We start from the raw sequence: 72089 nt of genomic DNA on the forward strand, positions 1-72089 counted from the left end.
TCCGCTATGTGTTTGCCAAGATGGATGTTAATGTTACTTTAAGAACAAATATAGATAAGTATATGGTGTATGTAATTGTTTATGTCTGTTGAATATGGGATAGTGGAGTTATATGGAAAAACAAGAAAAAAGCAAAAAAAAAATGCTTGTATGTACTGATCTTAGAAACACTTTCTTTTTCTTTTTTGCTTATTCCTATTCCTCCTCTTCTTCCTCCACTAATGTACAAACTATGTATATTCAAGAATGCATTAAAAATTTATTAGGGAGTCTGAACATCTGAATACCTTAGTTATAACATATTCAATAGAGTTTTTTACACAGTATATTTTCCATTGTACAAAGATTGAGTCTAAGAAAGATTATGTAAATTACCCAAGGAGACATTGCTTTTGAATGATATAGTCAAAATTTATGCTCCTATCCATAACATATAATTCTGCACTGAATACAATTTTACTAATTGTATTATTAGATAATCATTTACGGTTGTTTTATTTATTCAATTATTATTTATGTGTTAAATTATCACTTATTGTTAACTTATTTGTTATAATTTAACAATAATTAAAGAATAGGCAGCAAGCTGACAGTTTTATTTATTGCATAATCTCCAGTGAGGCACTATATAGAATGATCTATTAGAAACTCTTGGAAAAAAAAAAATATATATAATAGTTTATGACTATTAATTTTCACATACTATCTGTTATTTTTATTATTGTTGTCATAAATCTAATTATATTTTTTCAACTCTACAAGTAGGCAACAGTGCCCCTCATAAACCATATAATTTAATATATGTATTCTTGGGTTTTCTATTGTCACATCAGTTCATTTTGGCCATGTGATATAGTTTGACCAATGTGGCATCAGCAAGCTTGATACAACAGAAGTTTGATGACCGCTTGTACCTCCAAATGCTCTTTTTGGACCTCTAAACCACTATGTATAGACGTCCAGCAACTCCATTGTAGCATCCACATGGAAAAAAAAAAGTGTTCTGTTAGCCCCACAGATATTTCAGCTCTCTCAAATGAGGCTGCAAACTTGAAAGAAGAAGCCATCTTGAACATCTCATCCCTCTCAGACACCACAGGGAACAGAGCAGCCATCTGTGCCCACCTCCAATTGTAGAATAATTCAGAACAAAAATTTGATATTTTATTTAAGTTTTTAAGTTTTGTGGTGATCTCATGCATCAGTAGACAACTGAATCAGCAATGTAATTACTATTTTATGAACAAATAGTTGTGTTTGTGTACATTTATACTAACTTATTTATTCACTAAAAAAAGCAATATCATAATCCTTTCTTACAGAATAATTTTTCTTCTTCACGATATGACTCTATTTCAAGATCCTCCAGTGAAACTCTCTCAGATTTTGTTTGTATGGGAATACCTTGATTTTGTTCCGTTATAGATGGATAACTTACATTAACCATTATTTACTGTCATCACTTTGAAGATAATTTCACTCTTTGTGATTTTATTAGACTACTGACTGCTGTTAATAAGATAATTGTCATTTAGTGGTAGGCAATCTTCACTTTCTCACTGGTTACTTTTAAGAGCTCATCTTTTGCATTTTTATCTTATAGTTTCACTGAGATATGACTGGGTCTATTTTTCTTTCTTTTAGCTTGATATTTGTTTTCCTTCATTTTGATGTGACTGAATCAACTGATACATCAATTCTGGACAAATCACAATCGTTATATGTTCAAATTTTGCTTCTTTATTTTTTCTCTTTTCCTTTTGGAAGTGAATTTAAGCTTAGTAGAAGTTAATTCTATTATCTTTTCTCAAAACCTATGAGTCATAATTTCCTCTTATTTATGTTATACAAAACATTTTCTGATCTAAGTTCTATTCTCTATCCATTAATTACTTATTCTGTGTCTTCAATATGATACATATAAATATACATGCATGAATCTTCCTTTCAAAATCTGTCTTTGTTCCTTTATCACACCTGCATGGTCAGATGTGGTAGTTATTTTTTTTAATGTTTCAATTTAATCTATTACTTTAAATATTGATTTTTACATCAGTATTTCATAAGGCCAATGTAAATTTAAAACCACTGGATTTTAAATTCTTTTGACTTTCACTACCAGCGTAGTCTCTTTATGGAAATTTTCTTTTTTTTCCCCCTGGCAAATTGTCCTTTTATTCTTTCTTTTCTTAAAAGAAGAAGAAGAAGAAGAAGAAGAAGAAGAAGAAGAAGAAGAAGAAGAAGCAGCTTTATTCAGGTATAATTGACAAATCAAATTATAATATATTTAAGTTGTACAATGTGATGATTTGGTGTACATTGTAGAAGGATGCCCAGCCTCAAGTTAACAAACTGTAATCTCACATATTTCCTCTTTTTTTGTGTAGGAAATCACCTAGGTTCTACTCTCTTAGTAAATTTCAATTATACAATACAGTGTTACCAATTGTGGTCACCATGTTATACATTAGATCCTTAGACATGATTCATCTCGGGGAAATTTTCTCGAATTTTGATTCTGTGGTAAATTTACAGGAACACTAATGGGCCTTGTTGAGTTGCTTTTCTCCAAGGAATACTTGTTTTTGCTTAAGCTTGAGAGTTTCCTACTAGCAACTGCTTCAATTTAACTTTTAAGCTTTGAATATTCCAGACCATATGAGTAATATGTGCTTTTAAAGCTTTGTCTATTAATCATGAGAGATATTTTCACCTGCCAAAAGCCACAGCTGAGGTCATGGAAATTGTATATAATCTATTCCTTTGCCTGAGGCTTCATGTGATATTCTCAGTTCCAGTCTCATATCTAGTGGAGGCACAAAACCTATCTCTTATGCTCATCACAGATGCAAAAACTCATGTCTCTATTTTTCTGTATGACAAAAGCCAAGCAAACTCTTGTTTTTGTTTTGTCTCCTATGTTTCAACCCTTTTTTTTCTTACCATTCTAGTTTTCTGTTGCCTCTGTGTTGAAGACCCTAGATTTCCTTTTCCTTTTTTTTCTTCTTCTTGTGGGCTCTGCTATAATTTAAAATTATGTTTATTGAAATGTATCCAGTATCTAGGTGTTTTGTGCCAAGATGTTTCATGTATAGCTGACCATATTCAATGCAAATGACATTTCTACTTTTTATTCTCCTCTTATGATGTGCTGTATTTTAGTCTTCTTATTCAACTTTATGTTTAAATTTTTAATAATTAAATAATCTTTTTTTATCCTATTTTTTAGGATTGTTTTAGTTTACTTGTTTAGTTCTTAGACTAGTTACTTGCCATAGATCTTTTAGTCTTAGACTTTAGATCAGTAATCAGCCAGGACTTCATTAATATATTTATATTATTTATAATTTTTTCTAGAACATCTATGCATTTAATTTTGTCCTTGTGGATATCATTTCATTTGATTTATCAGTGAAAATATGAAGTATCACATAAGTAACTTAATCAATAGAAGTATATTATTTTATATAATAGGAAGTCTGAAGGTATGCTGCTTCAGGTTTAATTATTTCAGCCACAAGGTAATACCAAGACTTTAATGCTCTCCATTTTTCAGCTCTGCCATTTCCTGTGTATTGGCTTTTAACCTCAAGTTTGTATACTCATGATCACAAGACAGTTTTTGCCACCTCAAGCTTTAACTTCCTACCCAGCAGCAATTCTTGATTAGAACTGCAACTATGAGTGGTTTTCCCTATGCATACATTTCTGTCAGATATATAAATAACTTCAAAATTTTATTAACTATGGAAGTAGGTGACTCACTATGGTATGAACAAGTAATGAAGTCTGCCACAAAATCCTTTAATATCTAGTAAATGCTTTGTGAATATGATAGCTATCAGCCTTTTTTATTAAGCATATATAACTATATACATTTAATATGTTCATGTATATATGTTTTATGCATTATGTATTATATTTTAAAATATGCATTATATGATTAAGTTACCCTTGACTTTTTGTTGTTAAGGCTGTGCTTTCCAATAGACGTAGGAATGGGTTACAGTCATGATGGTGTTATTCATTGTCTCAGTTATTGGTGTGGTTAGCACAACGTGAAGTTGCTTTACAAAGTCTGGGGCAGCAACAGCCCTTGAGATAGTCATCTCTTGATACATGGCACCACTATTAACCAGAGTGAACCATACAGATTATAAACACCTATGTGTTAAGGAAACACTACCTTAAAGAGCCCATCAGTATATCCTTATTAAATTTATTACTGATTTTTTACATTTTATTTTATCCACCTGAAGTTTCATCATATCATCCATGAAATCCTACTTGATGTGTCTTTTCACTGACTCCAGTTGTTTAGGGGTTATAGTTTCTTGGGCATTTAGACTCTAATTTTAAGTTCTTTTAGGGTCATCAGAGTCTATATTCTTGTCATAATCTTTAGATACATTTAACTTCTCTCAACTCAAATTAACATTCTGATGTATAAAATACTACTGGAAAAAAGAAGTATTTTAGAGTAAAGAATGTCTGAATGTGTATCTATAACAACAGCTGCACAGTGACATTTTGAGAGGATCACTCTTTTATATATTAAAGAAAGCTAAAAATCTTACAATTATAAAGGATATTTGAGCTTGTATTCCTAAAGAGAATTCAGTGTCACAATTATATTAGCAAAACAAGAAAATACAAAGCAAATAACAGAATACAGGTGAGAAAACCAAAAATTAAAATATTGAAAATAGTATATTAGATTTACATACCTTTTTATTGTTGCCTGAATTATTTTTTAAAAAAAGGGAAAAATGGCTATTCTTTTAATTAAACTTGGGTAAAAATAAAATTGAAGACAAGATAGATTTTTTTCCCAAATAACAACATTCTTTGAAAGACAATGTGGTATATTAAAAAAAAAAAATACATGGGACTTAATGTCAGGTAATACTTTGGTTCAATATACTTTTCTTCACTTAATGACTGTCTCACTTTGAGTAAATAATTGAAACAATATGACTTTTAGTTTTTCTATGAGAATAAGAATGGCTATAGTTTGAATTAATAGGGAAAGAAAGATTCACTATAATCTGCTTCCTAGAGAATGATAAATCCTGTGCAAGGTGAGGAGTAACATAGACCTTGCTCTTTTCTAAGAGGGAAAGTAAATGTGTAAACACTGCCAAATATCCTGGAGAAGCTAAAAAGCATATTATGTCAGCCCCTAGATGTTCTCATATATTTTAGGAGAAATTGAAACAAGTATGAAGTATGAAATAAATCAGTGGAAGGCTTGGCACTAGAGTCGATCAGAGTAGTCCACTAGGTAAGGCATCTAAAAATCTGCAAGTCCTAGTATCAATATCTTTTAAAATGATCCCAATTTCTACTGGTATACCTATAGAAATTATATAAATCAGCTCAAGCTGCCAAAACAAAATACTATCCATAGATTCGGTGGCTTAACAACAGAAATTTATTTTCAATTACAACCCATACTATATAATATGTACTAAAACCCACTGAATAAAAGAAGAATCAATGAATACAACATATTTGATATAACAAGTAAAAGAGAAAGTAATGCTCTTTCTTGCTCTATAAGCTTGCTGTATAAATTTGGAAGATATGGTGACATAAACTATCTGGCAACAACCATAATAATTGATTTAAGCAAGAATTAACAATTGATGATAAAACTATTGGATAATTGTTTGATGAGTAATGGGTTATTTACATGGTCTCAACATATCTATTTATATTAATTACATTGGGTTGAAATTGACATAATGTGTCCTCTGATATAATTCACTGAGAACACAGCATCACCTCTGTGACATTCCTGTTATTAAATGCATAACATAAATTTAATCATTGGGAAACATCAGATAAACCCGTATTGATCAGCATCCCACAAATAATTTCTCTATACTCTCCAAAATTATCAATGCCATAAAAGTAGAAGCAAAACCGAACAATTCTTCTTTATTAAAGGAGACTGTTGAGAAGCAGCATGATCCAGGATTTGCTTTTATTGTAACATTACTGAGAAAATGGTAATCTGAATAAATGCTATAGACAATAGTTTTTGTATAACTTTTCTGTGGTTATGTAAGAAAAGATTTTTGTTTAGGAAGTACACATTACAGTATTTAGATATAAAGTGAAATAATATTTTCTAATCTAAAATATTACAAAAAATATCAAAAAGAGAAAGCAAAAGTGGTAAAAGTTTGACATTTTGGGGAATTTGAAGTTAGAATTCTTTGTATTATTCTTGTAACCTTTCTGTGTTGGATATTATGTCAAAATAAGAATTTAAAAGAATAATAATGGTTTTCAGTCTTTTCTAGTAATCTGTCTCTTACTTTAGTTTTTTATTTATACACCGGGCAAGCAACATTTACAAAAGTTTTAGGCCTGTCTTTGAAACTCTGCATCTAGACAATGACAGGTCACCTGCAGTAACTGACTTTTTAGTCTACCCACCTGCAAGAAAATGTCTGGCTGGAGAGAAGAAAACTTGCATTATGTGCCTTTCCCATACTATATATCTTTCACTGATTGTTGTCACTCCAGAAATATTTGGCAAGGGAGTGGTATTTGAAACTCAAATCTCTTGAATGGTTTTACTTTCAGAAGCTTGATAAGAGTTAGTTGATACCAACTGCTAAAATTAGGTTTAAGGATTATCCATGGATAATTCCTTCCCAATTTCTCTGTTACTATCTATGAAACCACCATTTATCTGTTACCCAAAAATGGGCTTATTTTTCACTCACCCTTCTCTGTGAAAAACCTTTAATTAGTTTCTAAGTCCTTTATTTTTTTTCCTTAAAATTATTTTTATTTTGTATTCATTCTTAACTGAAAAACTTTCTTTTTGTCTTTTAAATCACTTTATTGAGGTATGATTGACATGTAAAAGCTATACATATTTGATGCATACACTTGATAAGTTTGGAGGTTGATTGCATAACTTTCTTATAAAGAACAACATTCTAATCTCTCCCTTTGGCTATTGGTTGAGTCCCGTTTGAAGCACTTTACCCTATAATCATACTACATCTGTTTTGATAAATTTTTATATCCAATATTATATAATGTTTTCCACTTTTTTTGTTTGTTTTGCTTTAGTGTTAGTCAACTTGAAATATTTTCCACTTTTTTTGTTTGTTTTGCTTCAGTGTTAGTCGACTTGATTTTAAATAGATTTTGAACAAGTCCTCTACTTCTGTAGCTTGTTATACCCGACATTATATAAATATTTAGCAAGTACTCACTAAATATTCATTAATTTATCTGAAAAAGAAGGAGTGCCTTTGTATACCAGCTAATATTTCTACACTTGGTATATGTCAAATTAATCTTTTGAGCCTTGTCTTGTAGAAGGAATAAACATATACAAGTCCATTAAAAATATACACAAACAAGATAATTTCACTCTGAAACATGCTATGAAGGAAATTAGAGTATGATTGATGTGCGTGGCCAGCAGGAAAGATTGACTTAGACTGGATGGTCCTTATAGCCTTCACAGAGAAAATGACATTTGAACAGTCATCCGCTTGAGTCACCTAGGTTTGAGCAGAGTGAGAGCATGTGTACATGAGCAAATGTAAGACAAATTTTGGTGTATTGAAAGAGAAAGACAATCTGATTGCAACTTAGTGAATGTTGGATAGTGGTAAGTTAAGAAAATAAGCAGTAGGAATATGAAGGTTTTTGAAAAAAGCAATGGGAAGAGAAATGGAAGTGTTCATCTTGGGATTGTCATAGACCAATTTTATTTTTTAAACACTCCAACTAGATGAAAATAGACATATTATTGGAGAAAGAATATGGAATAAGGAAAATCTTGAGACAATTATGATTCAGATAAATAATAGTAGCCTGGTGTGGGTTCATAGTGGAGATTCAGAGGAGTTATTAAAAGGACTATGTAATGGATTTGATTTGGCCATTGTGAAAAAGGACAAGAAATGAATTCTAAATTTTCAACTTTAGCAAGCTAATTAAAAAAAAAAAAAAAGACTGAGGTACTTATTCTGGATGTTTGAGTATTTTGTATATTGGGAAGATCAAGGCTACTGCCACACTCATGTTAAATTCTGTCTGTGGTCATACAGACTATGTTACCAAGTAAGCAGTTTGATATACAAGTTTGATGCACAGTGAAAATGTCAAGGCTGGAGACATAAGTTCAGGAGTCATTGACAAATTTATATTTGAAATAACCTTTTATTTCTCTACATAAATACTGACTATCAAAAACACTGATAAGGTATTATAAATACAGAATGATCCCAATATAGTTTTGCACTTACAATGCTTATTTCCTTCAGAAAGTAAAATTTACTGGAAGTTTTTATTTCAAAATTAAACTGATTTTTACATTCTAAGGGCAATTCGTTTTCAAATTAATTTTAATTCTGGAAGTTATTTTCCCAATAATCATGTTTTTTTTTTTTTTTTTTAAACCCTATTTTGAGATAATTTTTGCCTGGAAAAAAAAGTAAAATACAGCTTCATTTCTTTACAAAAAACTATTTTTCATAAAGTAATGATTTCATTTATTATTTATTTCATTTATTATTATTCATTTTTTTAAATTACCAGCATAAATAAAGATGAACATAGATAAGGAAGCTCGTTTATCTGGTAACTTTTTGTTCAGATCTTTTGTAATGTCTACACAAATCAAAGTCAGAATTCAGAAACTATTCTAGAAGTATTTTCTCTCAAGTCCCATTGGCTGAATTGTGGCTGGTAATGGTCTGTAAAAGGAAAGCCAATTTGCCCCTTGATGGAGATTACTGTACCAAATGTAGCAAAGAGCTTTAGAAAATGTGACACGCTTTCTATTCAACAGTGAAAAAGTCGATTAGTTTCCTAGTTTTTCTTTTTGTGCAATGGAAATAGGTCTTGCTTGTTAATTCTCTTTAATCTCCCACATCAGTTTCTTGGCGTTGTTGTTTATTTCTAAACCTGCATAATTGTATCTAAAACAAAGTGTATAATGCCACATGTTTTAAAATTCTAATTCATTGGTAAATAACTAATTATTCTTAAAACTAGATTTGTGGGTTTAAAAAACTTTCAAACAAAATGTATTGTAGTTATAAATGAATCTTTTTGAGAAGAAGATGCATTATTTCTTCAGCATTTCTAAATTTCATAATATCAATTAATATGACTTTGTTTCCCCCAGACTAAAATTTCTTCAAAATTTCCTAGTAATGCTATTGTCATCCATCCAACTATAGCCATCCACATAGTTAATAGCTATGAAGATATAACCTTTATTTTTAATGCACTGTAGCACAGAAAAATATAAAGTGCACCTGTTACATATGATCATTATATATATTTATAAACCTGTAAGTCAACAGATAAATTATTAAATTAAATTGAAGTTTCCATCTTTCTACGCATTTTAAAATATCCATTTCATAGTTATATCTGAGTTTTCTAATTAAATTATCAAAGTACATAAAAGAGTCATCCTCATATTTGAGATGCCGTATATTCAAATAATTTGGGGATCCCTGGGTTGCTCAGCGGTTTAGCGCCTGCCTTTGGCCCAGGGCGCGATCCTGCAGTCCTGGGATTGAGTCCCACGTCGGGCTCCCGGCATGGAGCCTGCTTCTCCCTCCTCCTGTGTCTTTGTCTCTCTCTCTCTCTCTCTGTGTGTCTATCATAAGTAAGTAAATAAATAAATAAATAAATAAATAAATAAATCTTAAAAAATAAAAAAATCAAATAATTTATTGAGTTGAAATAAATATTTAAGTTATAATTCTTATGAATTATAAACATATGTTATGAATAAATACAATATATAAATATGAAATATAAAGCTAACAATTACTTTATGTATTTATAATGGGAAAAATGCACTCATAAATATAAATTTCACAACCATGCCTCTAAAAATGTCAGTTAAAACATTTAAACACATGACATCTTCTGAGGTGTCGTATTTTGTGTTTACAAATAGCCATCATTGCATTAAAATAAATTAGAAATGTTCACAAATACTTTCATTAATTAATATAGACATGTGTAGGAAATTTCTTATAGTAAGAGAGAGCAAAATACTTTTATGTAGTTTACTTTGAAGTATACAGTTTAAGATTAGTATATTCTGGAATAATCTGAAATTATTCTGATTATTCAAAATGATAATCTGAAAAAATGGCAACATAAGAGAATCCAGCTTTCCCATGCCTCCACAAATATCAATGATCGGACAGCTATCCGTGAACAAAAACAGCTCTAGGAGATGTCTAGAGTCTACTTAGAAGTTTTAGCAACAGCATGGAACCAAAACCAGAGAATAATTGCTTAAGAAAAGAAGGAAGAGAATTCATTTTGTCTGCATCAACCCATTGTTCAGTGCCAAGGAGAAACTTCCAAGAAAGAATTCCTGTTGCCATGAAAGGAAGAGCAGGGTGAGCAACCACTTTCCTCTTAAGGGCACATTTGGAAGTTTCTACTTGAATTTAACCCCACTTGGACTCAGCAAGACTGAGACTTATTGAGCCAGCTAGGAACAAGGATCAAATCTGTAGAATCCTTAGATTTTGAATAGATCTCAAAAATATAAAGTATAAACTGCTTGCTACTGTAGAACTCTTGATCCTGAAGATAGTCTTTAATGTTCTTATTTAACAGAGACAAATCTAAAAACAATCTAAAACAAATCTAAACCATGTTATTTCCCAGAGCATTTATTTCATTCACTGAACAAATATATGCTGACTGCCTCCTCTGATAGACAATGGTGTAGGCATGGGAGGAATAAGAACAAATCACATATGATTCCTGTGCAATAGACCAACCACAAGGGAACAAACACGCTACTTCAGAGCAAACTATATGTGATGGGATAGTGGGCACAAGACACATGGGGAAATACTACTCACATGGAGAGAGAATATTCCAGAGGTAACACTTGAGCTGTGAAAGAAGAAGAGCTTGCCAGTCAAGACTGGCAGAAGGGAAGCAACATAAACAGATAAACACAAGGAGATAAAAAAGCAACATTCAGGGGAACACAAACATTTGCATCCATTATTGTGGGCATAGGAAATACCAGGAACAATGGCATACAATAATATTGAAGATGTAGTCAGAGATGGCATCAGGAAAGGTTCATGCTATATTCTCAGTTTCTCAGTTTCTGGTTGTGAGACAATCATTTTTAGAAATCACTCCTTATGGTACTGGTACATGAGTAGACAGACTAATAAGAAAGAGGAAAAATAACTATTGAGATTTGAATGTTTTTGGCATTTGGATCACTGAGATGAAGATCAACTTAAAGTAACTATGTTGTGAGAACTCATAGTCATTGAAAAAAAATTGGATCTGTATGTCACACCATATGCCAAGATAAACAGCAGAAGAATGGAATATTTAAATATAAATAATAAAGATAGAACAAAACAAAGCTGAATGTGGGTAAATTCATTTAAAATATTGGAATAGAAGAAATGTATCACTCAAAATGGAAAAGCTATAGTAAAATGTCTTGATAGAATTGAACTATATTAAAAATCAAACAAACAAAAATATTTGATAATATGAAAGGACATATTTTTGGGGGGAGCATAAGCAATATCAGAGATAAAGTTATTGTAAAATGGCTTTATTAAAATAAAGGATTATTCTTTGTTATAGGATGAATTTTGTCTCCAAAAAATTCATGGGTTAAGGTTTAACCCCCAATACTTCAGAGTATGATTACTATTATTATTATTATTATAGTAATTATAATAATTACTATATTATTATTACTATTATAATTAATAATTATTATTATTTAGCTGCCAATACTTCAGAGTATGATTACTATTATTATTATTATAAAGTTTTAAGGAGGTAATTAAGTTGAAATGAAGCCATTAGTATAGATTCTAATCCAGTCTGACAGGTTTCCATCTAAGAAGAGTTTAGGATATACAAAGAAATGACAGAGATGCCCACACACAGGAAAAGTCCACATGAGGATATAGGAAGAAGACAATGGTCTGCAAACGAAGCAAAGAGACCCTGAGAGAAACTAAATTTGCCAAAAACTGACCTTGGACTTTTGGCATCTGGAACAGTTAGAAAACAAATTTCTTTTGTTTAAGTTACCCAATCTACTGGGTATTTTGTTATGGTCTCCCTGACAAACTAATTCAACCTCCCTCACATGCAGAGTGGGAAAGATGAAGAAATGCCCCAAACCCAGCTGAAGAATGGGCAAAAGTCATGCCCATAGAAAACATGAATGTTTCTTAAACATATGGAAGTTGTTTAAGCTCATTCATAGTAAAAGTCAACACCATAAAACTGCAACAGAGACATTGTTCAGAATGATAAAAACTCCAAAGATATGAGGGAAACCTGGGGTTTTTAAGGTCGTCTGTCCCTACGCTACCATGAAGACTCCACATTATGTTTATAAGCAAACAACAAGATTGGTAGGTAGTTCTGGTAGTGCAATTTATTCATACTCCCTTAAATTTAAAAAAAAATACAGAACAAGATTCATTTGAAAAATTTCATCAAGAATATAATGTAACCCCCTATACGTGGATGCTGAGAATTTTTCAGCTGCAAGGTTTTTTTTTCTTATTTGTTTGTTTTCTAAATCAAATACCCATTATTTTGTTCATTCACTTACATGGCCACTTGTTTCCTGGTCTTGCACTTGAAGACCTAAAATTTGTCTCCTTATTATTTGACTACAAGTCTAACCAGCTTTTCAAGACTGTCCTCAACAGCATCAAGATAGTTTTGACCTTTCCAAGACCCTGCAGATAAATCCTCATCAGGACACTTTGCTCACTCATTCCCTAGGGCAGACCCTTTAAAAAGCATGCCCTTGAACATGGAGACAGGCAGTAAAATTTTCTCAGATTTGTCCCAATGGAACTGCCATCTCCTCTTCCCCATGTTGCTCACTTTTTTCTCTTTACTTTTCTTCTCAAGAGAATCACCTGAGGGAGGAAAAAAAAAGTGTCAGAATGCCAGTGGAAGTTCAAAGCTTAGACTCACCTTACAGAAAAATGTAGTGGGTCTGGCTACAGCTCTCCAGTATTACATTGTTATAGATCTATGATTCTATATGTATCATTTTTCCTCCTCAATTTGCTTGGTATTTTAGTTATATAGATAATGGATCAAATGGATAAAGTTTTTCTGCTCCCTGGGCAGTAATCTATTCATAAAAGTTTGCATATATATAAAACTGCTTTTATGAGAGACTGTACTTGTGACTCCTAGAGAATTATCTACCATCTTTACATAAAAGATTATATGTGTCCCTTGTGCATAGCTATAAACTTGTCAGATCACTCTGTTGTACACTTCAAACTAAACATTGTGTGTCAACTATACTCAAATTAAAAAAACAAAAAAAACAAAAACGTTAACTGTGCCCTTAAGAGGAACATTTATTTTTATCATAACAATAGCCATATCATTCCTTTTTACACTACAATATTCAAGTATAACAAAATGAAAATTACTATGAAGAGACTTCTTTTCATGTGTTTATATGTGCATTTAAATGGGCCCAAGAGAATGGAGTGAGGGACTTGAGTAACATGTGAATTTAGAATCATAAAGTTGTCTTTATCATCACACTTGTTAAATGAACAAATATTGATTTTCTAATGGTTTTTAATTTTACTTTCAGAAGAACTATCAATATTCCATAGTTTCTTTAAAAATGTTTTAGATCTCATATCTAAACTTTCGAGTCTTGTTCTCTTTTGAAAATGGCAAACTTGTAGTCTTTTCCTACAGAGTTAAATTTTGTTACAATTATCTTGCAAGTCTTTATTGAATATTCTGTTTTTCCGAATTCAATTTATCTTAGGTGTGACAATGCAAAAGATATTATAAAAAATATTTTGAGTAGAAAAATCATGATGCTTACTGTAGAGAGAAATTTTTTTCCTTGTCCTTTTATAATTTTGTCTTTATTTTCATTTTAATTAAAGGAGATTAAAAATAGAGACTTACAGAGGTGCCTGAATGTCTCAGTTGGTCCAACAAACAATCTTGATTTCGGCTCAGGTCATGATCTCAGGGTGTGGGATTGAACCCTGAGTTGGACTCTGTGCTCAGTGGGGAATCTACTTGGGAGCTTTTTCTCCCTCTCCCTCTGTCCCTCCCAGCTGTTCACATGTGCTCTCCCTCTCTCAAATAAATCATATATATATGATTTATATATTGGGGTGCATATGCTCCTTTGAATCGGTATATATATATATATATATATACACACACACACAAATCATATATATGTATGTATAATCACAGACATGTTAAAACATACTTTGGAGTTTATACTGCTCTCCAAAAATACTGAGTTTTATGAAATGTTTTGTTTTTGGAAATTCTAAGTTTATGAATTTATATTATTGTTTATGGCCTGGATAAATGTTAAAAAACCGTTCAGTTGCATCCACTGTGTTGAGGATATATGATGGAAAATGAGGGAGTCTCAGACATTGTGAAATAATGGGAATATGTTATAATTACCTGACCATAATTCAAATATATATATTTGAATATATATTTCTTTGAATATTTGAATATATATTTTTGAAATATTTGAATATTTATTTGAATATTATAAGGATATATATGTTTTAAAATACAGACATATGTGGATATAGGTACATTATATGTATATATATATGCATATATACAAAGACTAATATAACCATGATAATAATCATAGCAAGCAAGTGGTCCCAAACACACACTAATATATATGTGTGTGTATAGATAAAAAAGAATATAGGAATATATTATACATGTGTATATAATGCACGTATTATACATTGTAGATATGTACTTTTATATACTATATGCCCACATATATAGAAAGTAATTTTTCTAATTATATTTCTAATAATTTCTAATATAATTCTAATAATTATATTTCTAATGATATTATTCATATCATAAACCCCTTAATATCAATAGGTATACTTTATTCCTATAAAAATACAGAAATTCCTGATATTCACTGTTAAGAAAAAAACTATAATTTAATTTATAGGATATTAACACCTATTTGTGAATTAGATAACATTTATTTTTGAAATTAGAAAAAAAATTTTCTTTCTCATGAAGAAGATTTGACATTTATTTTTTTGAGAGTTTTTTTTTTTTTTTTAATTTATTTGTGATAGTCACACAGAGAGAGAGAGAGAGGCAGAGACATAGGCGGAGGGAGAAGCAGGCTCCATGCATCGGGAGCCTGACATGGGATTCAATCCCGGGTCTCCAGGATCACGCCCTGGACCAAAGGCAGGTGCTAAACCGCTGCGCCACCCAGGGATCCCAACATTTATTTTTTTGTTTCAATTTTTTTAAATTCCAGTTAGTTAACACAGTATAATATTAGTTTCAGGAGTAGAATTTAGGATTTAGTGATCCATCACTTACATATAACACCCAGTGTTCATCACATCAAGTGCTGTCATGAATCCCCATCACCCATTTAACCCATCCCCCGACACACATCTCTTCCATCAACCCTCAATTTGTTCTCTATAGTTAAGAGTCTCTTTTATGGTTTGCCTCCCTCTCTTTTTTTTTTCCTTTCCCCTGTGTTCATCTATTTTGTTTCTTAAATTCCACATAAGTGAAGTAATACAGCATTTGTCTTCCTCTGACCAGCTTATTTCACTTAGCATAATACACTCTAGCTCTATCCATGTCCTCGAAAATGGAAAGACTTCATTCTTTTTGATGGCTAAGTAACACTCCATTGTATATATATAGCCCACCTCTGTTTTTCAAAAGATTATTTATTTATTTATTTATTTATTTATTTATTTATTTATTTATTTTAGAGAGTGAAAGAGAGAAAGAGCTCACACCAGCGGGGGGAAGGGACAGAGATAGAGAGATGGAGAGAATCCTCAGGCAGAGACTTTGCTGAGCACAGAGACCAATTTGGGGCTTGATCCCAATACCCTGAGATCATGACCTGAGGCAAAGCCACAGTTGGACACTTACCCAACTGAGCCATCCGGGCACCCTATACCACCTTTTCTTTATCCATTCATCAATTGATGGACATCTGAGCACATTCCCTAGTTTGGCATTGTTAATGCTACCATAAAAATTGGGGTGCATATGCCCCTTTGAATCAGTATTTTTGTATCTTTTGGGTAAATACCCAGTAGCAGTTGCTGGGTCATAGGGTAGTTCTGTTTTTAACTTTTTTGAAGAACCTCCCTACTATTTTCCAGAATGGCTGCACCAGTTTGCATTTCTGTCAACAGTGCAAGAGGGTTTCCCTTTCTCTGGATCCTTGCCAACACTTGTTTCCTGTGCTGTTAATTTTAGCCATCTGACAGGTAGTATCTCATCATAGTTTTAATTTGTAATTCCCTGATGATGAGTGATGTTGAGCATGTTTTCATGTGTCTATTGGCCATTTGGATTTTTTCTTTGGCACAATGTCTATTCATGTTTTCTGCCCGTTTCTTAACTGGATTATTTGTTTTTGGGTGTTGAGTTTGATAAATTTTTTATAGATTTTGGATACTAACCTTTTATCAGATATGTCATTTGCAAAATCTTCTCCCATTCTGTAGGCTGCCTTTCAGTTTTGTTACTTGTTTCCATCACTCACTGTGCAGAAGTCACAGTAGTTAATTTTTGCTTTTGTTTCCCCTTCCATGGAGACAGGTCTAGTAAAAAATCGCTACTGCCAATGTCAAAGATGTTGCTGCCTATGTTCTCTTTTAGGATTTTGATGATTTCCTGTCTCATATTTAGACTTTCATCCATTTTGAATTTATTTTTGTGAATGGTGTAAGAACGTGGTCCAGTTTCATTCTTCTGTATGTTGCTGTTCAGGTTCCTTAATACTATGTGTTGAAGAGATTGTCTTTTTCCATTGGATGTTCTTTCCTGCTTTGTCAAAGATTAGTTGACCATATAGTTGTGCATCCATTTCTGGGTTTTCTATTCTATTCCCTTGATCTGTGTCTGTTTTTGCACCAGTACCATACTGTCTTGAAAACTACAGCTTTGTAATATAGTTTGATGTCCAGAATTGTGATGCCTTTAGCTTTGCTTTTTGTATTGCTTTGGCTGTTCGAGGTCTTAAGTGTTTCCATACAAATTTTAGGATCGTTTGTTCTAGATCTGTGAAAAATGATGGTGGTATTTTGATACGTATTGCATTAAATGTGTAGATTGCTTTGGGTAGTGTAGACATTTTAACAATATTTGTTCTTCCAATCCACAAGCAAGCGATGTTTTTCCATTTCCTTATGTCATCTTCGCTTTTTCACTAGTGTTTTATAATTTTCTGAGTATAAGTATTTTACCTCTTTGGTTAGATTTATTCTTCGATATCTTATGGTTTTTGGTACAATAGGAAATGGGATCAATTCCTGGATCTCTCCTTCTATTTCTTCATACTGGTGTATAGAAATGCCACAGATTTCTGTACATTGATTTTTATATCCTGTGACTTGACTGAATTCATATATCAGTTCTAGCAATTTTTTTGGTGAACTCTTTCCTACAGAGTATCATTTCAACTGTAGATAGTGAAAGTTTGACTTCTTCCTTCCCAATTTGGTTGTCTTTTATTTCTTTTTGTTGTCTGCTGAGACTAGGATTTCTAGTATTATGTTAAATAACAATGATGAGAGGGTGACTGAGCCCCTTAGTTGGTTGAGCATCTGACTCTTGATTTTGGCTCAGGTCATGGTTTCGGAGTTATGAGATTGAGCCCCTAGTCAGGCTCCACATTCAGCAAAGAGTCTTCTTGAGATTCTCTCTCTCTCTCTCTCTCTCTCTCCATCTGCCCCTACCATTCACACTCTCTCGATCTCTCTCTAAAATAAATAAATAAATCTCTAAAACATTACAAATTAAAAAAAATAATAGTGAGAGTGGACATCCCTGTCTTGTTTCTGACTGTAGCAGAAAAACTCTGTTTTTCCCTATTGAGGATTATATTAGCTGTGGGTCTTTTGTATATGGCCTTTATTATATTGAGCTATGTTCCCTCTATTCTTACTTTGTTGAGAGTTTTTGTCAAGAATGGACATTGTACTTCCTCAAATGCTTTGCACTGCATCTATTGAGAGGATTATATGCCTCTTATTCTTTCTTTTATTAATGTGGTGTACCACATTGATTGATTTGCAAATACTGAACCACACTTGCAGCCCAGGAGAAATCCCACTTGATTGTGGTGAATATGTACTATTGGATTTGATTTACTAGTATTTTATTGAGAATTTTTGCATCTGTGTTTGTAAAGGATATTGACCTGTAATTTTCTTTTTTAGTGGGGTCATTGTCTGGTTTTAGAATCAAGTTAATACTGGCCACATAGAATGAGTTTGGAAGTTTTCCTTGCATATCCATTTTTTGGATAGTTTGATAGGAAGTGGTATTAACTCTTCTGTAAATGTGTGATAGAATTTCCCTGGGAAGCTGTCTGGCCCTGGAGTTTTTGTTTGTTGGAAGATTTTTGATTACTGATTCAATTTTTTTTTTGGTTATTAGTCTGTTCAAGTTTTCTGTTTCTTCCTGTTTTAGTTTGGGTAGTTTATATGCTTCTGGGAATGTATTTCTTCTTTCAGACTGCCCAATTTGTTGGCATATAATTTCTCATAATATTCTCTTATAATTATTTGTATTTCTGTGGTGTTGGTTGTGATCTCTACTCTCTCATTTCCAATTTTATTTATTTGGGCCCTTTCTCTTTTCTTTTTGATAAGTCTGGCAAGAGGTTTATCAGTTTTATTAGTTCTTTCAGAGAACCAGCTCCTGGCTTCATTGATCTGTTCTACTTATTTTTGTTTATTTGTTTCTATATCATTTATTTTTGCTCTAGTCTTTATTATTTCCCCTTCAACTGCTGGTTTTAGGCTTCATTTCTTGTTCCTTTTCTAGCTCCTTAAGGTGTAAGTTTAGGTTTCATATATGAGATTTTTTTTGCTTCTTGAGGTAGGCCTATATTGCCATATATATCCCTCTTATGACCACTTTTGGTAGATCCCAAAGATTTTAGAGTGTCATGTTTTCATTATCATTTGTTTCCATGTATTTTACTAATTTTTCCTTAATTTCCTGGTTAACCCATTCATTCATTAGTAGGATGCTATTTTACTTCCATGTATTTGTGAACTTTCCAAATTCTGTCTTATTTTTGACTTCAAGTTTCATAATGTTTTGGAAAATATGCTTGGTGTGATCTGAATCTTTTTGTACTTGATGAGGCTTGATTTGTGACCCAGAATGTGATTTATTCTGGGCAATGCCATGTACATTTGAAAAGAATATATATTTAGCTGCTTTCGGATGAAATGTTCTGAATATATCTGTTAGGTCCATCTGGTCCAGTGTGTCATTCAAAGCCTTACTGACTTTCTGCTTAGATGATCTGACCATGGCTATAAATGAAGTGTTAAAGTCCCCTACTATTATTATATTATTATCAATGAGTTATTTATGCCTGTTACTAATTGCTTTATATATTTAGATGCTTACAAGTTGGGGGCATAAATAATTACATTTGTTAGATCATTTTGTTGGATGCACCCTTTTATTATGATATAGTGCACTTCTCTTGTTACAGTCTTTCATTGAAAATATAGTTCATCTGATGTAAGTATGGCTATTCCAGCTTTCTTTACCATTAGTATGATAAATGGTTCTCCATCCCCTCACTTTCAGTCTGCAGGTATCTTTAGGTCTAAAATGAGCCTTTTTTTTTTTTTTTTTTTTTTTTTTTGGTAGGCAGCATATAGCTTGGTCTTGTTTTTCTTATCCATTCTGACACCTAGTGTCTTTTGATTGGAACATTTAGTCCACTTTCATTCAGAATGATTATTGATAAATATGAACTTAGTGTCATTGTATTACTTGTTAAGTCATTGATTCTGGATATTTTCTCTGTTCCTTTCTAGTCTTTGTTGCTTTTGATTTTCTCTCCCACTCAAAGAGTACCCTTTAATATTTCTAGCAGAGCTGATTTAGTGGTTACAAACTCCTTTAGTTTTTGTTGAGAAACTCCTTATTTTTCCTTCTATTCTGAATGACAGCTTTGCTGGATAGAATATTCTTGGCTATATATTTTTCCCATTCAACACATTAAATATATCATGTCAATCTTCTCTTGCCTGCCAAGTTTCTGTGGACAGATCTGCTGCTAACCTTACTTGTCTTCCCTTGCAAGTTAAGGACTTCTTTCCTCTTGCTGCTTTTAGGATTTTTTCTTTATCTGTATATTTTGCAAATTTAACTACAATATGTCTTGGTGTCAGCCTACTTTTGTTGATTTTGATGAGAGTTCTCTGTGCCTTCTGGATTTAGATATCTGTTTGTTTCCCCAGATTAGTTTTCGGCTTTACTTGCCTCAAAGAAAACTTCTGCCCCTTTCCCCTCTTTTATTCTTCTGGGACTACTATGATATGAATGTAATTATGCTTTATGGAGTTGCTGAGTTCCCTAAGTCTACATTCCTGATCCAATATTATTCTTTTCCTCTTCTTTTCAACTGCATTATTTTCCATAATTTTATCTTCTATATCATTTATTCATTCCCTGCTTCTTCCATTCTTGTGCTCATATCCAGTCAGCTTCACATCTTGGTTATAGCATTTTTTTTTATTATGTCCTAATTTTTAGGTCTTTTATCTTTGTGGTAAAGGATGCCCTGGTGTCTTCCATGCTTTTCTCAAGCCCCGCTAGTATTTTTATGATCGTTGTTTAAATTCTGAATCAAGCATATCATTTATATGTGTTTCAATTAGATCTCCACTGTGACCCTTTCTTGTTCTTTCTTTTGGGATGAATTCCTCCATCTTGGCATTTTGTCTAAGTCTCTGTCTTCTATGTGTTAGGAAAGCCTGTTATGTTTCCTGCTTCTGAGAATAGGCTTTATGAAGAAGAGGTCGTAAAAAAAAATAAATAAAAAATAAAAAAAAATAAAAAAAAGAGGTCGTATATTGTCCAGTTTCTGCCATTTTGGGAAGTGGTTCTGGTGTGCTGTGTGCACTCTGCTGCTCTGTTCTGGTTTTTCTTTCTCTCAGGTCAGTCCTCTGCATAGTTTCTCCTTGCCTGCAGTGATGAGTGCTTGGACCTTATCCAGAGTGTAGTGAGTTTTAACTACGTGTGCTCTGGTCTGCTTGTTAAAAGAGGCCTTGTATTGTTTCCACTAGAGCTGAAGCTTTGCAGCATTCTATGGCCAGTAGACTTGGTGCATGTGGTGCATGTAGATGCTTTGTGCTGCAGGCCCAGTGCTGTGTTTTTCAGGCACACTTGCCATAGTAAAGTAAATAAGCACTGCAGAACACAGGGGGTGTAATGGCCCAGGCCTCCACTGTTGGCACTCTGATGCTCACTGAAATCCATCCGTGTTGACGGGCAGAGGAGAAAAATGCCTCCAGCCCTCTCCTTTGTCCCTAGAGAGGGGAATTTTCACCTGCTACTGTCCATGAAGTCCTCAAGAGTGAACAATTTCTCCTTGTGTATTCCAGGTGTCCCTCAGATCCCTTCTTCATCTTGTCTGTGTTCATCCATCTGCCCCTGACCCCAGCAGGGTAGTGCACCTGTGATTTATCTCAGGCACCCCAGCGGAGTTTCAAAACTCTAAAGTTTATGAAGCTAGCCCAGCGTGGACTCATGCTGGTCACCTGAGGAAGGGTCTTACCATGCTGTAGCTCATACTGGTTTGTCTCAGATGGCAATCACACCAATGCACAGGAGCTTGGAGTTTAGAGTAAAGCACAGTGAAAAGCCTAAGTCCAGGTTAGATGCCCTCAACAGGTGTCTCTGCTCCAAGCTTAAGGGGCAGGGGAATGCAATAGTGCCCTCTGGCTCTTTTGTCCCCTGAGAGGCAATGACACCCCTCCCAGATGCACTCCAAGAAAGGGAAACAGTCTCTCCCAGGGTATCCCAGGATATCAGACCATGCTGTCTGATAGGCCTCTTCCCTCCTCCAGAAGGAGCATTGCAGTGCCTACCTGGTTCAACACCAGCCATAACACAGACTTCTAAAAATCCAGTCTTTGAGCTCTGCTAATCATAAAAACTCATGATAATCAGCCCCTCTTATTTTCCCAGTCAATGGCTTTGAGGAACTACTTTTTTTATGCCATCCCTGTATGCTTCCCCTAGCCCCATCCCATCTCTCATCTCCACCCCTGCCCCATCCCTCTCATCTCTCTCCATGGTCAGGGCTCTCTTCCTTCCACAACAGGTAAGATCCTTTTCTCCACTAAATCATGTCTCTGCACCTCCTACCTTCCACATTGTGGCCTAGTTGTCTCTCTAGTTGTGTAGTTTGTTCTGTGAGTCCTCAGATTGATTTCTTGGGTGTTCAGAATGATTTTATATTTCTCTGTGTTGAGGGACAAGGCAAGCATAGGGTCTTCCTACTACTCTACCGTTTTAACTGACACTCAAGTTTGAAAAAAATTAACATATGATCTTCTTTTCAACTTAGAGAACAAAAGCAGTGGCTTAATATAAAGCATTGAGGAATTTCTCTTAGGCTTATTTCAAGATTAGACTCCTCAAATTGCTGGCACACTCCTGCCATGCTCCTTTTTGAAGGCCTAAAAAGAATCTGCTAAAAACATACAACTTAGCATCTCATTTCATCAACCATTTTTTCAGCTTTATTGAGATATAATTTAGATATAATTTTCCCAGCTTCATTAAGATATGTGTTGACAAATGACATTGTGTAAGTTTAAGATGTATTGATAAACATATTGATTTCATGCAATTATATATTGTCATATGATTACTACTGCAACATTAGTTAACACCTCCAACATATCACTTAACTACCATTTCATTTTTTGTGATGAAAACATTTAAGATTAACTTTTTTAGCAATGTCAGGTGTATAAAACAGAATTGTTAACTATAATCACAATGCTGTGTTTTACATCTCCAGAACTTATTTATCTTCTAACTGGAATTTTGATCTCTTTGGCCAATGTTTGCTACAATAAGATCCAGCAATCTCACTTCTGGGTATATATTCATAAGGGAAGGAAAGCAGAATATCCAAGGGATATTGCAGTCCCATACTCCCATGTTTATTGCCCCATTGTTCACAAAGGCCAAGTTATGGAAAGAACCTAAGTTTTCATCAGCCACTTTCAGTTGCCAGGGTTTTTCTCAGACAATGTAGTTTGAAGCTCCTGAGTCATAGTATTTGATGCTGAATATTCGATATATGTTAAACATAAAAATAAGCGACATTGTTGTGCTACGAAATATGGGGCACCCTGATCATGTGGAGGCCAGTGGTGCAGGAGGTGAAAGAATTCACATAAGGCTGAACAAGGGAAATAGAAGTTCATTGAATGCACTGCAAGCGAGGACAGCAAAGCAGAGACTGTCTGCTACGAGGCAGGGTGAGGGCTGCAGATAAAGAGGGAAGGTGAGGAGGTATGGAACGTATGGAATTCTCCTTCTTTGGTACCTGTGTCTGGATATTAGTAACCCATTGATCAACTAGGGCTTATGTATATTTTGAGGTGAATCTCCTCATGGACCTGTTTATATTCAGCTGAGGGGTTGGGGGTTTCTGCTCTTCTACCTTACACAGATTTCCATTGTTCAAATCCATTGCCTAAAACTGGACTGCACAGCAATGAAATAGGAGAAAGATTTTGATGGAAAGAGGGAATGTGAAAAGAACAACCAGATATATTCACAAAAATACACACACACACACACAAACACACACAGAGTCAGTACTTATTCAATGCTTTTTGTTTGTTCGTTTTATCTCTGGACAGGTTTTTTTTTTATATTTTCCTCCTCTCCAATGATACATTGATACTCAAAGAAGATGACTTGCTGCCTTGCCTTCTCTTCTAGGAGTTACAGATAATAACACAAAACCAAAGGAAGACTGAGATAGGAGTGTGCTTGCATGTTCCAAGGACACAACGAAGGCCAGCGATCTCAGTGAACATAGGAGAGGGTAGTGGAAGGTAAAGTCTGAAATGTTGCTAAGGCCAGAAGATGGTGGGCGAAGATTATGGTAAGGATTTGGAGTGTAATCTTGACCATAGTGGAAACCTATTGGAAAGTTTACAGCAGGCGTGTAATAAGATTAGATTTACATTTTTGTTTCAAGAGGTCAATCTGCTTCAAGTATGATGAATGTATGATAGGGGATAAGACTGAGCACAGGAAAATGGGTAGGAGGTTGCTTTATTTATCCAGGTGAGAGAAAATGGTGATTTCAGTGTGGTTTGTTGAACCAGAGGTGGCACAACTTATTTACATATGGGTATATTTTATTTGTATTTGACATGTAATTGTAGTAACTACATGATCATTTTGTCCTTGGAATAGTGTTTGACCAAAGAACAGAAGAGAGAGAAAGAAAAAAGAAGCTATTTTCATATTTTCCTAGGTATAAGTCCAGGCTTGGGCCAAAATTAAAATATGCAAAGCATACACTTTCCTTCATCAAATCCTTATATGTTATCTTTTCACATAACGTATTCCCCAGAGTCCCAGGCCTACGGTGTCCTCCTGCTATTCTGATTTGTGACATCAAAAGAAAGAAAGAAAATCTCTGGGGTTCTGGTTAGCTTTCTCTATATAATTTCTCAAAACATCCATCACCTCTGGGCAGGAAAATAAATGATTATGTAAATAAAGAAGTAAATAAATAGAATGAAAACAATGTTATGTAATTTCTGAAGTTTTGATAGATCAGTACTCCTACTGAGAATGAACTTATTTTATTCATTGATAGCTATGAATCCCACACTCAAAGAGGATGGCAAGGTATAACCAGCTACTACCTCTGTCTAAGTGTGGTAAGTACACAATGAGGCTTAATGGATCAAAGAAAACAGTTTATTGCCTAGAGCAAACCAATCATGAGCATTAACAGAATTACATTGGTCCTCCTGGCCCCAAGTTTCAGGTGGTGGCTCAGTTTTCACAAATAAATATCAGACACACAGTGTGTTTTGTGCTAAAGCCTTAGAAATTAGGACTTAAGCAACAAATACTTTTATAAGAAGTAGAAAACAAAAAAAAACCAAAACAAAACAAAAAAAGAAGTAGAAAACAAGGCTGCTGTTTGTCTGAAGACAAACATGTGGGAACACAAAGGGCTCAGAGAGCACTGTCTTCCGGCATTCCAGAATTCCAGTGTGTGTGTGTGTGTGTGTGTGTGTGTGTGTTTACTTATTAGAAAGTAGTGCAAAGAAGCAAAGTAAAAACATTTGTGAGATATGAGGTAGGGATTATTTTGATCAACAAGCTGAGTGAGTCCTTAGGATTCAATATTTAAGTTTTACCTGATTTCAAAATTCTTAACTTTCTCCATCTAAATTCACAGAGTTCCAAAACTTCAAGTTTCTGTTTTGTTTTGTTATATTTTTGGTATCTTAATTGCTCCCATAGAGGCAACACTTGGAGTTTTAGTAGGGAGAGACTGCTAGGCAGGAGTATTGTGGGTGGCATGGGAAGAGGAGAGGATTGCAACTGTTGGTAATTCATATTTTTGTAAATCAAGGCCTTCCTGCATTCATGAACTGGAACAATACATTTTTTTTTTTTTTATAAATAAGAGTAGCTCCTACTGCGTACAAGGGGATGAAGCTCAGAGTATATTTTCAGTTGCTGAGGGTTTTTTATTCTGTTAATGTGATCTTGTAAAAGCTAGGAAGCTGAATGAAAAAGATAAAACATATAACAACAATGTATATGCCTGCTACTCACTCTATAGTCAGGCTGAAAGAAGTCCTTTGTCTTTTTCTTAATTAAAATACCACTTTTCTCTAAAAATTCAACATGCAGTATTTGTTTAAGAAAGCAAGCATTATCTCATACAGTAGGAGTTATAACACCTGTATAGTACCACCAAGCTTACCCAGAAGAGACTTGGTTTAGAATAAAATGCGCTAAAACCTGGTCCAGGAACCCTGAAAAAAGGAGATATGGTCATAAAGACTAATTATGCCAAAATGTTTAAAGGAATGCTCAAAACTAAAACTACTACAAAAGTATCTGTGATAGCAGCTGCATTGGTAAACTATTTTGTGGCATATTCCAATAAAATGAGAATTCAATATCTAAATTGCAACAAAGCTTCCACAAAAGCTAAATACTATTCTCACTAGAAATAAAATTACAAACCTTATATTTTCCCCAAAGCCATTTGTTAACAACTTGATGGGAGAGAGAGAGAGAGACAGAGACAGAGACATAGAAACAGAGAAGGGATATTAACCAGAAAAAGATGTTTACTTGTTTTATGGAGTTTAAAAGATTTGATTCAATAAGAGAAAACTTTAGAACACTATAGATGGTATTTCCAGGTGAACCAATTAATTCTGTTCATAAGTTTAATAAGAAAAAATAACATAAATTAAGGATTGATTCATAACATAAAAATAATAAGATATACCAATTTCCATTCTGATTTTGACTACATTACATATTTGCTACCCATACAGCCCAAGGAGAGGAATCTGTAAATATAAAGAAAAAACTTAGATCCATTATGCTTACATAGAAAGACACTCTCTAGAGTGAACCAGCCATACTAAGTGAAGCTGCATTCAAAGACGGTACAAGTAATCATTTTCTTAGTGCAGGGAAATTGTAACATCTATGATACTCTGCCAGATGTTGAATATATTAGATACTGCCAAGTAATAAAGTATTTTCCGAAAGCAAATAAAACAATTGGAAAGACAGGAAAACACTTTCTAGTTATTCGTTTTCTTAATAAGTAGAGGAAAAATATTTATAAAACATAAAATTCATTTTAATGGACTAGAGTAAGTAAGAAGTTGTCTATGTATCTGTGATTGGTCCTGAAAACAATATAATAGCCACAGACAAAGTTCTGATAAATTCTATATTCTGAAGGGTAGTATTATAGGACTCTTTTTGTTTTCTTTTTTTTAAAGATTTTATTTATTTATTCATGAGAGACACACAGAAAGAGAGAGGCAGAGACACAGGCAGAGGGAGAAACAGGCTCCATGCAGGGAGCCCGATGTGGGACTCGATTCCAGGTCTCCAGGATCATGCCCTGAGCCAAAGGCAGATGCTCAACCACTGAGCCACCCAGGTTTGTTTTCTGATGGACACAAAGTCCTACCTGATTTCCATTGAAACTTTAGCAATTCAAATTCAATTCAAAAAAAAAAAAGATGAATCAGAGATAGACATAAAAATTAATATATATTTTCCTAAGAGGAGGAATGTCTGTATTGCCAGGTTTATCAGAAGAGAAGCTTTGAGGGAACAAGGGATTAGAAGATTGTATTTTAATGGACTTAATTAAGAGGCAGAGATAGTATGTATGCGTTATGTGGAGAAAAGAGAAATTGATAACACTTTGAAATTAAGTGGATAAATAAAATCCTAGACTTGCAAATTAAAACCACACAAATCTTCCCTCATTTTTAAAAAAATTATTCATTTATTTTAGAGAGAGAGAAACCACGGGGAGAGAGTCAGAGGGAGAGGGAAAGAGTCTTAAGCAGACTCTGTGTCAAGCACAGAGCCCAACCCAGGGTTCCATCTCATGACCCTGAGATCACAACCTGAACTGAAACCAAGGGTTGGACGCTTAACCAACTGCACCACCCAGGTGCCCCCAATTTCCCTTGATTTTTAAAAATAGTGAGAAGGAAATGCTAAATCTACCTAACTCATGGGGAAGAAAGATATACTGAGGTCTTCATAGTTTTTAATCAAATTGAAAAAACAGAGGCTAAACTTCAGATAGGTTTCAATTGCACCTATGAGAACTGTAGATCAAAAGGAAAGATGAAAAACTAGAAAAGATGAAAATTATGTGCCTCCAGTATGACATCAGATAGAATCAGTCCATGAGGTCAACCATGTAGGCCTAGGTATCCCAAGGTGATAGACATTTCAGATGACTTTGAGTAATGGCTATTACATATATCCATTTCATCAGTCAGCCAGTCAGTCTTTCCATGTCATTTTATTTATTTCTTTTATCAGGTCAGGCAGCCAGCCATATTTGTGTATTGCTTTACTTTTAATGAAGCTTTGTCACATACATGCTTCATTTAATTACTTTGTCAAACTCATGAAAGGCATAAGGCAACTTTATCCTAATTTTACAAGTGAAGAAATAAACACCTTGAAATGCTGAAAGATTTACTTTATTTCCCAAAGAAAATAAATTGCAGAAACAGGAATTTAAGTCAGTATTAAAATCCTTTATAATTTAATAGGCAAGTATAATATAAGGAAGTAGTCAGCTTATGGACAATTACAGCAATGATCAATCAAGATACTTTCAAAATTATAGGGAGAGGAAAAAACTAGTCATCATAAAAAATGTTTACTATGGTATCAATTAAAATTTAGAAGAGATTAAAACTTTACTTTTACTGTTATCTTTTTCTAGTACCAAATTATGAATGGTAACAGTAGCTTTTGTTTCCTTTCCTAACATTTTGGCTAATTCACTCCTCATTTCACCCTCTATTTACATAGCAACTACAGCTAAAGCAGAACAAGGAAGGCAAAATCTTAATTTCTTTCTTTCTTTCAGGATCCCTGGGTGGCGCAGCGGTTTGGCCTTTGGCCCAGGGCGCGATCCTGGAGACCCGGGATCGAATCCCACGTCGGGCTCCCGGTGCATGGAGCCTGCTTCTCCCTCTGCCTGTGTCTCTGTGCCTCTCTCTCTCTCTGTGACTATCATAAATAAATAAAAATTTTAAAAAAAAATTTCTTTCTTTCTTTCTTTCTTTCTTTCTTTCTTTCTTTCTTTCTTTCTTCTTTCTTTCTTTTTTTCTCTTTCTTTCTTTCTTTCTTTCTTTTCTTTTTTTTCTTTTTTTTTTTTTTTGTAAGTAAAGGTTTATGGGCACCCTGAATGAAATCAATGACTATAATAGAAATTTGACAGTATTAGAAGAATTACATCTACATAAAATTTTGAGATATATTAACTCCACCGATACTTTTAGCCCTAAAAAGTGGAAATAGAATAGAGAGATGGAAGAAATTGAAACCCTTACCTAGTCATATAAGCTATATGCTTTCTCATCCAGCCTTCTCCTTCCCCTCTTTCTCCTTGCCTCTCTCCCTCAAATGAAACCAACTACAATAAGGTGCCCTGTGGACAATAAAGTACTTATAAATACAGCTTCTTTATAAATAGTTTGCTTGTTAATGAACAGTAACTAAATTTTATCTAGAATGTTGGCTATATAACTTCATTGTAGTTTTAAAAAATTATAACCAGAAAGCTTTTTCCTCCCACACTTTGTAAACACTTGGCTTTGCCACAAAACATTGACTTTTTGAAATGATTCACCATTAGAAATATATCTTTCTTAATGTATCTTTCATTGAATGACTCATCCCCCCAACTTTTTAATATACTTTTTTGTTGACATGGACATTTTTAAATACCACGGTCTGACTAGTTGAAAATGTCTGTACTTATTATATCCAACACTATGAAACCTCTGCCATGGTGTGTGATGTTTTTAACACTTGATTATTCTAATCACTCAAGATATTTTCCATTTATCTTCCCCAAAAATACATTTACTAAAAAATAAATATCATTTTCCTTGCCATATTATTTTCCAAGTATTAATTGAAACTTACTTTTAACAGGCAAAGAAGAATGAGAATCATCTTACTTTCAAAGTAAATATTTTCAAAAGTAGCTTCCCATTAATGGAGTAGTTAGTATAATGTGGCATTTATCCCTGTAGCTATTAAATATGAATCTCATGAAGAACATTCTGAACATACCATAATTTTTATTGAAATGCTTTTTAACTTTTTTTACATGACTTTAATCATTGCAGAAAAAATGTTTAGATGGCCTTCATATTTTGAATGTTTTAAAATTGCTATTTATCAAGCAATTGCCATAGTATCATTATTATCCTTTATCTCAAGGCACAATGAGGTGTAGATAAGGTCATCACTGATGACAATTGATCCAACTCTGTGTGTTACAAGTCCAACTTCATTTTATGCCACACACAACAGGCCGGTGGATCAAGAAGAAAGATGCTGGGATAAGAAAAGCAACTTTATTCAGAAAACCAGCAAACCAAGGAGATGGTGGACTATTGTCCTAAAGAACCACCTCCTTGGGTATGAAATTGGTACTTCTCTTATGTTAGCAAAAGGGGAAGTAAGGGATTGGAGTCAAAAGGTGGCTGATGTCTGTAGAGATCCAAAGAAGATCATGTAACTTCTTTGTCCTTGGTCAATTGATCTTTTCATACAGGAATCTGCTCATGTCATTCCTATAAATCTTAAACATAGCATAGTCATTTATGTATGTATTTCCCTATCTCCTCAGTTTTTGTACACCTAAACTGTAACATACCTACATGTATGGCTAAGCAGAAGTTTCCAAGTTATAGGTCACAGCAGCAAGGGAAACAGAAGCACTGTGGAGATAGACATGCTAAGTTTCTCACTGTTACATGTATTTTACATAATTTCATGGTCGTTTTTGGCTGATTATTTTATTTCATATTTTCTTGCAGAAGACTTACCATTGTTTTTTTTTTTTTTTTTTTTTCCTAATACTGAATGTAAAATCTTGACTTGGAATAGTTTTAGTTCTGCCATCTTCTTGATCTCTTTTGTTGTATTCTTATTATTATTCTGAAATGGTGTTTCATTTTTAGTAATCTTTTTCAAAAGTCCTTTGTTTACCTGTGAAAGATGAGTTTAATTTATTCAAAATGATATAATCCACTGATCTCATCCCTGATATGTGGAAATTGAATAAGTGTAACTATTAACATCACTAAATGCCACATTTCCTCCTTAAACTCAGGCCACCTCTAGTAAGGCACATGACCCATGGCAGTCCAGCAAATATACTGATTGAGAGTATCAAATGTTAAGAAAGTTGAAAATCACTATATTTTATATAAATTATCTCAAGGGATATCACTATTTGCTCTCCATATCTCACTTGATCATCATAAAAATTGTGTTTGCCTCTCCCAGGATCAGATTGGAGTGACATTACAATTTGAAGAAAATTGACCAGAAGGGCTCCTAGAAAACACGTCAGATATGGCATTTCTATTATTGAATGCCTCAGGGACACCCTCTTTGTGGAACATAATATCACAAACTTAGGCAAAAATTCAAGATCTTCTCTGCAGTTCAGCTGTTTGATCCTAGAGAACAAAAGGCAATTCCCTAAAAAACATCCACTTTGAGGGGTGCCTGGGTGGCTCAGTCAGTTGATTATCTGACTCTTGATTTCAACTCAGGTCATGATCTCAGGGTCCTGAGATCAGGCCCAGGTTGGGCTCAGAGCTCAGTGGGGAGTCAGCTTGAGATTCTCTGTCTCCCTCTCCCTCTACCCCTCCTGCTCACGCTATCTCTCTCTCTCTCTCAAATAAATCTTAAAAAAAAAAAAAAATCCACTTTGAAATGCAATACTTTTAAATGGAAGTACATAAGGCATTCCCCTCTTAAGAAATAGTTCATCCCGTATTTCTTCTAGATCATACAAATTGTTTTAAAAATATCATATGACCAATCTACTAGAAGTAGAAACTCAAGATATTCAATACTCTAGCCATAGAAACTTAAATTAAATTTAATACTATTGTTTAGCAGAAATCGAACAACTATAATAATAAAAATAGTTTTTTAAGCCATTAAAATCAAACTATCAATGTCATTTTGATTATTATCATACCAGCCTATCCTATGTATGTAAAAGTTCCCTTATGAGGGGTTCATTATGTCATAAAATTCTTAGCATGATGTAAAAGAAGCTAGGCATGAAATCATGTTTTATAGGAACCTGTTTTTCTGCCCTATTTGTGTGTCTATTATAAAAAGTGTTTATAGAATCTTAAGCTATTAAAAAATAATGTGTATTATATTTGTAGAAAGATGAATAAATATTTTATCTACGAAGGCAAATTGTTCATTTTAATCTGGAATCACATGTCATTTTTTAGATACACATTTAAGTGGTCATTTTTTGTTTACCTGTTTTAGTTTTAAAATAGTTAATATTTACAATCACCTTGCTGAGATAACTAAAAATTGGGTCCTAGAGTAAAATTTAATATTAGTTTTCAGGATTATGTGAATGGAGGGTAATGTGTGATCAAAACAAGTCATGAATAAGAGTGGGTCTTACTCTGTAGCTGTCGACAAGAAAGTCTGCAAATCTTGGAAGAAAAGAGACAAATAAAGTTTTCCTTCTAAAAACACTTTCTATCCATCAAAGTACAGGCCTCTGACCACACTCTATGCTAATAATAATAGCCCTTCACTTTTGCCCCTAAAGTCTTCCAATCAATTCTTCTTTGTTCGTCTTTTAAAATAACACTTTGCACTTAACATTAAGTTACCAGAAGGTTCTGTGAATGCCAACCCACTGAAATCACCATCTTCCCAAAACCTCAGCAAGTAATAGAACTCAAAATGGAATCAGCAGATAAATGACAAATGGCTAGAAAAGCATGTCTTTATGGTATCATCTAGGCTGATTGCCTTAGGGTTGAACTTTAAATTTCTAAAATATTCGTGGGAAGTTTAAAACCATAAAATTCCAAACCCATGATTTTTTTATATCATTATGGATCATGTTAATAGCATACTCATCATTTTAACAATTCATCATTAATCCATACATTATAGTAATTGGTATTTAATCTTTATGAAATTGGACATTTTACCTTTGACTCTATGGATTTATTAAATTTCCATGAAAATGGTAGGACATAGATAAAATGTTTTAGAAGGAAAACATACATTTAAAGAAACTATAGTTCTAGGCCAAAGAACTTAACAAAACTATGGAAATACTGCTCATTACATATTTGAAGAGGAATAATATTCTCTTTTTAACATATCTCTAATAGGTTCCATATAAACTATCATCTGAAGCAAATTTTATCCTCAGTGCCATGTCAAAGTAACACAGAAATGAAAGGCAATTCGTTCCCATAATTTCAAATCTGATTTATTCCCAAATCTGCAGTCACATAAAGAGAACATGTTTGTATATGTTGTACTAAAAGTCAGATGAAAAGCAGAACTGTGAGTCAGAGAAATAGCTACTTTGTCTAGGAGTGTATTCCTGGTACACAGCATGCAGAGATTGACATTCAGTTTGTCCAGACCTCCAATCCCTTCTGAATTGTCCATACCCATACTCTTTACTCAGCTTTGACCCCTGTGGCAAAGAAAACCCACATTTATTAGAAGGGCAGTGGTGAGATTGAATTTCTTTCTCTCCTATGTAAAAACATCTATCAGAATGAAGCAAAGGAAGTCATATTCTTTGCACTACCCCCACTCCCTGTCCCGGACCAGCAACTTCAGTTATCTCATGTTTAGTTTCTTTTTTCTCCCCTTCTTTTAGTGTATTTCTCTGAGGATTTTTTTCTTTTTATTCTGCTGTATAAAATTCCGTTTATTCCTGAAGATAATTAAGTCTACGTGATTATCATAATTCTTTCTTTCAGAATCCTTCAAGCACAGAAGATTTCAAATGGTAAGTCCTTATCATATCGTTTTTGTTTCTAAAAAATCTTCTCCTGAGATACAGGGGTGGTATGGAATGGCTTTTACTTTGAAGATTTATTTCTCTTTCCTCTGAGATGTTCCAAATATCCACTTTATATCAAATCTGAGATATTGATACAATTTTTCAGGATTTTGCTTACTAAAATCTTGCCACACTTTCCATCAGCGTAAGTAAGAGTGTGCTGTAGGTATTGGGGGTGGTTGTAGAGGCACCTTGGTAGGTTCCCCAAATACCATACACTCCAATTGCCAGAAGTCATTTTTAAAGTTGAAGCCATGATGTTGTATCTCCTTCCTTCCTTAACACACCCTATTTCTTTATGTTAGAAATTCTGATATCTAATTTCAATTTATCATTATATCCTGGGAATTTCTGACATCATCTGCTAACTTAAATACCTATCAAAAGAATATGTCTAAAGGAATTTGAAAAAGAACACTTAGATTGCTTAAATTTTTTTTCCATTGCAGAAAGTACAGTATAATGAGATAACCCTGTATTAAGTAAACTATTTGACATAATTATTTTTTTCTTGAAGAATGAATCAAGGTTTCAGCTAGCCATACCACTTGATATGTATGATCCCTGATTTTTCTTGATCTTGGTTAAAAAAAAAATCATGTCACCTACTACCTTCAGTTTTTTGTTAGCTTTACTCATCTGAAATAATGTTTAATTTATATATTTAGATTATTTCAAACACATTTAAAGTTAACTTTCCCTGTGACAGTTCTAGGAATAATGTGTTTTGATTATTTTCAACATTTTAAAAAACATCAGATTGCTTTTATTGTTTGAGGTATAAATATATAAAACTGAAATTTAATATCTATTTCCTCTCATCAATAAATATTATACAATTGGTGCCCACTACTAAGCTAGGTATTACAGATGCATGGTTGAGACAAACAGATAAAGATTTCTGCCCTCATGTAATTTAATTTTACCAGGGTGAGTGTGCTTAATTCCACCACAAAATGAATAAATGTATAATTATTAGTAGTAATGCTACTAAAATAGATAACTGTGCTATGAATGAATATGCTTGCAGAAGGGAACCTGACTGTTAGTGATGAGAAAAAAGATCTATGATTTAAAGAGTAAAGAGAGATTAATCTAGGGAAGATATAAAAATGGAGGAATAGGTCAAAAAGAGATGTGTGGGGATCCCTGGGTGGCGCAGCGGTTTGGCGCCTGCCTTTGGCCCAGGGCGTGATCCTGGAGACGCGGGATCGAATCCCACGTCAGGCTCCCGGTGCATGGAGCCTGCTTCTCCCTCTGCCTGTGTCTCTGCCTCTCTCTCTCTCTCTGTGACTATCATAAATAAATAAAATCTTTAAAAAAAAAAAAAAAAAAAAAAAAAAAAGAGATGTGTGTGCAAAGCAGGCAAGGCAAGAAAAGGGAACATAGAGCAAAATAAGTCCAAACTGTGTAGATCCTATAGACAAAGTCAAAGAACTTTAACTTTGTCCCACAATTCATGGAAAGCCATTGGATTTTTTTTGTTTTTTTAAAGATTTTATTTATTTTTAAATACTCTCTGCACCCATGTGGTGCTCTAACCCACAACCCTGAGATCAAGAGCCACATGCTCCACTGACTGAGCTAGCCGGACACCCCAGCCATTGGATGCTTTTGAGGAGACAGATGCTGTGGTCATTTTGCCCTTTGGATAATAGATGAGAAAAAAAATGTATATTTGGATGGACTAGTTAGAAAAATATTATAGCATTACAAGGAGAAATTATGGTAAATTGGATTGGATCGCAGTAATTTGTCGTAAAAAAAAAAGTTCAACGTTCTTAACTTTTTTCTGTAAAGGGCCAGATCATAAGTGTTTCATACTAGACTGTGTTACTTCTGCTATTACAGCAAGGAAAGAAGCAGTCATAGAAAGAATATTAACAAATGAGTATGGCTGTTCTGATAAACTGTTTATAAAAGCAGGCAGTGGGCCATATTTGGCTAACATATTCTTATTTGTCAACACGTATTCTTTTTCTTTTTTAAAAGATTTTATTTATTTATTTATTTGGGGGGGTGGAGCATGAGCAGTGCAGAGGGGCAGAGGGAGAACAAGAGGGAGAAGCCGACTCCCCACTGCGGAGCCCCAAGTGGGTCTCAATCCCAGGATTCCTGTCAACCCCTGTTCTAATGAATAAACAGTGTTTGAAAGGCTTTTTTTTTTCACTATGGAAAATTATGGACAAGGTTAAAGACAGCTTTAACCCATTAATATCTACATTTCTTTGATATAAAAAAACATTAATTTTTTGTTAAATCTAATTTCTAATATAAAATAATTATGTGAAAAATGGTTAAATTATTTCTTCATAGAGATGGAAATATGTGTGAAAACGTTCTTTAAATGTCTCAATGCATAAATATTTGATATAAAAATGTTAAGCCAAATGCATGAATTACAAATTTGAGGTTATAAAATTATTTAAACACATGCACAGTGCACAGCTGGCTTGTCATCATTTCTGCACATTCTCTAATTTTTATTACTAGACTTTATTATATCTATTTTTGTGGAAATGTAGGTGAGAAAACTGGTATGGACACTAAATTCAATGAACCATTAAATAGGTGACAATAGTGATGATAGTCTCTCTGAATATTAATTAGCATAAAGCTACACATATTGAAATTATCACTTAGCCCAAAAATTTCCATAAAATCTAAGTTGCAACCAAGAAGGGAAATCATTTTTTTTTGTTGATTAACAACTGCATTAAGTAGTTGAATAGCTGAATTCACATTTAGGATCTGCTTTAATATGCCTCTTGATTATTTATACTTTAATTTTTTTAACTTTTTACTTAAATTCCAATTAGTTAACATACAGTGTAATATTAGTTTCAGGTGTACAATATGGTGACCCAACACTTCCATACAACACCTAGTGCTTATCACAGTAAGCACAGTCCTTAATTCCCATCACTTTTTTAACCTATTTCCCCACCACCACCTACCTCCCCTCCAGTAATCATCAGTTTGTTCTTCATAGTTAAGAGTCTGTTTCTTGGTTTCCGTCTCTCTCTTCCCCGCCCCCCTTTGCTTGTTTCGTTTCTTAAATTCCACATACGAATGAAATTCTATGATATTTGTCTCTCACTGACTTATTTCACTTGGCATTATACTCTCTAGCTTCATCCACATCATTGCAAATGACAAGGTTTCATTTTTGGTTATGGTTAATATTCCATTGTATATATATATACCACCTCTTCTTTATCCATTCATCAGTCAATGGACACTTGGACTGTTTCCATAATTGGGCTATTTAAGGAAATGTTCCAATAAACATCAGGGTACATGGATCCCTTTGAATTAGTATTTTTGTATTTGTTGTATGATTGCTGGATTGTATAGTAGCTCTATTTTTAACTTTTTGAGGAACTTCCATACCATTTTCCTAAGTGACTGCACTAGTGTGCACTCCCACCAACATTGCAAGAAGGTTCCTTTTACTCCACATCCTTCCCAACCCGTTGTTTCTTGTGTTATTGATTTTAGCCATTCCTACAGGTGTGAGGTGATATCTCATTGTAGTTTTGATTTCTATTTCACTGATGATGAATGATGTTGAATATTTTTTCATGTGTCTGCTTGCCTTCTATATGTCTGTCTTTGTAAAAATGTCTATTCATGTCTTCTTCCTGTTTTTTGTTTTTTTTAATGTTGAATTTTATAAGTTCTTTATATATATTATATATATATAACCCTTTATCACATGTCATTTGCAAATATTTCCTCCCATTCCACAAGTTGCCTTTCAGTTTTGTTGAGTGTTTACTTTGCTATGCAGAAGCTTTTTATTTTGATGAAGTACCAATACTTTATTTTTGCTTTTGTTCACCTTGCCAGAGGAGACATACCTAGGAAGAAGTTGCTATGGGGGATGCCAAAGTGGTTACTGCTGTTTGTATTCTCCTCTATGATTTTGATGTTTTCAAGTCTCACATTTAGGTCTTACATCCATTTTGAATTTATTTTTGGGTATGGTACAAGAAAGTGGTCTGATTTCATAGCATGTTGCTGTCCATTTTTTCCAACACCATTTGCTGAAGAGACTATGTTTTCTTTTTTTTTTTTTTTTCCCACTGGATATTCTTTCCTGCTTTGTCAAAGATTAATTGACTATATATTATGGGTTTCATTCTAGGTTTTCTATTCTGTTGCATTCATCTATGTATGTGTCTGTTTTTTGTGCCAGTGCCATACTGCTTTGATCATACAGCTTTGTAATATAATTTAAAGTCTGGAATTGTGATGCTTCCAGGTTTGCTTTTTTTTTTTTTTTTTCATGATTATTTTGGCTATTTGGGGTCTTTTGTGGTTTTATACAGATTTTAGGATTTTGTTTGTGTATCTCTGTGAAAAATGTTGTTGGTATTTTGATAGAGATTACATTAAATGTGGCGATTGCTTGGGTAGAATAGACATTTTAAAAATACTTTTTTTCTTTCAATCCATGAGCCTAGAATGTTTTTCCATTTCTTTGTACCATCTTCAATTTCTTTCATCAGTGTTTTATAGTTTTCAGAGTACAGGTCTTTCACTTCTTTGGCTAGGTTTTCATAGTATCTTGGTTTTGGTGCAGTTGTAGATTATTTGTACTTTTAGACATAAGAGACAAGGAGAGATATTTCCTTATTGTTGATTTCATTCTCTTTTGTGGACAATGACCTGTCATGTTTTAAGTAAAACTTTTGAAGATTTAAAAATGCCCCAAATTTCCACTTAGTCATATAATAATTTTAAAATAATAGCTAATACTTTTAAAGCACCTCGTTCCAGGGACTGTTCCTTAACACAACAAGATAGATATTGTTAACATACATATTTTACTGGTGAATAAACTGAGGTCCAGAGAGTTTATGTAACTTAACTATGGCCCAACACTTCCTAAATTAAGGAATCCCAGACAATTGGTCATGAGTCTGTGCTCTTAACCTCTATGCACATAACCTTACCAAGAGTAATATTATAAGGTGGCATAACTCATCTGTTTTTCTCAGATTTATACAGTTCTGAATAAGATCACATTGTAGGGTACAAAATGGAGACTTAAATTCTTTTAATAACACTTTAATTTCACAAACATATCTTAATTTCCTTTTATTCTCTTGATTTACTTTATTTATGTTACTTTATTCAATCCTGATAATAGGCATGATGAATGAAAGCTACTAACGAAGTAGCAGAAATGTGTTCTGTTCCCTTGGTGCAGTTAGGCAACTGAAAAACTAGATCTATACTCATTAAACCATATTCTTTCATGATATATATTTGTTTCTTTTTCTTGCACACACACATGCACACTCAGAGACATGAACACACATGCACATCTGCATGTACACACAGCTGAATAAACACACATATTCTGCAGTGTTACCAGAACAAAACTGAACCGATTCTAGTCCTTGCTGCGCTATTTCCAAAATAAATTTTGAAGACCATTTATTCATTTGTGACATATATTTGTTTCTGTTTGTTACACTTACACATACAAACATACAGCCATAAATATTCATGCACATATCAACACACATAGGCACACATAGATGAATGACCACACTCTCTGCAGTGTCCACAGAACTATACTGAACTGATTCTAGACCTTGCTCTATCATTAGCTGAGTAAATTCGGAAATATACATAGTGCTTCTTTTCTGTTTTATATTATCTATGAAATTGGAGTGGGAGACTGGTAACCATGATGGTCTTTAAGACACTTGTTTGCTTTTGTAGTACACAATTTTGTGTTAATTTTCTTAATTGCAGTATAACAGGATAGAGTGTTTGATGATTGTTTTACAGGCTTAGTGTCATAACTATACACATCTTTTATGGTTTATAAGTGTATCAGACAGAAAAGGAGAAGGAACTTAACTCATGACAATGTGATAGGTTCTATGGACTGAAAATTCCATGTCTTAGTTACATGATCTATCTCTGGTTCTGATATCTAATGGGTCCTTTTGGGAAAGAAGCCACTTCCATTTTTCCATTTTTAAAGAAATATTTATGGATGTTGTAAGTTGACAGTTTGTTTCTATATCTGTTCTGCTACAGATAGGAACCAGATGAAAATGAATTCTGTAGATATTTGTGGACCACCCACTAAACAAACTTGGGTATAAAAATCAATATGGGCCCAACCATAGGAAAATAATTGTCTTTTGCTGCCTGACTGACCTTTCTGCTAAATGCATCAGATTTACACAGAGCTCTGTCATTCTGGGGCTTATTACAAGTGAATTTATGTTTTTTTTTGTGTGTCCTGACAATTATCCAGCTTGAGTCATAACAAATATACGCTACTACTTTTTTTTTTAATTTGTAGACTTTGATCAGTAAAGATATGCTAGCTGTCTCATTATTAGAAAATAATGCAATGTTGTTTCCACCAGCAAACACAATTTGTCAATTGCATTTGTTATTGTTTCCTATGGAAAATAACTTCTGGTTACTGTGGATTAATGTAAAAACCACACACCATGTCCAAGTAGCTTGGGAAATGAAACATGTCAGCACACTATATTCAATGACTGCTTAAAAAATAATAAATAAGCCAAATTATTCTGCAGTGTCATGATATATGGGCATAGTTTCAGGGAGCACAATGTATTGCTTCATAGCATTCAGATAGATATAATGAATTAAGAATCACATTCAAATTTAAAAAAACATATCTGTTGCTATGATAGTAGTTGCCATTTAGCTAACTTACACAGATCACTCATAATTTAAGGGCAGCCTGGGTGGCTCAGTGGTTTAGCACTGTGGCCTTCAGCCCAGGGTGTGATCCTGGAGACCTGGGATCGAGTCCTGCATTGGGTTCCCTGCATGGGCCTGCTTCCTCCTCTGCCTATGTCTGTTCCTCTCTCTCTCTGTGTCTCTCATGAATAAATAAATAAAATCTTAAATAGATAAATAAATTATAATTTAGAAATTTGTGGGTTTTTTATGTTTCAATTCCTGAATCTGTTTTTTTATGTTTCACTTCCTGAATCCAATAGAAAAAAATTAAAACTCTAGAAAAGAGAAAAATTTGTATCTGGATTTTATTCATAAATGCTAATGTTGAAGAATTTTTATACTGAAAGCAACCTAGAAATTTAAGTTATGAAGTGTTACTATAGAGGGTGATTGAAAAGAAAGAGTATAAAATATAAATTAAGTATTAATATAAACATAAAATGGTAACATATGAAGTGTAATTACTTTTCTGAATATGTTTCTTTCAGTGATGTTATACCCTTTTCAGATTTTAATGTGTCTTCTTCTTTGAAATTGGAAATAAACAGCATGTGTAGCTTGAAATTTTGAAGATTGGATAGTTAGAGCTTTTCATCTGAATTTTTGCATCCAGTCATGATCATCTTTCTTAACTTCATCTTTTAAATTTCCAATCTTTAAAAAAGACTAATTTCAATTTTTTAAAGAAGTGTGAACATAGTTTGTAATGATAGATACATGTTTATCTGATTATTTGCTGAAAGTTAAATTAGGAAGTTGCAGTGTTAAGTCTGTGAAATCCCATTCTTTAGAAATGAACTTTATGGGGCACCTGGGTGGCTCAGTGGCTTAAGCACCTGCCTTAGGCTCAGGTCAAGATTATTGGTCCTAGGATGGAGCCCTCTGTTCTGCTCCCTACTAAGTGGGGAGTCTGCTTCTCCTTCTCCTTCTGCCCTTCCTCTGGACAACCCCCGCCCCCTGCTTGTGAGCTCTTTCTGTTATCTCTCTCAAATAAATAAATTTTTTATATTTTTAATTTTTTTATTTTTTTAAGATTTTATTTTTTTATTCATGAGAAACACAGAGAGAGAAAGAGAGATAGATATAGAGACAGAGATAGAGATGATAGTGATAGAGATAGAGATAGAAAGAGAGAGAGAGAGAGAGAGAGGAAGAGGCAGAGACACAGGCAGAGGGAGAAGCAGGCTCCATGCAAGGAGCCTGATGAGGGATTCGATCCCAGGACTCCAGGATCATGCCCTGGGCCAAAGGCAGGCGTTAAACCGCTGAGCCACCCAGGGATCCCCAAAATCTTTTTTAAAAAATAAAAAAAAAGAAATGAACTTTACTCTTGACCAGCTCAGACTTCTTTTTTTTTTATTATTTCTTAGGAAACTGAAACTCAATCCTTTAATCAAATTCGAGTATAACCTAAATGGGTGTATATATTGAAGAACTATGTTTTCCTCACAAACTTGATGGAATTTAGTTAGCTCATATAACCAAATATAGAACTAGAATGAGTAATTTGTTGTTAAAATAAACACCGTTGTCAAATGTAGCCAGAATGTATTACATATGTTAATATTACTTATGAATAATCAATTAAAAAACAATGGCCTCTCTAGGGAGCAGTCTGATGCTCAAACACTATAAAATGTTCTGAATATGTTGTTGAGCCAGAAATTTCTCAGCATCTCAGTGAATATATGAGTCATTAGGCTCAAAGGACAGCACCATAAATAAATACATGCTGCTTATACATAGTCATAGATTAAAAAGTAAAATCATGGAGAGAAAATAGTGTAAGTTTTACATTTAATTGCCACTTATTACCTGTAGGAGTGATATTATTAAAAAACCTAAAAGTTTTGTAAACAAATTTTATTTAGTGGTCCCTATAGAAGTGCAAATGATCTCCTCTCTGTCTCTGCTAAATATTAATAAATATCACTTTTAAATAAAATTTTCCTGTTTCTGCATTGTTTGTAACAGAGCATTTTTTTGTCCTTTTAACATAGATGAAATTCTCATGTTTCTATAGCCTTTGGGCTTCTTAGGCTGTTTTAGGTTTCTCTGTATTTTGGTTAGCTATCACAGTATTTTAAATATCAGGAAAAAAATACTGACTCTGATAGACACTAGGATACATAAGCAATGGTGGAGGAGACCAATTACTATGTGTCAGTCATTGCGTTATTTACATTGGTGATTTCATCAAATTACTAAATATGTACATAATTATGTGTATACATTTGTATATGTGTAGTGATTGACTATAAGTCTCATATTTCTATAATACCCTAATTTATTGTGAATAAATTTAGTGCACAATCATTGAGAACTTCCAGTTATAAATCTCTTTGTCTTGCGTCTATCACTTAATTATAACAACAGTCTTGTAAGGGCAGTAATAACTGCCTATTATTACCCTGCCTATTCCACTCATGCAGAACCTGAGATCTAGTGAAATTCAGCTAGGTGACAAAGGTCACAGAGGTAGAAAGGGGCGGAGATTGTACTAAAGCTGAGGTATGCTGGCTCCTAACTCAGTTCTCCCTTTATGACAGTGCACTACTTAGAGGATATTTTTTCCTCTTTAGCAACAGAGTCAGTGCCCTTTCTAACTCTTACCTGCATTGACTAACAAAAATTCTCTCCACACTCATTATTGTCATCCTTAGATACTTATTTCCAATAGGTTTTATCCACTCTATGAACCAGGTCAACATCTTTCTATTTATAAAATCTCCAGAGACTTGCTACTGCTTACCTCACATCCATTCATTTTATATTGCAACCACCTCATCCGGAATCCAGTAGCACTTATCTTCTCTGTGGTGTCAGAAGTTGTCTAGCCTGCAGCATCCTCTATAAAAAACAGTAGTCATCTACATCTATAACTCATCAATGACCTACTAATCTCTTCAACTACATTTAACTTCCTTATCAATTATACATATATGTCTATACTTATATAAATGGTATTAATTATATACATCTGATTGCATGAATACATATGCATACATAAAGCATCTCTACACTTTTTTTTGGGGGGGGGAGGAGTCTCTTTTAATGTTTTACAACAATGCAATAGTATTCAAACAAATTCATTTACTCTGTTGGACTTAGGGTATAGAGAAAGATGCTGTAAAAGAAACATCCAAGCTGCAAAATATATAATTCCCCAAACCTAGATTTTATATTTTAAAGTAGAACAAGTTGTTATGTGGATCCCTTTTGTATTTTGTAAATAAGCTCTCGTGTTTGTATGGTTGCATCCATTTGTTGCTCAGTCTAATGGGACCTTTCACAGTTTAATGAATCCTGTTGTAAAAATTAGCAAATGTTATCTGGTGTTGACGGGTCTGAAGTCTTCATGAAATTGTATCTACTGAAAAAGAACAGATAAGACAGGCTGTCTGAAATTATACCTGGAACATGCAAATGATGGGCTTTTTATATGATAAGGAGGACGATATCACACCAGACCAATGACACCAAGTCAGGGAAGCTGTAAAGCAATGAATCCAATCTCTTGCTACCAAAATAAGATCTATGCAGGAAAATTAATAAGTAAATGCCTTCCTTTCATCATGATGGCATTTGGGAGTTTTAGAGCTCTGTAGCCCATTAGTCAGTTTAGTTAATGACTCTGCTTATCCTCTTAATCATGTGCAACACATTGACTGAGCTTCATTTAGTTCAAAGTGCCTTTCAGAAGCCTGAGCTGAATCCGAGTTGTAGAAAATCTTACCTTCTCAGAGTATAAAATATATTTAGTTCACATACCTTATGTTTTATGACGACTTCAGAAAATTTGAAGTGCTTCTAAGTACAGAAAATGAAAATCTTGATAAGGCCCAAATAGGTCATGGTTTCAATGTTTGGCTATTTCCACAGCCATGGCTTATTTAATGCTGGAAGCATCCATTACATTCACAGCAAATTCAAGCAATAAGAAAGCAAACACGGTAAAGATAATTTTAATTGAAACCTTTTTCCTTGTGTAATATTTAAATTGATATAAATCTATGTTTTGGAAAAATACTTTATACTTTATGAAGATACATTGCTGAGTGAAGAGTTAGATTGTTTTTTATAGTATGGGGGATATTCAGATTATTCTCCATTCCCATTGAGGTGGCAATGCATGTGAGATCAGGAAATTTCAAGCTATTGCACTCAAGTGAAATCCAATATATTAAAAAAAGTATTTATTCATTGCAAAGTTCATGGGAAAAGGAATAGTGATTTCATTGTATCTTCTTTATTGAGGAAACCTAATGGTGAGTGATCAAGAATTTTGAATAAGCAAATTCTGTGCTTACAGATTTTAGAAAAGAAATTAAGTGCAATTGTATGGAATTGTTTGATTATTGATTGTTGGCTACTAAAATACCAAGGTGAGCATTCCATAATGTATCTAAATGTCAAATAATTATGTTACACACCTGAAACTAATATAACATTGTATGTTGATTATACCTCAACTGAAAATAAGTAGTAAAATAAATAGAAAAAAATAATAAATATCATTCTCTTTCATAATTTTGTTTTACTCAGCATCATCATGGTTACAAAATGAACATGTCTATGTCTAGATCTGATGTATTATTGCTTATAAATGAAGGCTAGTACTCCATGATATTCAATGTTGATATACTTTCCTAGCCAGGGTAACAACCTGATATCCAAGAAATGCTGGGAAAAATGTCCTCGTTTAATCTATGTATATGAGACTTTCCCCCCAGTAATACTGAGTAATGGCATTATTAAGTGATAGGACATAACTATCCAAATTTTAGCATGTTAAAGACTGTTCTCCAGAGGATAGTTATGCTGGCTTACATTCACACTAGCAGGGTATACAGGATCTCACATCCCAGTGTTTGTGGAGCACTTGACATTATTACTTTTTCTGATTTATGTCTAAGAGGTGAAAAGTGGTAGCTTACTGCTCTTTTAAGTGCCATTCTCTAGTAAGTAATGATTTTTAGCTTCTTTGCTTTTTTTTTTTTTTTTTAAGACTTTATTAGTTCATGAGACACACAGAGAAAGGCAAAAACATAGGCAGGGGGAGAAGCAGGCTCACTGCAGGGAGCCCAAGCAGGACTTGATCCCAGCACCCCAAGATTACGACCTGAGCTGAAGGCAGAGGCTCAATCACTGAGCCATCCAGGCATCCCAAATTTTTAGCTTCATTGAATATTTATATTAACTTTCTTGGCTCTTTCATCTGTAGATATTTCCTATAGTATATCTTTAATTTTTTTTTTTTTAATGAGAATTCTTGTCTCCTCTGGTTGATTTACAGTAATTCCTCTAGAAAATAGTTTGACAAACTTGTTTCTGTAAAGGAGTAGATAATAAATATTTAAAACTTTGTGGACTATACAACTTTGTCATAAATACTTAACTCTGTCATAATGCCATGAATGTTGTCATAGGCAATACAGAAGCAAAGGAGTGTGGTTGTGTTGAAATAAAAATCTGTTTACAATAAGCCATTGGCCAGGTTTGGCCCAAAGGCTATCGCTTGCTGAAACCTAATGTATATAAATGGAAAAATCACTGAGAACAATGTCAGGAATGGTGAAAGAAAAAAGATAGTGAAATAAGCATAAAAATCATTAGAAAACAACAGAGAAAATACAGAAGTTTAATGATGGAGTTATGAAAGATAAATTTATAAAATTGATAGAAATGAGTTCAGGAGAATATCTTTGTGATCCAATCCATCAAGGTCATAATGCAAACAAAGAAAGTGGTCAGCAAATAAAAAACGTGATGAATTCAGACATTTTATTCGAAGAAGAACATTATGGAAAATTAAAATACTAAAGATATACTGGGAAAAGATAATTATAATGAATATAATTAACAACGGACTAATATCTAGAACAACAAACTGATAATGTCAAGTGTAATTCACTTTTTAGGAAAAAAAGAAGGAAAAGTTGGAGAATAGCTATTTATATGTCCTTAGGCAGTTTTAAAATCCTTTTTTTTTTGGAAGGTGAAGGTTTTTAAAATTGTCAGGAGTTAAGCCTGAAACAAAAAAGAGCCAAATTGAAGAAAATCATACTCCTCAATTATTGATAATTTTATCTTCAAGGGAAAGGAAAATATACACATATTTAATTCTAACATGTTGAGTTTATGAAAGGCCATGATTTAATAGTGATATCTACAGAAATAAGTTACTATCAGGTGGCCATAATTTAGCTGCAATACAGAATTATGAAGACAGCATACGTTGAATTTATTTTTAATTTCAATAAAATGTTTATGTCTGTTAAAAAGGATTTTATTATTTTATTTTTTCATGGAGTATAAGTGAGGATGTATTATGTGAGAATATAAGTGAGTATATATGTATACATATATGTACGTGTGATATACATTTAATATATTTTAAATATACATATGCAGTTATTTATTTATATACTAATATGAAAGAGTAAGAAAAACAACTATTAGGGAATGAAAGATATAGGTAAATAGCCGCTGTAACCAACATACTCCAAGATGATGCATTAGATATAAATGCCAAAAGGAAGAATTAGCAGTTCAGTCATTATCCTTTGAAGTAAAATTTCTAGATGACCGGACTAATTTTAGAGAGATATTGCTAAGATATACATAAGTTTCCAATTATAACAATATAACAATATAACAAGGTCAATATATCACAATGACGGAACAATAGGTTAGGTACTTCTGGTCTCATGAAGTTTAGAGGAAACATCCTTTCTAGGAAATCTACTAAGACAAAAAATAAAATAAAAACTATATAAAAATAAAGAACTTAAAACATCAATGATAAAACAAATAAGACTTCATTATAAGAGGAAACTAACTCACTTTTCAATTATCTTTGATAGCAAAAATAAATACTATGACCCAACCAAAAAACAAATGGCAAAAACCCAGATCCTGATATTTTAGCCAGTGTGAGACTATTTTCCTGCCTTCTTTCCTGCCTTCTTTCCTTCCTTCTTTCCTTCCTGCCTTCCTTCCTGCCTTCCTTCTCTCCTTTCTTCCATCCCTTTTTCCTCCCTCCCTCCCATCTTCCCTTTCTCCCTTTCTTCCATCTCTCCTTCCCTCCTTATGTCTATTATCTCTCTTTCTCTTGCTTCCTTCCTCCCACCCTTACTTCTTTCTTTCTGCTTCCAGTTTCCTTTTAGGTTTGATTTAAATATTCATATCTTATCAAAATGCAATATTTTTTTCTGGTAAATATCCTTTAAATTTAAAAGTAGTCCTGGCAATTAAAAATAAAGAATAAAAAGATTGATGAAGAAATATACTTAAATATGTATAATAAGACTTTGCCATCCATTTTACTATATTTGTATTTTTTAATTTATATAATTTTGTATATTTTGTGCATTGAGCATGTAAAAATCTAATAGATACACATGAATTGTGATTTTGTATTTAGAAGCAATTGCTTAAATATTCCACCACTCTAAATATTTGTGGGAATGTGATTACTTAAATCCATAAGATTTCATAAACTCTGGCTAAATACTGTAACTATTTGGAGAAAGTGTTAATATTTAAACTACTGTAAGGAAATTAATTTATCAAATTAAGGTTGAAATTTTAAAAGTATGAATAATATCTGCCTTTAAATCCAGCAAATGTTAGTGAATTTTTTAAAAATATGAAATCTCCCCAAATCTCAAATTCAGGCACCCTAGTCTCCATCTCTGATCTTTTCAGGTAACTTATTCTAGAAACTAGACTGCAATAATTTGTCATCCTATAGGAAGCTCCTGCCAATTGATACTAGCGGTTTTTCTTTACCCATTATTCCTTAAATCCTCAATTTCTCCTTTACCGAGGTTTGATTCCATGGTTCATCATTAATAATTCTCATCTCTCTTATGACACCCTGTGCCACACTAGACTGTAAAATTGCACTGTTCTCAAACCCTGTGCTTCACTTATCCTGTGTGAAACAAACAGCTAAACCTGGATGGAGCAGAGTACATCCTGCAGTGAGTTCCTGAACTTTATATAACACATTTCATATAATTCCCAAACTGTTCACACTTGATATATTTGCCAAGTTGATTTCATCTTTGAATTTTAAATAGAAATTTTACATCTTTTTTTTGTCTTCCTAAACATTTCTGTACCCCCTCTGCTTCCTTAGACTGTTGAGGTTTTTAAATCTGGCATTTACAAGGAGGAAATTCAGGTTTTCATAAACTTGAATAAGATAATAAAATAGAAAATGTTGACTAGCATCTAGCTGAAATTCAACCTTTTCTTTAAGTGTAAATACAGACAACAAACTATTATTGTTTTAACAAAGTCTCTGGACTTTGTCATCAATAGAAAATGCATGTATTTAACGTTACATTATAGTTTTTACAGCAAACATCTTGAATTATGTCTATCTTTATCACTACCTCAAAGTAATTTAGTTTTAAAATCTACTCTGTAACAATACATGTTAATTTTAAAAATGCATTCGTTATTATGTAAAATTAGTCCCTATTAACGTTTGGAAACTATTCAGGAATGTTTCAGTATAATTGGTTTCCTTTGTAATCTTAGATATTTTATTTCATGAATTTGTGAGAAGGAGTCTACCAGAGTACTAAAAGATCCATCACACACATGCACATGCACACACACAAAATTAAGATTTTTCTGACTGGTGACCAAAATTCTTAATTCACAGAAGCAAAGAAAACAGAAGGGAATTATTTCATTTTCACCCTACAGAATCTACTCATCTATTTGATCCTGTGTCCTTATTTTCCGCTTTATTTCCAGTTAAAATGATGACTGTACTATCTACTAAGGTCAAACTTATCATTTATGCATGGTGTTCTTTTCTCCTACCTACTTAAGAAATTTGTCCTTGAATGGATACCCTCTCTCTTCTGCATCAAGTTTTTCCTCCTTATGTGCTGCTAGAAATGGATCAACAATGAAAGGGCCTTTCATATTTTATATTAGAAATTAATAAATATTCCTTAATAAATATGTTAATGATTCCTTGTATATTCTTAATCTCCTATTTTTTGCAAGGCACTTACTTGCAGATATGATGTATTTTTTTGCCTAAGGCCTTTCTTCTTCACTGGAATATAATCCTTGAGGGCAGGACTTATGTTGTCTGTTTTACTCACCATGATCCTTGAGCCTGGATCATGGTGAGAACTAAGTAAATATTCAGATAGAAGATTGAATGTAAAAAGGAACCTGTAATAATAGGTAGGAAAGTCATATTTTCCCAGAATAAGGTATATTCAGTAATTATAGACTTGGAACAACAGTAACAAACGAATATTACTTACTAAAAATGTCTCTGATCTAGAATATATTTGCAAGAAAAATTCTATTGTAATGAGAATGAGCCATTGTTAAAGAGTGAAATATTCTTCTCTAGTAAAGGAGAGACAAAGAATAGTGAATGATCAGATACTGATGATGCAATACCATGTGTAGCATCTTTGGTAAATGATACTATAACACTCAATAATAGGGCCAGCTTCGTGATCATGAGCATGTGGCCTGTGAAATCTGCCACGCCTTGGGCTTAGAGGGGACCCAGGCTTGGTTATGCTCTGTTCTGTTACTTGAAATCCTAATAAATTTTGAAGTAGGGGCCCTGCATTTCATTTTGATCTTCAAGTTAATGTAGCCCGTCCTGTTTACAAATAGGAAATTACACATTTAATTTATGCAATCTTTGGTTAGCCCGAGAAATAGAATACAATAATTATTCTTACTTCAAATTTGTATCACACATATGCTAGGTGTTACATTCCTGTAGTATGTCCAAGTTTTACTTTTACAGAAGCTGTTGTAAGATTTTATTTTGTAGAATATATTGGTGAATTTGTCAAGTAGTAAAATGATTACTTAAAATAGATCTGTTTACACAGATCTTTTATAGGCCTATATCAGAATTTTAGTTAAGAATAAAATTAAGTTTAGTTTCACTCAGGGGTTAAAGTTCTAAGATTTTTTAATAGAATTATTCAAAATATGAACTTACTAAATGAAATTTCTAAGTGAAATTTTTTCCTTCAGAATAATATACCTATTCATTGAGTAGATTAATTTTGTTTTAGGCATGATTATTGCCTTTATTGTGCCTAAAGCTTTTCCAGCTAATCACTAAATTATTGTAGAAAAAACTTACCATAATTTCTAACATGTTTAATATCCTTTTTATTTTTAGAAGTTACTATCTTTATTAATTGTGATTTCCAAAAGTTCTGAGCTACCTCAGTATCATCGTATGCCTTAGGAACTTAAAAAAAAGAGAGAGAGAGAGAGAGAAAGAAAATAATTGAGTAGTTACATTGGCTTTGGAAACCTATAAAACCTAAAATACAACATTAACGTGTAAAGAATTTTGTGTGTACAAAAAAAGAAGAGTTGCATATAAATAAATTAGCAAATAGAAAAATATCATGATAATGCAGAACTACACACTTTTTGGAAGATGTATTCAAGGTATGTCTCTCCTTGGTTGTAATCCTAATATAAATCACAGGAAAGAAAAAAATAAGCATTTTTCTGTATTACAGTTTTATATCTGGAAATTTATATTAATCTGAGATTCAGATAGTAAGTCTAGTTAGATTCTAACTGTCCTTTACCAGTATTATGGTTAAGAAGATACTCTTAACTTCTTTGAGCATTGACATTGAGATTATTATTTACAAAAAGTGAGTTTTTTACCTGAAATTCTATACAGGGAGTCTAAATGTAAGTATTTAAATCTTTATAGATGAAAGTGTAAAAGAAGTCATGGGTATTAAGGAGGGCACTTGATATGATGAACACTGGGTATTAATGTAACTGATGAATCACTAAATTCTACCCCTGACACCAGCATTGTACTGTATACTAACTAACTAGAATTTAAATAAAAATTTGAAAAAAGAAAAAGAAGTCATTCATAAAAGTTCTTTCATGAAAACTTTGTCCTCTGTGTTAAATTTTAATCATTTAAAATTTTTTAAATCATTTTTCTAATTCTTGATTTATGAAACAGTATCTAAATGTAACTCCTTAAATCCTAAATTCTCTCATATCAATGGTTGTGTGAAATCATTTTTTTATCTTAGGGCAAAGTGTATTGCCTTGCAATGGAAGCTTCTTTTTTTAAAAAATTATTTATGATAGCCACACAGAGAGAGAGAGAGGCAGAGACACAGGCAGAGGGAGAAGAAGGCTCCATGCACCGGGAGCCCGATGTGGGACTCGATCCCCGGTCTCCAGGATCGCGCCCTGGGCTAAAGGCAGGCGCCAAACCGCTGCGCCACCCAGGGATCCCTGGAAGCTTCTTAATACATTTATTCCCCAAAGATGAATATACTATTCATTGTTTGGTCCACTAGGAAACATAAGTATATTAACTCCCATTCTTAAGGGCAATAAAGCAGCTTGCAGGGTTTCCGGTTTATAATATGAAATCCTAAAGTCTTGCTTTCTGCCCATTTATAATTTATAAAACTTAAAATGAATTGTGTGGCTAGGCTTGGTCTAATTGATTATATCTTTTCAACCAAATCAAGCATAAGAGTTACATTATGAAAGCACAGTGTTAAAATCATATTGGCCAAGCAATTTCAGTCTAAATGGTAAATTTTGGGGTTGCCCGGGTGGCTCAGCGGTTTAGCGCCGCCTTTGGTCCAGGGTGTGATCCTGGAGACCCCAGAAACGAGTCCCGCATCGGGCTTCCTGCACGGAGGCTGCTTCTCCCTCTGCCTGTGTCTGTGCCTCTCTCTCTCTCTCTGTGTCTCTATGAGTAAATGAATAAGATCAAATAAATAAATAAATAAATAAATAAATAAATAAATAAATAGTAAACTTTTTGTGGTAATAACTTTAATAATGTCTAGAATTATAGGGACTGAAATGTCCATTTTAAGCTATACTCATAGTAAAAACATATTTAGAAAAGTATGGTTGCACAAATATGCACATTATGGCAACATAAGCTTAAGAATTTGATGAGCTTAAGAGAGGCTTTATGGAATCTATCATTTATTTGTTTACTCAAAAACGTATGTGTGTGTGTGCATACGTGCTTACTATTCATCATATACTCTACTAAATTATGTGGAGATAATGGCAGATATGATTGCATATAATCAGGTGTCATCAGCTGAGTGAAAAACCCCAAAAAAGATTAATCCATATCCTAATTTCCAGAAACTGTGGTAAAATAAATATTAGCTTATATAGTAAGAGAAATGCTCAAGGTTGAGAAGAGGAGCCTGGATTATTAAGGTGACCTCTAATCCAATAACAAGTGTTCTTATAAGAGTAGGTAGAGGGACATCTGACCGACTGGAAAGGAGATGGCCATGAGAGAGAAGCAGAGAATGGAGTAGTGTGACAACAAACCAAGGGATGACAACAGCCACCAGAAGCTGGAAGAAAACAAGGAATGAAATTTCCTCCAGACACTCCAAGAGTCTTGTTGACACCTTGATTTCAGAATTCTGGCCTCAAGAACTGTGAGAAAATAAATTCCTGTTGTTTTAAGTCTACAAGTTTGTGGTACTTTGTTGGGGAAGCCCTAGGAAACTAATACACCAGATAATCGAAACATTTTCTGACACATATAAGAACACTCAGTTCAGTCCAGGGGATTATGTGAAGCTTCCTGGTAAAGGTAACATCATACCTACTTTGAGATTTATACATTCCATATGATCTATGTCTCTCCCTTAAGCATCATTTAAGGGTTTTCATTGGAGATGGAAAAGGACTATTCAAAAATAACTTAGTATCACCTAATATTATGATTCCCAAGCTTTGCAAAATATAAGGATAACCTGGAAAACTTTTTAATGTAAAGAATTCTGGAATCTACCCAGATCTATGAATCGAAATCACTAGAAGTGAGATTATGTGATATATTTTTTTAAAGTAAATATTGTAGATATATCTTAAGTCAGATATGCTGAGGTCTTTGTACAATTATTTGGGACAGTGCCCCACTTAGCCTGGGCAAGCATGGTCTCTGACCCAGATCTTGAGCTCTGGGATTCCTTCCTTTATATTTTTGAAGCCCCCCTCAGGTAGATTGGGACTTGTCAGGCTACCAATGCTATGTCGATAGAGTTCACTTAGTCCAGAGTGGAACCTGAGTGGGCTTTTTGCCTTGTTTCTTCCCTTTGAGATGGTCTCTGACCCTGGCAGGCAGCCTGACCCTAGGATCACTATAATTAACCCAAGTGGCATGATACTATATTTTAGATTAGAATGATGTGCTATTGAAGCCCAACCAGTAACCCTTGACTTGAGCCAATGTGTAAGTCTCTGTATGGGCTCTAACCTGTCCCATGTTTCAACTGTGGTGTCAACTCTCATCCAGCTTCCAAGAATTGCATGGGTGGTGGCAGCTATCCTATACATCATGCATCCTGTGCTCCTTCTCCTCCAGGGTGACCCCCTTACCTCTTCACAGGCTCCCAGCACATGTCAGATAGTGCTTTAGGGTGACTGTGTTCCCATGTGTGCAAGGAATATCAATTGGCATAGATTTAAAACAGAGGAGGCAAATTTATCAGTCAAGAGAGGTCATGCACTGGAATGGAGTTACTCTTCTCACTCTCACCAGATCCATTCCTTTGAACTTTCTGCTTGAGGCCAGAATCTAGGAATGCAGAGAATATAGCCTAATGAGTTCAGAAGACATGATTGAAGATATATTGTTTTACCTCTATGCTGTAAAACTCCATTAGCAAATTTAACATAAAGAGAAAATAAATCATCTTTCATATTCTTTAACATATTCTTAAAAAGACTTGCTAACCACCTTTGAGAGAGTCACTAAAAGCAAACACTCACTGTACAATGGACCACACAACATCAAGAGTATCACTAAAAGCATCAAAAATGGCACTACGGGACTGCACGGCTAAGAAATTTACATTGCTGCAATAAAGATTTTTTAAAATGCCAATGTGACTAATAATTTGCTAACTTTGTTTTATGGTAGGAAATATGAAATTATTTAGGAACAATGAACTTAATAAGGAAGAACAGGAAGAGATGACTTTGGATCTGAATAATATGAGGAGAGACCTGGGCCCTGGGACCTGCAAAGACCCTTCACATGCATTAATTACATAGTAAGATAAGAGAAATGAAAGCACTATTTTATTCTAACTCACTGATAAATCTCCATGTCTACCATGAACCAATTGATTTTGTTATACACGTGTTCATCGATTTACACAAAGTATCCCATTTAAAAATATTTGCTTTGAGCCCTTCATACCGGAGAGCAATCTAATTTGGGGAAGAACTGCTCCAATTCTAGGGCTAGTTACACAATTTTCTGGGCCCAGTCCAATAGGAAAATGTCGGGTCCTGTGTTAAAATATTATTACAGATTTCAGGATGGCAGTGGAGCAGAGCATTACATCAAGCACTGGGCCTTTCTAAAGGAGTGGTTCTTATGCCCATGCAGCTGCTCCTGAACTGCACATTCATACAGAAGTTCTTCACATTTTGTTCTTTTGTTTCCACTTCCCAACCCATGTTTGGAAATAGCTAAAATTGTGACTTCTGGAAATGAGTTCAATCACTTTCTCACCTACAGATATTGTATTAAATTTTAAGATTGATTTCTAATGTTACTAATCTCAGGATATCTTTGTGGATGTGCTCAATGAGACAAAAATATCTCTCGCCCTTGTGTTTCTATGACTTACTTGTGGAGGGGAGTAGATTTTGTCTGTAAGGTTGAATTAAATAAGATGTGGCCCATGTCCTTAAATTTTTATTAAGTTGGAGGGATAATCACAGTTTATATTACATATAAAATATATTTGATATCTCAGATTATTAGCAGACAATTATTAGATATATTAGAGAATGATTTCTTTTAGCTGTCTGATTCAAACTTAAACTGCAATAAGTGTTTGAAGAAAGGAATGATCAGAGTAACCAGGACTAATAGAAATAATATCAAATTACATCCTGATAAGTAGAAATGACTCAGAGACAGATCATCAAGGAGATATGGGAATCCTGAGAAACAGGTAGATTTAAGCCCTAATGTGATAGAAAATACAAGGATATTGGAGTCTTACTAGATCAATGAACAAGGAAATTGCTTGACTATGATGATGTGATCAGAATAACTTGAGAGTGGAATCCAGTATGGTAGAAGTGTTTGGAACAAGATACAGGAGGTTGTAGGGAAGATACACTTTTCTAAAGGACAATGGTAAAGCCATGGACTAGGATAGTTGGTAGAAATGTATAGGTAAAGACAGAACTAAGTGAATCTCCAAGAACAAAATGTTAAGGTTGTGGTAACATTTAGTATAAGGAAATATTAAGATGATGAACCAGCAAATGCATAGTCTTGGTATAGATCCTTAGATTGTCTCAAACATAAGGAAATTTCAGTATTTCCTCAAATGTCCTTAAGTTAGCTGGAGTACTTTCCCTGTTATACCATACAGGGTATTAAATATTATGGACCACCTAAAAATTAAGTATTTTATTTATTTATTTTTTTTAAATTAAGTATTTTAATATTGGTTTCATACACTTGATTTTTTAATCTAAATGCTAGCACTTTTCAATTAAAGTTAAAATCTACTATCCCAAAAGAGCACATTTAGTTTTAAACTGCTTGGGATCCCTGGGTGGCGCAGCGGTTTGGCGCCTGCCTTTGGCCCAGGGCGCGATCCTGGAGACCCAGGATCGAATCCCACATCAGGCTCCCGGTGCATGGAGCCTGCTTCTCCCTCTGCCTGTGTCTCTGCCTCTCTCTCTCTCTCTGTGACTATCATAAATAAATAAAAAATTAAAAAAAAAATTAATTTAGTTTTAAACTGCTTAAGAAAGCATGTTATGTATATTTTTAAATTAAATATAAAATAATAAGAATTTTGGTAACTTCATTGCATGTAGACTGGATCATAAATATAAAAGAAAAAATCAATGCAATTTAAGAGTAATTTATGGCTATTTGATTATTGGTTTTTGCTTTTAGAATATTTTAGTTGCTAGCTTTGAATATGAAAAGCTTCCTCCAGTTAAATCTAATAAGGATTAATAAAAGAACATATTGAAATGTAGTACATATGTATAAGAAAGAGTAAATTGTGTCACCATTAAATTATATTAGTTTCTCTCAAACAATTATATTCTAATTAAAATACATTGTTCACAGAAGGACTGAAAAATATGTATATGCAGTCTCTTGGCATAAATCAAAAGATTTCACAATTTATTCAGCCCTCAGTGATATGTTTTGATGACTCTCTTTACATTTCAGTCATAACATATTTCTGAAACACACCTGCAATTACTACCCCCCAAAAAAAGATCCTAAAATATTCTTTATATCTGCTAAATCTTGCCATTACGCTGATTTTAGAAAGACTTTAGAGATAATGGATTCAAATAATATATTTAAATTGTACCCTTTTCAGACTTGTTAACAATCACAAAGAAAATAAAAATACAAAACTACAGCAAAAGTGAAAATATGAAATAAGTAGGAGTTTCCAGAAATATTAGAGAGTAACCTTGTTACATGTAACTATTTTAATTAAAGGGCATAAGAAAGAGATGCCCAGAAGGTCAACATAATGAGGCTGTGTTAAGCTATTGCAGCACAGGGATTCCTAAGAAAGCGATGACCGTGTGAAGTGCTCTTCCCATTTTAAATAAAGCTCCATATGCCTTAAATTTGGGAACTCTCATCAGGAGTATACTGCCTGGCTTCAATTGTCATTATATGGCAGAGGGAGAGAAGGGATTTCTGAGGGAGCCAGAGCCCAAACTATTTAGAGCTTTATAGAGTAAAGTCAACATCTTTGAATTGCAATTTTAAGCAAATGGGTAGGCAGTGCAGGCTGTGGAAAATTGGTATTATGCACTCCCTGTGGCTTGTACCACTTAGTTGCTGAGCCGCAGAATTTAGCCTATGTAGAAGCTTCTGGGTGGTATTGAAGGCTGGGACTAAACTAAGGGAAATAAAGCCTATGTTCATCCAAGCATACCTTCAACCCAAACTTTACAATCATTTGGATGAGTGCAATGCACAATCGAAGGGAAAGCTCAACAATTGGAGTTAGAGAAAAAGTTGGAAGTTGAAGGCCTTATCCTCAGCTGACTTTTGCTTTCACTAAATAATTATTATATGAGCAGATGTTAAAGAGAGAAATGCCAACATTTAGATTTTGCTTCCAGTCAGTGAAAGGGAAGAATTGACTCTTCATTGTGAAAGAACCCTATGTTTCATAGAGGATCATGAGATGAAACTATTTGTGAACTACTGTTTTATAAAGTCTCTCAGGTCCAGTCCTCCACTTGGCATGTACACATTTCATCACTGGAAAAGTCATTTGTTTCATATGGTAAATGGTACACAAAAAGTTCTATGCCAAATAATAAGCCATTTGATGTATTTCTAGCCTGATGCTGCCACTGGCTCATTCTCTCAATTCTAACGTGGTTTGCATTTTCTAAAACTTTCTTACTCTCACATTATTACCTTCTGCAACCCAACACTTTCTATCAATTCACACAGGGCTTTATGGGAGGGAGAATGAATAAAAGCAACATTCTTTCCAAGATTTTTGACATTTTAAATGTAAATAATTGGTTAGAATTGTATTGGTTCAAGGAAAAGAGATTTCAGGGACCCAGGTATGTAATAATTTTACTACCAACCTTTGTGAAGAAACTGTACAGAATATTTAGTCACTTCCAATTACATAGCAGCTCTGCTAATGTTGGTAAGGTTTCTGATTTATATTTCCTATATATTTTTAAAGAATTTCTCTCTCAGTAATTTATTTTTATATTTATTGGACAATTACCAAAAAGTGGCATGAACACTTGAAGTGGTCAGATCAGCTTAAGTGACAGATCAAGTGACAGGATTTGATTTAGATAAACTACTTTCCCTCTATGCCATTAGTAAAGGAACAAATAAGCAGTGCAAAGATAACAAACCAAATTCTGCATCAGTTCTACACTTTAGTGACAGTTCTCCACCATAGACCTTGTTCCTCATGGAAAGGCTTCCACTCTTTGGTTGTCTTAGTTCCCTGCAAAGAGTTAGAAAAAGAACAGTTTAGAGAAATCTGGAAGCATGGACTCACTGGTGAGTGAGAAGATGACCTTGCCAATCCACCCAACTTATACAAGCAGATAGTCCCAGTGCCCACTTACATGCTCCTATTTGTGATTCTGTGGAGTAAGCTCATCACTAACTATGCCACAGGAGGGTGACACTATCAAAAGGCATACTATCTGTTCCTTTTTCTTGGAGGAAGTACTTTGCTATATCTGAAATGTAGCAGAGTCCACATTTAATTCACTTATTATTTTATTTATTCAGTTAGCATTTTTAGGAGTACTCTACTAGATTTTTAAAAACCATCCCTTTCATTAGTTCTAACATGACTACTACCATTGCATCTACTATTATTAATACTATTAATAATCGTTAAAATTTATCAACACTATCAGGCATTCTTCTAATCACTTCATGTTTATTACCTCATTCATTTCTAACAGCAATATTATGGCATGTGGAGAATTAATGTGCCCATTTTACAGAAGAAGAATTAAGCTTAAAGAGGCTCAGGAACATGCCCAAAGACACACATATTGAACATGGTAAAAATGTGGTGTTTCTTCATATATCTTACATGAATCCTAAGATAAGCTAATAAGCTTCACTTCTACATGGTTCCACTCCTGTCGATGAATAAGTTATCCTTACTTTCAAAAAAATGAATTTTATTTGGGAGCTATATAGTTAAAAAAGGAATATAATTATGACATTTAACTACCAATGGAGATACAAAGTTAAAGCACTGCTACAAGTGGAAGATAAGACAAACTATAAATTGTCATAAAAGATAGGAAATACTTTCTTGAAAATTTCCCCTTTGTGCAATTCCATGACCAGAAAGTGACTAAGTGAAAAAATCGACAGTGTTATTTCTGCATATTGGAAAAAGCTTGTCCAAAAATATAACCATGAAAACGGAATGACATTCTTGGGGAATGTAACCCATATAAATAAGGACTGGATCATAAAATGCCTTATGTATCAGGTTCAGGAATTTAGATAATATTCTTTTATAAAAGTAATGGAAAATTCCTAAAAGATTTTTTAAAAGAATAAAATGGTCTCCATACATGGGAGGCACTATGGAACAAGATACTTAAAATATAAGACACTGTCTTTGGCTTGAAAAAATTACTCTGAAGGAAAGATAACAATGGTAAAATAATTTCAACTTATTTATAGAAATTATATTTAACTATATGGTACTGGTTATTAATTCAATAGGAATGTGTAGTAAATGACCAGTAATGACAGGAAGAAGATAAGCTTCAAGCATGGGGGCATGATTAATGGGAAATATTATTATTTTTTTAGTTGGAACCCAATTGTGAAAAACCTAGAATTAGCCAGATGACTGATAACCGTAAATTATTATAAAGTCTTACAACAAAGAGTGCTGAGTTGGGGACAATGTTTCTGGAACTTTGGTTTGGTGTTGGTCTATGGAGCACACTTGGAACACTGAGCCACCATGTTAGAAATCCAGTTACCCTGCTAGAGAGACCATGTGGAAGAGTGCATTGAAAACCAGAGAGAGACAGAGAGACTTCAGATTATAATGAAAGAAAGAGGGATTCTGGCTTGCAGCTTCTATTCCTGACAGGATGTCAGATATATGAGTGAGCCATCTTGGATGCCTCTGACTTGTAAGCCCCCAGATAATCATTCTTCCAGATGATATGTGGAATACAGAAACTTCCCAATTTAGTTCATTAAGCCATGGAGTTTGTGAAAGATAGATACATAGTTTTGTATTAAGCACTAAACTTTCTGTAAGAAGCAAACAGAGAGCTATTTAGCTCCAAAGTTGAGTCGTTTCTTAAATGGAAAATGAAGGATGACTCAGAGTGAAGCCATTAGCCAAAGAACTGGGGCAAAATTTGTAGAGATTCCTTACCTCTTAAATAGTAGAATTTTTTTTGTATTCACCTTGGTGAAATTAGATTTGCTGTGGGTAAGTGACTTCTATAGTTTTCTATATTCTCTGTCCCTTTTAAATGCAAGTGTCTGAGGCACCTGTGTGCTCAGTGGTTGAACATCTGCCTTTGGCTCAAGTCGTGATCCCGGGGTCCTGATTTTAAGTTGCTAGGTTTTGAGGACTTTTAAGCTGCAGCAATACCTATCTGATCAAGTCCCGCATTGGCCCTGCATGAGGAGCTTGCTTTTCTCTCTGCCTATGTCTCTGCCTCTCTCTCCTTGTCTCTCATGAATAAATAATTTTTTTTTTAAATGCAAGTGTCTGTTGTAGTTCCGGTCCCTATGTTCTCACCATTGTATGCTGGGTGTGTTTGGGGATATGGCAGAGATAACTTGTCTTTGTAGGTCATAGATCTTTAGCTAAAAAGGAATCACACCAAGAAAGCCTCATCTACAACTGGGTTTGATTCAAACGATGAGGTTCTAAATCCGATGGCATAAAGGAAGGGAATGGAACGTGGATGGGATGTACTTGGCATATGGGAGGAATGTGAATCATTAGGGGTCACAGGAAGGATTATAATCTCCAAAAGTGATCTCTCAGTAAATCATATCTCCCGCATTAATGCTATATATGTTATATAGTTCTTTGCCACATTGAATCTCTCTATCAGTGTGGCAGAAATATTGCTCCATCAGTTTTGAGTTGGAGATTTAAGAAAGCGTGATATGCTTTGTTTATTCACTTTTGGATGGTATATAAGAACTCTGGCTATTCATTTGAAATACTCAATTGAAAAGAATGTGTAGAGAGGGATAGTTGGATAACTTCTCAGAGAAAAACCTAACTCTACCAGTTTTTCAGCTGATTCTAGTCATTCCAGGGACCCAGCTGGGCCAATATTCCAGCTATGCCCCTCAAGTTTCCAAATGGCTGCAGCCCCATCCAACAAAAGCTGAGTGGAAGACCGGTCCAGCTGAGCCTAGTCAGCCCACAGAATCAAGAGATGATGAAAAGTTTCTGATTTTAAGTTGCTAGGTTTTGAGGACTTTTGTTCCAGCAATATATATCTGAAAGTCTCTTATCTGTTTTGGAGATTTCTTCCGATGCTGAAATAGCATATCTTGTTCAACAACTGTTTTTTGAGTTCTACTATCTTTGGTTCTGTCTGGGTATAACTTCTGTTAGCATACATTTAAGAAAATATGAAATTAAAAAAATTATTCTCTCCTAATCATTTCCTAAAATCAAGACATTATAGTGAATGGCCTACACCTGCTTTTTCCAAACTAAGTCTGTCAGCTAAGTTGCTTTCCCTGTACAAGAATTCTTAAAGGAATCACTCTTTTGATGAAGTCTAATCAGCCAGTGGCCATCAAAACCAAGTCTGTAGTTCAAGAGGATCATATTTATTGACTATTTCAAGTACACAATACAATACTTTTAATACCATCACCGTGCTGTATATTACATCTTTAGAACTTAATTATCTTAAATAATTTAATTTTAAATTCATAAAGTAATTCAACAAATATATTTTGCGTATCTACTAGGTTTAGAGGTTTTCAAATAATGGGTAATGTTGTTGACACGTAAAACTTTTATCTCTTTATTCCAGTTCAGTTCTTTTTTCAATTAGCTAAGCTACTTACTTTAACTATATGATTGCTTAAAGTACAGTAGGTCAAATTGTGTGTACCAATTTAGAAAATCCTAAAACTCAAGGAAATTTGGTAGAATTACTTCTAAGCATGCATAGCAGATGTGATGTAAATATGGATGTAATCATTCTCAAGTACTAGAACCTTTTTCACAGTCTTTGACTACAAAGTAGAAAATTATCACATACCATATGGTCTGTGTTATATCTATATGGCAGCTTTTCTAATGTAAATTGTTCAAGGTCAATCTTTCTGTAAGCTCCCTAATGTGCAAAATCTAATATAGGCTTAACATTACCACATAAAGGCAATTAGCATTGTTTGTATCAGACAACTGCAAAACAAAGTTCTAAATTTCAAGCGTGATTTCAGTAATGCAGTCATCATTAATATTAAAATGACTACTAAAATTTTTAAACTTTCGGAACAGTGGAGTTCTATGTAATCAAGAATCCGTTTCCAAATGACACTGGACTGATCATTTTAATTTCTTCTACATCTTTGTTTCATATTAAAAGCAAATAGATCATTTCTCTTTTCTGTCCAGAGTATTTATGCCAAAATTGTGGCTAAGTAATTCTCTTATGTATTTTGGAGATAAGCCTTATATGAAGAAAGGTTTTGTGCATCAACCTTTACCAGATGTGTTTTGTTTCTACTTAGGATTTTAAAAATATACATATACTTGCATTTGAGTACGATTTAAATGGAATATGACTGAAAATTTAAATATAAATTTTCTTATTTTCCCCGAATTGCTGGCCATCTCTTTTATATTAAGTCTGTATCTATGGTACAGTAAGCAACTGATAATTTCAACAAAATTATTGACAATATAGTAATTACTCCTAAATAAACAAATAAGCAATCTGATTAAAGTCATGAAGAGAAAGTAATGGATTGACCTAAATGCTCATTTGAAACAAATAATTTTTGTTATGTTATAGAAATATTAAATATTGTGTTATTAAAATCAATGTATAAAAGAAAGAAAATGAGTCCCATGTTCTGGTAATACAACAATAATATTGGTGGAACAAGTAATGGGATAAGAATCAGCATCAAACTTACCAGCACCAGTGGTTATTAGAAGACAACAAAACAGTGCTTTAGATTTCTGGTAGAAAAGGAACTGAGTGTTAACATTCCACTATTTATCAACTTTGGACATTCAAGAGCCCACAAACTTCACCTCTTACAAATGCTTTGGGAAATTCCTTAGGATGCACTTCATCAAAATAAGATACTAAACCAAAGCAGCAGAAGATATGGAATTCAAAATACAGACTATTTTACCCAGTGAAGATAGGAAGTCACATGTTGGCACCTCTCCCAGAGACCAGAAGAACGTTTATTTTAAACGGATACGGAGGGGACTCCAATAGATCCACAACTCTGCTGGGAAAAGTATTGTTATGAAATGCTATCCCCAAATTAGGAACAAACTTATGAATTGACAAAGTAAAAAGAGGAAAGCAATCATGGTTAAAGAATACAAATCTCTGGGTCAAAATTAGTGAATGTTATGAACCACATAAAATGGGTGAAGGGGGTCAAAAGGTACAAACTTCCAGTTATAAAATAAATAAGCTATGGGGATGAAATGTACAGCATTGTGACTATCGAAAATACTATATTGCATATTTAAGAGTTGCTAAGAGAGTGTATCTTAAAAGTCCTCATCACAAGAAAAAATATTTTGTAACTAGGTATGGTGACAGTTGTTAAGCAGACTTATTGTGTTGACCATTTTGGAATACACACAAATATCACATCATTATTTTGTACATCTGAAGGTAATATATTGCTATATGTCATTATACCTCAGTAGAAAAAAAAAGGAAAGTAGCAGATACCAATGTAAGATGACATGTACAAGAGATGTATTAGGTGAACAAAAACGGGGAGTAATCTAGAGTAGGCAAGGAGCATCTTTAAACTTCCAACTATCTGACTCCCGTGGAGAGAAGAAAGTAAAAGGTTTTAGGTAGGATGATTCTCAGACTGCAACACTATCTCCTAAGAAAGCTTCAGACAGCTCAGTCGGGCACCCTAGGGCTAAAATTGCCTATTAAAAGAATTCTGCATCTTGTTGTAATGGTCCTGCATTGTACCAGTACACTGCTCGTCATACCTCTTCCTTGGCTCAATCTTTGGTTAGAAGCAACCCATGGAAATGTGGCCTCAGCACAAATGTGGGGATGGATCCAGAATAGGAGTATCTCAGCCATTGATTAACATGTTCTCTGTAGGAGATATGAAAGCTTTATTTTCATGATCTTACTTCAGAGCCTTATTTCCAATGGTACCTCACTTGTTAGGTAGAAAGCGGTTATACTAAAGTATATTACAGTTTCCAGGAGCAGTTTCTTCTGTGGTTTGCGTGGGCCTCTTTTCCTGAGAGGAAACTTAGAAAAAGCAGGTCAGTGGAACAAACTTTTTCGTTGCTGTTTGTGTTAGGGCCACAACTGGTAGCATCCTCTGCTTCTATTATCTATCCTGAGTTTCTCTTACCTTCCTTTATCTCCTTGTATGCGTTGGTGTGACCCAAATGTAAATTTCTGCAGGATATTAGTCCTTGGAAATCATGCCTTTTCCAAGCTGGATTATACAACTGTCAATTCAACAATTGTGAGGCAAGGAATATAAGGAGGCACCCAGTGGATTTCCTGGGTTTCACATTCATATTACTCTGACCTCTTTATGCAAAAGCAGTCCTACCTCATCCTGCTGATTGTAGTCAGTTACACTTACGCAAGTGTTGCCTTTTCTACTAGTCTGATGGTCCCTGGACTATGTGTTCAGGTGGCAGTTGTAGTTCAATGGAACATTTATTATGTCCCGTGGCAGGATTGAGCCACATTAGGGAAAAAAAGCATTCAACCCTGCATAACCCAGAGTTCCAGGAATTGGAAACACAAGATACTCTTGTACATCATTGAGAATAATGTCAAGTGAGGCCTCTCCTACTTGGTTTCCAGACCTATTTGGGAACATAGAGCTAGCTGTACAGAAGCTTCTGTCTTCAAGCAGATTCTGCATCCTGAAGGATGGCAGTTTATGCTTTTAAAGGATTGCCTCTAAGCTGGTGCTTCATCATCTTTGCCTTTAGAAGAACGTCCCAGCCTTCTGAGAAACCAGGTATTTCTAAGTTGTACATTGGTAACACAACAGGGGGTTCCCTGGTCATACCCCCACACCCACACTACTTTTGCTGTGACTTGAGTCCCCTGGTTGTATGCAATATTGTCTGGCCTCCTGTGGTTAGAATAATTCTAAAGTGACCCCTAAAACTCTTACTCCTTGGTATGTATGCACTGTACAGTCCAGTATATATCGTTCTCATATTATGACTGCCTAGAAGCCCCTCTGAATTTTATAACTTGATAAGTCTGGAAGAATATAGCTCATAGGGAAAATTCCAGAGGACTGATCACTTGTTGCTTCATGGTTAAGTGTTCTACCTCTACCAAGAAACCATGAGTGGTTTCTCAAAAGACATATTAATCTTTGCTGGAGATATTCTGTTCTTACTGGGGAAGAGCATGGTTTCAGAGTTTAATTTGACTTTCTCCTCTACAAGAGCTCATACTCCACAGGCCAAGGAACCAATGTATGAGTTACACCAACTGGCAAGTATATCCTTCCCTTTAGTGTGAATGGCCTTACCTAATCAGGTGAGCCTCTTAAAAGGAGGATCAAAATATTAGAATAAATGGAGAGGTTTGAAGCTACAGAGAATGCTCTTCTTTTGGCCTTGAAAAAGAAAATATTGTGTTATTAGGGGGCGTGTGGCAAGTAATGGTAGGCAGGCTATTAGAGCTCACAGTGGTCCCCTGCTGACAGCCAGAGACCTCCATGCTATAACTATAAGGAAATAAATTGTGCCAGTGACCGCATAAACTTGGAGAAGACCCTGAGCCCCAGGAAAGAATATAACCAACATTTTAATTTTTAAGATTCTGAGCACAGGATCCTGCTAACTTGTACCTGGATTTCTGATCCCCAGAAACTGCAAGATAATAAATGGATATTGTTTTAATCCACCAAGTTTGTGATAATTTGTTGTAAGGCAAAAGAAAACTTATATAGATTCTATACCTGTGAAATAGAAATCTGTTAGCCCACTTGTAGCAGTGTTGGCCAAGCCTCTGCAGGCAGGAAAGCCAAACTTATACTGGAATATGTTTCAATATAAATTCTGGCTCCTCTAGAAAAGTGAAATTTGGCACGAGGTAGCTTATACTTAAGGAATAGTGTCACACTGAGGGCTCAGAATAGGTCTCTCTGGCAGATTGGGCATTCCAAAGAGGTGGCAGCTAGATTAACCTTGGTAACTAGAAGAACACATTGCTAGGTCAATTCCTAGCTTCAGTTTCTGCCACTCACTGAACCATCAGTAGACATTAAACAGGGTTTTATTGCTAAGATAGATGCATACAATCCAAGATGAAATACTTACAAATTTACAGTTTATTACCATTAAAAGAATTGACTTTTTATCAGTGATAGCATAAAGTAAGCAAATACATTACAGCCAAAGGCTGTCTCACAGCCAGGGGTCCAGAGACATCAGGTGCAGGCTCCTTTTGTAATCCATTTCTCAGGACCGCAGACGGATGCACTTTTTTTTCTTGGATCGGGAACCACCAATGTGTGTATGGAACACCCTGGAATTAGGGAGCTCGAAATGGAATCTTGGCTGGAGAGTTTTATTTTTTATTTTTTGCTGGCCATGTAGCATATTTCTGCTACATAACCAGCTTTAACAGCAGAGTCCTCCAGGGTCTCACAGAGACCAGGTGCGAATCATCAATCTCATTGTTATCAATAAACAGTGCTGACGAGCTGGAACAAATGGGCTGGAAACTCTTTAGACCCATGGTTACAAAGCAACACCATTAATCAGAATGTTTCATGCCTTGACTAAGGGTCATTGCCATGCACAAACTTTAGCAAGACAGTTCAAACTAATTCCAAGCTTTCTGTGATTAACCTTCACAACATAGCCATTAGTCCATTTGCGTGCCTATCATGCCATTCCCAAGATGGCACATGAAGTTTGGCTAACATCAGATGGTCAAGTCATTTTATCTACTTGGTGATCCAGTACTACATTCACAGTGGATGCTCGATGATGGGCATCAGCATGTGACACAAATATCTTCACACTTGGTGTCTACTTCCATGTGTTATTTGTCCATGTGCTGGCTCTGCTACAACACAGATTAGGTGGCCAGCTTCACTGTCAGCAGCTTCACCCACTGGGAAATACTCTTTCCACTTTCATTTGTAGCCACTCTGAGCATGACTGTCATGTTTATAGCATCCACATACTGAGCCAACTCAATTATAAATGAAGCCTGGAGATCATTCTTTTTTCTTCCATTGAACATACAGGAACACCCGTACAAATGAAGAGGGGAGCTGTGAAAGGTTTATTTGTGTAACTTTTGTGATAACATGAGGGTCTAGGCTACCCACTCATGCATAGGTGAGGCTGTGGACTCACCAAGCTAGACTTCATCCAGGGCCCCGTCCCCATTTACTCTCTGTTTTCCTCAAGTTCCCATTCTAACAAGGGAGCTATAACAACAATTTGTGTCTCTGAATATCATTGTCAAGCAGATCTGATTCCAAATAGTCCTCAAAATATCTATTTTTTGCTTATTGTAAAATCTCCCAAGTAAAGCTGTAGGTTCTTTTGGTGAGGCTGGGGAATTCATTAGAGTATATAACTGCTGTGGTGGTAGGGTCTTCCTTTTAGGGAGCTAACCACTTCTTATGCCGCTGAGTTCTTGATTCAAAATTGGCTCAGATGTGTGTACTGACTAAAAGACTAAGTCTTCTCTTCAATTCTTGCCTTCCTACCTTCAACTCTTGCCTTCATACCTTTTATGGTTGGGTATGTTTGCTGCCCATCAATTTTGTCTATAGGAACATCATGCTCTGGTTAATGTCTTCACAATTTCTTATCATTCAATCCCCATCAGTATCATTCCATGCCCCTTTAGCACGAGTGGAGAAATTTGAGCACAGGTAAATGGGCATTGAACATGAAGTTTATGATTTAGTCTTATATAATTTTTTCTTTCTCATATAAATACAGATGGTCGAACAACAAAGAACCACAGCTGAACTAGATGGAGATGACTAGACATCACCCATAGATAGTGAGATGAGATGAATACTGAATCAAGATGAGACTTGAGTTGAGCTTGCAGAAGAGATGGAGAATTTGTCCTTCTATGTGAAGAAGTGTACAGGTTTTGGTGATCAGAGGGGGAGACTGACCGACACACAGTTTGCTCCATTTTCTATATTGTACAGTTACTGGCCATAAGTCCCTTGTGAGATGGGCACATCATTTCTGAAACTTCCCTTACATTTCACAACGGAATCCTTCTTGACTATAGATTGTGAATAGCATTGGCAAGTATTATTACTATAGGTTATGAATAGCATTGGCAAGTATGGAGACTGGATATAAGGAACAATTGTGCTTTCTCCATATTCTCCTACTTCTCCCAGCTGTATGCAGACAGAGACAACACCCTAATACAGGGATTCTCAAAAGTGTGCAACAGTATCACCAGTATCTGAGAGACAACCTGAAGTGAATTCCCAAGTCTACTTCTGACTTTGTAAATAAGAAATATGGGGTGAGGGGGTATGAGGGGTCAAAGCAATCCTTGTTTTAGCATACTCTTAGGTAATTATGGGGTGCAGTATAATTTTATATATATATCCCTAGGGTTGAATAGCTGCAAAGGATGGAAGGAAAATACATTCTTGAATTACCATGTAGAACAAAGCCCTTGTGATCCACAAGTACTGCTATGAACTGTGAGTTAGAATAGTTACCTTTTATATATGTTATAAATTTTAAGTCTATTTGTTTCAGTAGTTTAACATTATCATAACTAATACAAATGCAAAATAAGGGAATGGTGATAATGAATTTCACATGTACTCTGAAGAATATCATTCAAGAATAAAAGAGGTGAGATGATAATGAAGGTGGAAGGAGATGCAATGAAAGAATTGCTTTAGTTAGGAGAGATTTTATAATTTGTATAACCTCACAAGAAAATAACATGTATTTTTAGTTTGACAATGATCTGGTGAAATAAAGATGGTTTTGAAAGCACTCATCTTTCATTACATGATAAAACTATTATGGATCTACAGCAATTCTGCTACTTTTTTTTCCAGCTCAACAGTATGTCTTTATGATCACTTATGAACATATATAGGCAACTAATTTGTTGCTTCTAACTGACAAATAATACTTTACGGTGTGAATACATTCTAGTTTACTCGTCTCCTTTCCCAGTAAAGGAATACAGATGGGCTACAAGATCCAAATACTGAAAATACAGCAGAAATGAGAGAAAATGTAACAACTTATTAGAAAAATGATAGAGACAAGTGCAAGTTTTAATTCTTTAAAACTGTAGATTTTGTTTTGTTGTATTTGATCTACATAACTGAAATATATAATTTCATAAACCTATTATGTAGTAGGTAACATATAAACCATAAGCATCATTGTTTCACTTTGTAACCGGAGACCACACTATTATTTTGTGGGTGAACAGGATTTCTAAGGTTTGGACTAATTCGAATCAAAAACTAGAAATATTTGTTCTAATGATCAGTTTCCAGTTCATGGGTTACAAGGGCCTAGACAGTCCCTTAATTACCTAAAAAATAATTCTTTTTCTTTTTCTCCTATCAGCTAACTTGAAAATTGGAAGGTTTCAAATGCAAATTAGGTAACATCATGGAAAAATATTTTAAAACATTTTTATACATATATATATACATAATATGTAGTAAAATGTAAGATTCCTCCTAAAATGTTATGTACAATGGGAAATTCTGAGATAAAGTTTATGTTTATTTAAGGTCCTTCTAAGCTAAAGCCAGGGGTGAAACTAAAGTTTTCTCCACACTTAGAGACACTAACTTGATAAAATTTGAGATACCCTGCCCTAGCTCACTCTGTCATGCCATCCCTAGACTCTTCTTTCAAAGAAAACAGTTAAATGTAGTTTAATATTTCTGGCAACAGATGGTGAAGTGGTTTTAAGTATAGCATTCATTTTTATTAAAAATGCAAATTCTAAATATTGTGAATAAGAAAACAAAGAAAAAAATATTTTTATGGTATTTTTGATGAATTATTAATGCCAACTATTGTTTTTCAAAATTCTGCTAGTGTGTTTAAAAGCACATCACAGGAATTTATATCTCTGATGAAACTCTTTAGACAGGGCATACATTAATAGAAAATCATTCCTATCTTTCTTCTTCAGTTGTTTAACAATTAACATTTATATCCATTTAGAGTTTTTTTGAGTATTAAATTTCAAAAGGAGCAGTTTTCAAAAATATTGTGGCCTTTGATGTATTTTATCATCCATTTCAAAATTATCATGGTATTTTTGCCAAATTTGAAATAAAAATAGCTATGTTATTTTGCTTGGTATTTCACTAAAATAATATATTGATTTGTGTAGTGTATTGGTATTAACATTATACTGAGTAATTAATTCCCTCTAATTTCATGGAAAATATCTCATTTCTTTTTTTGTTTTGTTTTTTCTTTTTGAAATTGACAGATGTTATTGTATGTGTTTAATTTTAGGATATTTACATCATAAAACTGTTTCTAATTTTATTTCTAAATTTTTAGTAAGTGCTCATTTACTATACTTGAGGAAATGATTTCTTTACCTCTATATTTTGTATCTTGATTTTTTTTTGGTAAATATACCACTCACACAAAACAATGACCATGCCTATTTGTCTATTTTAGAGAATAATAATTCACTCTCAATTATAAATACCCATTTGTCAAATAGAACAATACTTTGAATCATCTTATTTTCTATCTCAACCATGTATTTAAATAAAGGGCTTTTCAGCAAAATTAAATAGTTATAATTTTAGTTAACCATGTTAGTTTTTTCTAAACATTCAATCTGTTATATTGCTAAAAATAAAATATATTTTCAAACATAGTTATAGCAGAGAGGCATATTTAAATGTAATTGTATTCAGCATGTATCTTAATAAGGTGCCTTATCATCTCTTACGGCTTTACAGTTGATTGTCTCTGATATTTTTGTTTTAAAATCCTATTCATTTGCAAACAAGTATCATTGTGTCACCAAATTTCTATTATTTTCTATTTTAATATCTTATTTTGTTTTACTTTTCTAAGAGTAATGTTAAAATATTTCTGACAGATATCTTACTGACTCTGTTATGAATAATGTTAAAAGAAAGTGCAAGAGAGAAAAGATGAAGAAAAATACAAGACAGAGAGAAGTGTTTGGTGAAAACAGATTTTTCAACTTAGATCAGAATATAATATATTCTCTTTTATTTAGCATAGTAAAATATATGAACAACTGTCTTAGTGTTAATAATCCTATAATCAATGAATGAACCCACTTCTTTTTAACCCACTTCATATTGGCATAGTCATAATTCCTTTAGCATTCCATAGCTTCTATGAGGTGCTACTATGCTTAGAATTTTTGTATCAATATGCATTAGTGAAATTAATATGTGTAATACCACTATGTGATATCTCCATTTTGTTATTATTTCAGATAATACTTACTTAGTAAGTGCCATTGGCAAGTTTCCTTCTCCTTGGTACTTTGGACAAGTTAAAATGACATAGGTACTACCAATCTCTGGAAGTATTTTTTAGAAGCTTTCTTAATGTTTATAGTTTCTTAATGTTTATAGCTAATAGTCTTCTTGGATATTTAAAGTTTTTGTTGAGTTATTTTTCTATTTATATTTCCTCAGCTAACTAAGATAACTAATTAGAATGAAATCTTCAAATTTATTGAAATGAATTTGTGAAAATAATCTCTGCTATTAAATCAATCTTATAAAATTGGTTATATCTTCCTCACTGTTAGTTTTGTGGATATTTTCTTCATTAAGCTTTTATCTATTTTATTATTCTAAACCAATAACTTTTTTTAAGTTTTACTTGTTTATTTATTCATAAAAAACACACAAAGAGAGATAGGCAGAGATCTAGGCAGAGGGAGAAGCAGGCTCCTCACAGGGAGCCCAGTGTGG

This window comes from Canis lupus, chromosome 22, assembly GCF_011100685.1.
Source record: "Canis lupus familiaris isolate Mischka breed German Shepherd chromosome 22, alternate assembly UU_Cfam_GSD_1.0, whole genome shotgun sequence".
NCBI lineage: Eukaryota > Metazoa > Chordata > Mammalia > Carnivora > Canidae > Canis > Canis lupus.